Source organism: Anser cygnoides, chromosome 2 (genome assembly GCF_040182565.1).
Source record: "Anser cygnoides isolate HZ-2024a breed goose chromosome 2, Taihu_goose_T2T_genome, whole genome shotgun sequence".
Taxonomy (NCBI): Eukaryota; Metazoa; Chordata; class Aves; order Anseriformes; family Anatidae; genus Anser; species Anser cygnoides.
In genome coordinates, this window is record NC_089874.1 from 145,300,563 (window position 1) to 145,372,651 (window position 72,089).

Consider the following 72,089-nt stretch of genomic DNA (forward strand, 5'->3'; position numbering starts at 1 on the left):
CAGGGTGAGAGGTGAGTTGAGCCTGTTGAAATTTTACATGTGGCGAGGTTTGTGCTTTTTTCCCCGCTTGCTACAAAAGAAACCTGGGTAGTCACAGGTGAGTGTCTCTCCTGGAACTGGAGGTCACTTTCTGCTCTAAGTTATGCTCCATTTCCCCACCACTCGAAGTGAAGAGCACTTAAACAACAGCAGATGTAACAGCGCAACCCACGATTGTAATAAAGATGCTAACACTGGGGCTAGGGAATCGGTCCATTTGCCTTGAACAGACATTTTAAAATAGGAATAATGCAATCTCCGTGACTTTTTTTTTTCATTCACAACAGGAGACATTTAGGAATGATGGGGTAAGAACGAGGCTACCTGCTTCTGTTAGTACAGCGTGGGTGCAGCTGAGCGCGTGGCGGGTGCATCTGCAGACCAAGCGGAGCCTCCTCCTGCGGAGCGCTTCCACTGGGTGCTGTAATTAGTTGTTCCTCAACCTAACTCTCTTCTGAGGGTCCTGACGATTCCTTATGCCCTCACATGGAGCCTCTTCTGGCTATGTATGTGATACCTCATCTGAAACGGAGCATTTTTTAATAGCTTTGCCAAAATAAGACACTCGTACAGTTGTAAGTTTTCTAACATGCTTTAATGAACTTGTAGTTATAAAGGTAATTTATAATAAAGCTATTAAATAAACAATAAGTTAAAACCCAGTACATTTATAGATGGTATTTCACATGGCTCGAATGACTATCACGTCCCAATACATTAAGACTTTGAATATTAATGTTGTTTTAAAGTCTATCCACCCCTATATTTACCATTGTAACACGTTTCAAGACTCCCACCCACTTAACATTTTTGGTTACAGTCCCCTCATACGCACAAGACCAGTGGAATGCTCGAGCAATTGCAGGTTTGGAAGAGCACTACACGAGACAGGCATGAATGATGTGCTGGAAGCTGCCTGGGAAATATGGATTATTATTATTTTTTTTAAATTGAATTGACGTTTCAGACAACACATGGAAAGCGCTAGCATGCTTTCTAGAGTACACGTGTGATACACTTATGGGAAAAGAGCCTCCATCTTACTTAACGCTGCAGTTTCACAAGTGTTTTAAGTTAGTGCTGCCTAAGGAAATACCCCAACTTCCTCTTGCCGTTTGTTCACGTATGCATCACATGCTGCCCTTCAGCCAGTGCATTTGCTCAGTGAAGCGGGCAGGGAAACTGAGCTTAAACTAACTCAGCAAGCAAACCCGAAGCAGTGCTAGCTGTAATTCTGCTTGCTGCCCCTGACCCTGTTCACTGGGCAGACGCGCTGATGCAAGAAAGACGCCAGCAGAGGGGAGGGACCCGGTGACTGGGCACAGGAGGACTATTTCTGTAGGCAGCAATACAGTCCTACGCCAGTTACAAACATTTTGAGAAACTGCAGGGTTCAGCTTTGTCATTTTGAAACAAGGAAGATGTTTTCGAACCAAGTTATAGTGCAAATCAAATAGTCAAGAGCAAAACAATGTAGTCTGCCAGAACATACAGTATTTCTCTTATCCTCCCCCCTGCCCCCTGGTGCCCCGTGACCGAGCAGAAATTAGGTTTTGATGTTGAAGGGTGTACGACGCAGTGAGTGCAGGGCCACCAGGCAGCACCCACGAAGCAGTGATCCGATGTTGTACATGGGGTCTACTCCTCCTCTCTGAGTGCTGAAGGCCCACATGACAGTGGGTATGATGGGGGCTGCTACCGCCAGGAGATCTACAAGGAAGCTGCTGTTCCAGTGCTTCTTCGTTATTCCTGTCTGAGGGCAAGTATTCACATACCAAAACTCTTCATCACATGGCTCTGTAAAATCCAGTTCTTTCATGACCCGGTTCTCAACTTCACAATCCACGTTTCTGTGTGGAGACTCCACAGAAGGCAACAAGATGGCAGAGTTTGGACTGTTCGGAGTTATGTCCACCACCATACCAGAATCCACAGTGTAGGTTCCAGAAGAAAACTCACTCAGTTCCTTCACTGAGGAAGGTGGGCTTGGAAGGGAATCTCGAGATATGAAGATATTTTGAATGAACCACTCCACATTTAGGTCACGTGGCATGTCGGTCTGAATGGACCGTTCCGCTGTCATGTTGATGCTTTCCTCCTCTTTCTCAGAAGAAGACAGTTTTTCATCAGAAACATTTTCCTGTGTCTCTCGATCCACAACAGAACTGGAGGAAGATGGATCACTCGCTTCAGAACTTGCAGTGGTTGAACTCTCCCTAGACGAATCGCTCTCGTTACTTGTGTTACTTGTGTCCTCAGTGTCCTCACTCCTCAATGCTTCGTTATCGCCCGTCTCCTCCGAAGCTTGGTCCTCTGCTATGAGGCTTTCTGGTGTCTTGACGTACAGTGCTAACGGCTTCCCTGGGGAGTCAGACACATACTCATCGCTCAGAGAGCCGCTGTGAGCCATCTCCATGCTGTGCAGCAAAGATTCCAGTTTCTTGTTTTGAACGTTTATGTCTATGAAATATTTCTGAATGCCTTTGTCTTTATCTGCCAAGTTGTTCTTCATGGTTTCAATAACCTGCTTGAGTTGTTTAATTTCCTTTTTTGCTTCCTTTAAGGCCAGCTGTGCCTCCACACGGCAACACTCCTCTTCAATCCAGTCTTCTCTCATGCGTTCCAGCTGAGTTTTCAGCTCTTCTATTTCTGTCTCCCTGTAGCAAAAGAAAAATGTTGTAACACTTCTGCTGACTGGCCAGCTAGAGTCAACAAAAGGCTCCACTGCACCGGGATGGCTAGGCAGAGGAGATGCTCCACGGAGGAGGCAAATTCCTCCACGCGCCACTTGCTGACACTGCTGAGAGAGTCAGCAGAGCTGTAAGGCGGCTGCCAAGACACGCTGGCTGACCGCTAACTGGAGTCACCAACCTCACCACGCAGTCAGCAGTCTTGTGGCACTTTTGAGGCTTGTGCCACGACCCCTGACATTTGGAGGTGCAAGTGGTGGCCTGTAGGTTGGATCCAATCAGTACAGCACTTGCACCTCACCTACTGCCTTGCCCTGGAGGAACGGAGAAATGTCTGCCTGGAGAGCACACGCTACACGTTGCCCACGCCCGCAAGCAGCTCTGTGCCTGCAGCCAGGGTAACGCTGATCTCACGCGGCAGGCGAGCTCCAGACCTGATAGATGCAGAGGCTGGGCTGGCCTCAGCTGCACCCTGGGGTCCCCGGGACTCTGCCTCGGGAGGACACTCAAACGCCCTTCATGCCTGCTTGCGTTGTGTGTGCTGGAGACCCAGCTCTCAAAGCCCATTCTCAGTCAAAGAAATGACATCTGTCGCTGTGTAATGCACATCGTCACGTCTTTGCTCAGCACCAATACAGAGGGCTATTGTGAAAAATTCAATATAAGCAACAAAAACACAAGCGGACTCACTGGTCTGTGTAACAGCTTTTCTTTCATTAGGGAGTAAGGAGTGCATTTTGAAGTCGTATTTCACCAACAGAGGTAGAAAGAAGACTAAAGTAATACAAGTTTGCAGGGATAAAACTTTTATGTATAAAAATTCTTGGTGCTAAATCAGACTGATAAAAAATACCCTTTATTTTTAATAAAATTGCCTAATATTAGGCAAGTTCAAAGGGAAAAGAGCCAGTTTTATGCATAAATAAACTGCATGGTATGTATTTACTGAGCAGATGAAACCTGCAATACCTTGAAAACAACTTAACCAGTCTGATTATATTTTAAATTTCTTAGTTACAACTTTACGAGGTGAAGAAATTAGTAAAACATTCAGGAGTCCCATCCCTATATGTTCTTGAAAAAACCTTTACAACTCTGATTTCTGAAACGAAATATACCTTTCTTTAAGCTTGCTCTCAGATTCCTTCAGCTTTGTTTTTAAATGTCGTACTGTGACTTCCTTCTGCTGTAGAGGAGTCAAATACTGTTCCGGATTTAGTGGCTTAATGCTACGGTTCTCACCACAAGACAGGTATCTCCCTGATCGCCTGAAAAGAAGGAAAGACAAACAAACCGTCACATAACATCACTCCTACAGTTCTTCAGCTTTGGCAAAAATAAAAATACCATATTGACTGACACAAAACTGAGTTTACACTTGACTCATCTGGGGCTTCTCAGTGTCAGCACAAGTGACTCACTCTGGTAAGTCAAAATACCTGAGGGAACTGCTGATATGTGGCTATAGTGAAACATTTCCTATTTATAGCACTTGGTCTCAGTGCAATTACACCAAAAGAGACATTTATCTTTAAAATAACAAGACATCCCCTCACCTAAAACGGGTGGAGTGTTCAAGAGCAGACAGGCTAAGTAAGTTAATGTAAGAACTGAGTTTAGATCCGCATATGAATTATAAAGTTGTGCACACTGAAACCTAGATTCACCCTGTCTAGCTTCAGGAGTGTATCTGACATGCTGGACTGCTGAGCTGTCTGAGAGAGAAAGGGAGATACAGAAACAGCAGCAGCATGGTAGCAATTTAGTCTCTGCACTATGTGTTGCATCCTCTGGCAGGCATCTGTTTTCTTCCCTCTACAGGAAACTGCACTCCTTGGGTAGGTGCCTAAGGCTAGGCAGGGTGAATTTTTGCCTGAGTGTATAGTATTTTCTATAGTACCACACCCAACTCTCTCCAAAGCAAAAGGACCCTTATGCGAAAGAACCAGTAAATCCACATGGGAACTGATGGCATGAAACCACATGAAAGAGCCTGCCTTGAAGTGAAAACCAACTACAAGAGGCCTTTGACTGAGAGTAACCTTTAATTTTACAGTGCTGAAACAAAAAAGCTTTTGCAGTGGTAGGAAAATATGGGTTGGAGCACCCTGCTGACTGTCAAGCCACCAGTATGAGGAGTCACACCTACGCTGAGGAGCAAGATGACTTACTTGGCTGTTCCCACATTCCAGTGCAGAGCACTGAACACTGGGATGATGAAATAAACACTTGCCTCATTATTGGGCTGCTGTCACTTCCTTTGTTACTTCCTGAGTTACTGCTAGGGGGAGAAGCCCCATAAAGTTGTTGGATGCTAAGAGGATTCTGCTGATTTCTGCACAGGGTAGACAAAAGGTCCTTTTCACGGAGAGCAGGTGGGCTGGCTGCAGACTTGTAGGATGACGATCCACTATTCCGACCATAAGGGCCACGACTGGAGAGGAACCAAAATGGTTAAAGCATATTGGGTTATCCTTGCCACACAACCCGTTATGTCTTACTTTACATCCAAAATTGTCCATGAGATACCACTGGAACAGATAAGTGACTGTGAGCAGCTGGAAAAAGAGCCTAGATGTCATCAGCCACTGCATGTTTTTTCATTGACTGTGAGGGTCTTAGTTTGAACTATATGATCTAGGAAACCTCTGGCATTCATTTTCACATTTCTCTGTTTACATTACAGTTCCCAGCGACTCCATCAGATCATCCACGTTCTCTGAACCCCTGACTCCATTAAGTAATTAGAGGGCTACAAACCCGACTAGTTCCAAAAGAACCGCATTTCAGCTTTCCCCTGCCAGGCCTGCAAAGAGATGCCCAGCCTTGGAGGCTGACAGAGGCTTGTTGTAAGACCTCTGTCAGATTCCTCAGCAAGCAGCCTGAGGGATCACCGTGTGAAGTGAAAACAGATTTTGTTTGAGCCACTGTTCTTTTGTGCCTTTGGCAAACTGGGTGCTTCAGCTGTCACTGTCAGCTATTTATTTGCTTAGATATAGTTTGAACCTTGAGAGCAGGCTGAAATGGTATTAAAATAGACGAAGAAAAGCACAGTTTCTTCTTCCTTACAGTTTCTCTTGTACATACCTACCTTTCTTTTCCCTATCTTTATTAACTAACTTGTTCATTGTGTGTGCTTGAATGCAATTCATATCTGCACTGTCCAAGAGCACCAAAGAACTGGGGCACTGGGGACAGCTTTTAGAGGTGCACTCTTCATTTGTTCAGCTGATATGCTTTCCTACACTACTGTGCTGCTACCTTCAGTCTCTACTGGAAGTTGTTCTTCTAAACTCTAATGAAAGGGCAGGTTTCAAAAAATATGGAAAAAGGCAAATCTAGCCAGCAAAAGAGAAGGCTCAAACATAAAAATTAAAATACCACAGAATTATGAAGAGAAATCTCTTCTTAAAATTGTCTGAATTGGTTTCCTCCCTTCTCTGAAAATGGAACAGTTTATCAGGAACAGATGGCTGACTGGCTATGCTGCAAGCCTTCATCACAGTGCTGTGGTTTGGGTGAATTTACAATTATTTTACAATAAAGTGCAGGACTGTGGTTTGTGACAACACTGAAATGTTTCATAGTGAGTTAAAACAATCAGTTAAAAAAGAACGTGTTACAAAGGAGACATCTCTTTCCACTTTGTACAGTACAGCATCGACTTTTGTGTAATAACACAGCAATGCATTTGAAGGAGCATTATTACAGAGGACTTCTATCCAATTAAGTAGGTCAGTATAGTCTAATATTTATGTTTATATTTAAATACACAATAATAAATGAAATTACACGTTCTTGTCATTTTAGGGCTTCATATTACACCTAGTTTTTTTCCACAAGTAGTAACCTTATATTGTTAGATTTAATCCAGAGAGAGCTTAACTGATCCTTATTTTTCTAACAGTCTCATGATACAGATAGGAAATTGTTCGTTAAGCATCATTCTGCTGATCTCTGTACACTGGGCCACACTGAAGAAGTCTGTGTGACTTCAGCATATGGGTATCCTGCTGCTGGTCCCAGTCTGCCTGCCAACTCCTCTCTCGTGACTCCACAAAGGGCAGGAAACAAGTCTTGTCAACTTGAACTCTTTCCACCTACTCAAAAAAATGTACCAGCAGGGATTGCGTGGGCAGAGCACAATGTGCACTGCTTCATCCAAACACCCCAGTATTCACAAGCTGTCTAGATCTGCAGTTCACAGATGATATGGAGAAAACTTACTGAAATCTTTCAATGAAAGGTTCATTGAGGTAGATGACTATGATCATCTTTTTTATTTGCATATAATTTTAGTTATATAAAGGCTGGACGAGGGTGTTTCAGAAAAGAACATTAAAGGCAATATTGTCAACTTCTTCCTACAGAAAATAAGGTCATAACCTGGAAGTACTGATATTGTAAGCATTAATCGCAAGATCTTACACTGCAGTCTTTGCACTAGCGACACTTGAAATATACAGAAAAATTTAGTTTGCTTACTTGCGAGAAAAAGAAAATCTTTTGTTTCCAGCAACAGACATACGGACTTCAGGAACTGAAACACTGCCCGTGCTGCTTGAGGAGCTAAAATCAGCTTCACTCCCTGGAAAGGAAGAGGGAACAGTAAAGATATGATGGAAATTATAACTCAAAGACTGCTTGCAAAATAACAATGAATCACAAGCATCCTTCCTTTGTCTGCATTGTGTGAATCTTAGAAGTTACATGAATTTTCAAACATCCCCAAGGACAAGCACTGGATATGTTCCAGATTTTCAACACTTCTTCAGAACTGGAACTTCAACAAGAGCACAAAAAAAATTTGGACACCATACACCGCACTCTACAGAAGCCATTTTAGAACCAGGCTAGAAACATTTGTTATGACAACCTGTTTGCTTTTTCACAGCTATCAGTATATGAATGAAGCTGCTGACATGGCTCCTTCAAGAGCATGGTGATTAAAAGCATCCAACTGTAACTACATTTCTCTTGTTTCAAACCATATGAAAATAGTATCTGCTGAGAGGAAAGCTGCTTCTAGGTTGGTTTCTGAGCTGATGTACGTGTATATGTATGTATAAATGTATATAGGCTAACAGGCAATATATATATTTATCTGTCTCTATATATGCAGGTTTCCATGTGGCACAGAAGCATAGTAAGGCAGTTCTAACAGCTTTAAAATAATCCCTTAATAATAATGCCTGGCTCTCAAGTGCTTCTTGGGTGTTAAGCCACCTATCTGATTACTGACTTCCTATAGATTACAGCCTGTGTATCCCAGGTGCTGTTAAATATGAAACAACTGATCTCATATTGCTAAGGTCAGTAGTGGATAAATGTATTAACACAGTCTTACCATGTGGAAGAAAACCCTGATGTTAGGATTTGTTTGTTGCTCAAAATGCCATTGTACCAAGCCACTTCCAAGTCTAACGCTGCAGGGTTGCAATGACAGATAATAGCTTTATTTGAGGGAATGGAAATAACTTTTTGAGGTCTTTAAGAACAGCTGCTCAGCAGGAAGGCACACCGTGATCATCCAGCACCTGCCCCCCGAGAACTGGTAGGCACCTCGCAGCCGCTGCTTCCTCACACCACCCAGGACGGAGCAGAGGCCAGTGGGTGCCCTGGTGCCCTCCCAAATCAGCATGGGGATGGCTGTGGGTGGTGGCAAGGCTCGGGAGAAGCCTCCTGCTGGAGCCCTCCTGCAGGCTGATGACAGGGCCCTGCGGGTACTGGCCCTCGGTGCCCCCACCACAGCCACCTGCCCCACTCAGCAGCTGAGGACTGAGCAGAGAACTCATTTTTGCTATAAGCCACGTTTCCACGAGGGGGAGATGCAGCTACAGCTGCTGTGATCCCCACCATGGCAAATAAGCCTTTAAGTTCACAGATCCTTCAACCTTTAACAAAGCTGACAGGCAAATCTTATGCTCCTGTAATGTGCTTGGAAGAAGGCACCGTCAGAGCACCTCTTCACAGACACAGGCTGAAACGGGATGAAGCATTTAGCAACCACTCCGAGTGGCCTTCAGTTCACAGGTTTTCTGATTTAACTCGGTATTTTCCCAATTTTGCACAGTCTGAGCGCCAAGATTCACATGATTCATGACTCCGACCTGCCCACCCGGTCTCGAATAGCAGCTGGCCAGAAGCGCTCCGGCTTTTCAGCAAGGAAAGCGCTGCCCTTCCTGTGACGTTCTTTTGCCGCCTGCTTGGACGCTGCAGGACTCAGCAGGATCCAGCTGGTTTCATTGTTCTTTTTTAGGCTGCAAGGCCACAAGCTATAGATCAAGCCTAGATACCTGTCACACACGTGGAAGCAAGGGAGTGCCACACACTCAGGCACAAAACCAACCTCGGCCCAGTCACAAGCATTTAATGGGGTCCCTTGTGATGACAGGGCAGAAGTCCACCACAGAGGGGAAAAACATTTCAGTATCTTGGCTGTTTTCACACTGTAGAGTTCCAATAAATGGAGTATTCAAGGAACATGTCTTCTGCTCCCCACAGAAGACAGCTCCAAGCCACAGTTATGGGGAGAGGGAGCAGGCAGCCAGGAGTGGGGGCAGCAATGCAGCTGGCCCTGACTCCGCTAGGGGCTGAGCGAGAAGTCTGTGACAGAAATGTAACCGTGCCTCCTAACTAGCAAAACCTGCGGACCACTAAATCATAGAGGACAGGAGTTTTACAAGAGGAGTTTGTTCTGAAACAGCCTCCACCATCTCACTGATGGCTGGTGTGTGCCAGGGCTGCCGGCGGCCCTCGGGGCCAAGCGTCCCTCACAGGAGGGTGACGCAAGGCGTGGGGCCGCAGCGGCAGGCGTGTGAGGGCAGCCGGGGCCTTCATGGGCACGCAGCCAGCTGTAGGCATCACTCCCTGTTTCTCCATTCGGCCCAGCCCACCCCACTCCAGGGTCTGATTTCAAAGCATGGAAATTCATAGCTTAGTTCTCAAAAAAGCTGTGCCAGGGACCCAGTTTTATCGCCCCCAGCCAATCCCAAATCCAGTTCGACATCCCTGATAACCAGACCCGGGGTGACCCAAGTCGCTACGGCTCTAAGCAAATCGAAACCACATGCAGAGGCAGGGAAGGGCGGGGAGGCAGAGCGACAACTCTGCTTTGTTCCATAGAATATTTATATCGTGTCTACAAATGCAGATGTCAGTGACCCTCTCCTTGGGGAAGTGAAATGACCGTGGGACGTAATATCTGAAGCTGCAGCAGTTTTCCTGGTAAACAAAGCACTCTCATCTAAGAGATTACAGTACAAACAACACTGCCTCGGAACCACACAAATCTACTTTTACAAACAAGACCCGAACAGGTAAACACGTCGCACGGATTTCATACCTCCGATGTTCAGGCCCCCAAAGCATTCGTGCCCTTGCAAGACGCCAACAGCTTTCCAAAGCCCAGCACTGGCTGCTACACAGAGAAACGAGCCCTGGCCAGGGCTCATCTATGATTAAGCAGACCACATCATAATCAGATCTTGTTATTGAAAGCATTTCAAGGAAGCAAGGCTTAATAATAGCCTCTCCCTGACCTGTTTGGCTTGCAACGTAGTGCTGGGAAGGGCTGCCAAGCTAGGTACTGCAGATGTGATTTAGCAGAGCCTGGAAATGCAACCACCTCAAATGCTGAGATTTCTGAAAGACTGAAGTGCATTTGAAACCAGGAACTGCTTCTGCAGAGCAAGAATTAACCTTTCTGGCCCCAATTCTGATAACTGCTATATACAAGCTTAACACTGAGCACAGGAGAATACTCATGCTCAAAATGAAGCATATGTATATTTATAGCATCTTCCAGAACGTTTTATAAATTAAAGGGGCCGCTGTCTGTAATGTTTCCAAGTGTGTTAGTTATGTTCAAGCTAGCTCTGCGTGTAACAGAGCTCAACAGTAATGTTACTAGGAGAACTAAAAATATTTTCTCCTACTTGGTAGGTACCTCTACGTAAAATAACCCATATGATATAAATTGCAAGGTATTATTCTGGGTATTACTTCTGTCTTACAAATGCTCTAACAAAGAGCACAGGCAGAAGCAGAACGCAGGCCCTCACCCTTCCTACAGCCATTTTGTCACAGACAGCAACCCAAGGAAGCCTGTTGACTATTTCTGTTGCTGTGACAATGAGGCTGCAAAAGCTCACAAATGCAAGCAGCAGAACAGCCCTCAGAAGCAGCATTAACCATGACAGCAACTGACATCTCTCAAAAAACATCGTTTTTTTTTAAATCCTAAATGGCCATAACACTTGTTTTGCCCTGATCTGAGGCTCCCCTGTTGAAGAGGGCTGTATCACCCACCCTTTCCCACAACAGACCCCACAGGTTGAGCTGCCAGCTTTTGAGGTATCTCTTGAAATTCATTCACATAATCTTCCATGCTGCAGCCGCCTGGCACCACAGCATCAATAGGCTGCTGGCAGGCGAGCTGACACAGGAATATGCTCTGACAGAAATGCTGGCGCAGCCCGTCGCTCCAGCCGGCCATGCAGCGGGCTCCCGAGTGGCAGCACACGCATTCTGCAGGCAAGGCGGAGCACAGCCATGAGCTGGGAAGAGCACCAGCTTCTGCTGTAACATTTTCCAGAATTGCTTCTTGCCTTGAATGGGTATCTGAGATGCAGGAGCAAAATTGTGCAGCATCTGGCACTGCCCCTGTACTGCTCGGTGGGCAATGGCACCGAGCTAACAGCATGATGCCACCAGCATCGTGGTCACTGCTGCCTTTTAGCCTTCTTGCTGCCCTGACAGCACCGTGACTGTCACGTAGCTCTGGCCGGCATAGAGAGGAGGAGAAAGGAGCCTCCAGCCCTGTGACTGCAGGCTGTGCAGCCCCATGTGGTAGGGGCATGTGGTGCATGGGTGCAGGACCACACACAGCTGCAAAGAGGGTGGCTGAAGCCTGCTGGGTGGGTGATGGCACTTATCTGTGTCCTGACCAGTCATCCTGCTGCAGCACTGCAAGTGGCTGGGCAGCCACAACTCATTACTCACGGCCAAATTCTCCAACCCATGCGTGATGCAATTGCAAACTTAATTAAAATTAAGGAGGAGGAAATGATGCCTGTGCATGGCCAGGTAATCCTCCAGTGGGCACTGCTGTATGTTTGTCCTGTTCACACACTACAGCCATTCCACCTACATTTGTGGGTGTAGATTACATTCAGAGCATTTACAGGCAGAACAGATTAGGTACATTGGATCCACCAGGATGGTATGCAAACACCGAAATACCACACCCTGTATGTATATATGCATATAGACTCAGCATGTATGTTTCTTACACAGACAGACACGCAATAACCCCACATGCATACCTGGAGGACAGCGTTCCAGTCTGCTGCTTCTAGCCGTTACAGGTGGTCAAATACCACGCTGTACGGTCTTCTGGCCTCAGTATTAAAATTTTACTTGCACTTTAGCATTTAATCTTTTTCCTTTCAAAAGATTAAAGATGAAACTTTCTCGTGTGCATTCTATTGTTCATTTTTTATATGAAAAGTAAGATTAAAATACGGAAAAATGGAAAAAGTTCAAGTAACATTTGCATCAGGAACACTGATAGCTGATTGGCAGAACTGGCTTCCCAAAACTCAGGAAGCATATGAGCTTATCAAAATTTAGTCTTTTTGTGTGTCAGATTTTAAATTTGATTATTATTTCATAGCTGCCAACATACATAAACCATGGAATTTACCTACCTTGTGACTCCATAAACACAGTCTCTTTATATATATCAGTCTTGATGCTACATTTTGCATATAGTCACCCAGTGAAACAGAGCTGTAAATAAAACAGGGCTGACAGAGACAGCTTGTCCTTAAGATGTAAAGCACTTAAATTCACTGAGCCTCCTTGCCTTTAAAAGCATCCTGTTATATGGCAATGGGACCAAAGTACGCATACGTGTTCACCAGCAGCAAACAGAGAAATAAATGGAATGCTGTCTCTGTAGACAGCTTTATTTAGAGACCCCAGGGGAAGAGATAGGGCCTGACTGTGCAAAAACTCCAGCAGAGCCATTAGGAACAGCTGGAAAAGCAGACGGCCTTGTAATGCATGCTTTTGAAAGGATCTGTGGTTTTAAGAGATTTGCTTTCCTTTATCTTGAAACCTTCAATTCATCTCTCTAGCTCTGATCTCTAACAGCACAAGCAGTGTGTGCCCAGGCAATACCAACGCTGCATCCTTTCTGCTTAACATGGGGTTGCTCCCGCATGGTCCTCATGCACCACAAGCATCCTAGGGGAGAACAGCCCACTATCCCCATGCGCTGACAGAAGCAAGAAAAAGAAGCTGGAAAGAAGTGATGAGGTCTCGCTTCAGCGTTTCAGTCTTTCCTTCAGGTGGCACCCTTAAAACAACCTGTTTCGAGGGCAACGTCTCCCAGCGGACTACACGCCCAATTTTCAGTGCCAGGTCCATAACTGCCAGTGGCTTTTGTTTGCACTCCTTGATCTTTAACTTATTTCTTATTTGACTTATTACATGTGAGAGTTCTATCTGGGACTTGCTATTCTATTTTACACCACACAGTAACGAGGTAAAAGCAGATATATTCCTGTGCGCAAGGAACAGGACGTGGAGCTCTCCTCCATGTGGACTGCTCTAACTTTTGGGTGACACAAGCTGCTCTTGCATGCTCTCCTTCTGCCCATGGCTCATACTCTTGTTCAGCATGAACTCCACAGTAAATGGAGGAAGGTGAGATCAGTGGATCAGGATCTCTTACGAGAGGTGTGGATTTGAACTCCATTAGTCTAAGGAGAGTGCTGCACTCAAATCTTTTGCCTGAGCTCCAGCTCAAGGAAGCTGTTTTTGTGTAACTGCTGCACTAAACATGGTGCTGACACTAGTGGTGGCCATATTTCAAAGAAATGAAGCGTGCTGGTTGTCTGAACTGACATGGCACAGTCTAGCTGCAGCAAGGAGGTTTGGAGTGAATCTGAGGCACACTGAGGACTACAAGAAGATGGCTCAGTCAGGGAGCTAGGCACTTCTCTCTGGTATTTCCTATGGACTGGTGGAGGTGTTTTCCTGCCTGGCATGCTCTCTGCTGTGAATCTTGGATTTTAGTACCTAACAAACTCCTCATTTTATACGCAGTTCAGTCATCAAGCTCAGACTTATGAGTTGCGCTCCCAGAACCAGACAAGAAGAAGCTGGGCACAGCAATGCCTGGCATCATCAATTCTAAGTGGAGAACAGGCATACCCTCCCCTATCCCTCTGCATTGCCCAATGAAGTTACCACTCGCTACTCTTGGGTGGACAGCCACCCAAACCTTTCTCAGCACTCCCACGCCAGCCTGCAGTGCTGCCCACACAGCACTGCTAACCCCAGCTCAGCTGATGGCCTGCTCCAGCCACAGCCAGTATAACCTGGGCAGCTGGCAAAGGGGCAGCCAGAAGGGATGTGGAGCCAAACTGTCAGTGTGAGCCTCCACAAACTATTCAGAACTGCTGGGTGAGGAGACTTCCAGCTCAGTATTAACTAGCAGACTTCTGGGAAGATCTGCAATGCAGATCCTGCTTCCCAGTGTTTGAATCTAAACTTGATTTTATAAATGATCCTTTCCATTCAGTCTGCTGGCTGTGTGATCTGAACTATTTATTCCTCTTGATTTTTGCTCATCTTGCTTGCTTACTCCTCTTACTTTGGAAGAAGATTTGTTATCAAACAATATAATCAAAATTTATCTCATTAAGCAGTTTTCTGATCTCATCCAAGTACTATAGTTTGGGTAGTAATCTGAACTGTATTAATGCAAATTCTAAAGACTGCACATCTCAAAATGAATACAGAATGTGACTTGTGTATGCTGTGAAACCACAATCAATCAAGCTCCTCTCTAAAATCACAGTCACTACAAACTAATTACTGATGCTGGCAGAGAGCCATCATGTATATTCTGCATATCACTATGATCTAAGCTTGTTTTTCTTAACTGTTTTTAATTCATGCTCTTGTAGAGCAGCTACAAGTGGATGTTGGAACAGATAAAAGGCATTTCATGTAAATTATTTTTTCTGCTATATATAACTTAAGGAGATCCTTCACACAGAAATCTGCCTGACCCAATTATTTTTTGTACTGTTATAAGCAGTTTGAGCTGGTCTGACAATAACTTAGAAGTGGCTCCCACAAACTTTTCTGCTCAGCCCCTTGGCAGGGGAACATGTTCACAGGGCAGAAGGGAAGAGTCTGGGGAGCCTACCTTCCTGTTCAGACAGACAAACAGGCTCTTGGGATCAGAGGAGGAAGAATGCCACTTTGCTACACCAACTTCACTAGAAACATTGAAACTGGATGTCTGAAAAATATACTGATAGTGATATAACCTGGTATTCAACTTGCATTTGACAGTTTTATACAATGTATGTGCAAATGCACCAATATACAAGTATCCTTTACAAGTAAATGTGTGCTGTCACCTCAGGAGATTTTTTTGCTCTGTACCTAGCAGTGCTATTTGTTCTGTTTCAAGGGAAATAGACAGGCTGGTCAGATGTATTTTTAGGAGCTGGAAAATGTCATCTTTGGCAGGATGACTTAGCAGTACACAGAAAGGGAGCGAACTCCATCACAGACTGGGAAAACATCCCAGCCCTCCTGTCACGTTGGTGGCAGAAGTTTAACAAAGGGCTTTCAGAGGCCCCTTCTTCACGTCTGCTAAATCTGGTTCCAACACACCAGGAAGAGAGAGGCTGCCTCGTGTACAGCAATTAATTGTACAGGCACGCGTCCACAGTATATATGCAAATGTATGGGCTGACATGCTAAACTTGATTCAGCTGAAAGTTTTTGCACAGTCTCCCTTAATATAAAACATATGGTTTTCATTACAATGTAAACAAAACAATTTAAATCAGTTTGACATGTTTTCAACTGGGAAGAGAAAAACACGGGAACAAGAAACGTATCTGGGAGGTAACCATCTAAACAACCCTGAGGTCCCAAGGATGAAAAGCAAAATTCATCATAATCCAATAAAACATTACCATAACACACACATTGAAATCATTACAAAAACTAATTGAGTTCAAGTGTCATTGACTGACAAGAACACTAAAACCCTACCCTGTATATCAACTAGTTGCCTAAACTACTGTTTTTATAGTAATAAAGCTACACCAGTTCTGAGGGCAATACATTACAAGTTATGACTGCTGTCACTTGCTGTTCAAAGTGTCCCCCCCCCCCCCCCCCCCCCAATAGCACTTATTATTGAGAAGCACTAATTACAGACATGAAGCCTGTGCTTTTCAGCTTATTAATCCCTGAGGGTTTATGGTCACACTGTGTTCTGCCAGTTCTAGCAAACAGACACAGCCTGATGAGCTCCTGGGTTCAGAAAGATAACAACATGGTATTACCTGAAGAATTTCAGAAGTGATATAGATACCCTATTATAAAGTAGGTTCACTTTTTGGTGATAGAATCATGGAATTATTAAGGCTGAAAAAGACCTCCAGGATCATATGGTCCAACCGTCCACCAACCACCAATATTTCCCACTAAACCATGTCCCTAAGCACCACATCCAGTAACGTCACATTGAAGGTGGTAACAACCCAAGCTTCTTGGGAAAGTGATATCCACCTTGCAACAACTGGAGACGAGACTGATGAAACATCAGGTCTCCAGCTCCAAAGGGGGAATTTCAGAAAAAGTGCTCCCTGCCACTCACCCTGGGAATACCTCCCGCCAGTTAATCTCTCTGTTGCAGTCACCAAAACTTCTCAGATGTGTGAAGCCCTTTCTGGGTACACCGAGAAGTGGGTCAGCTTTAAAAGTGCTCAACAGCTCAAAACCTGGCCCATGTCTCACATGGTTCCCTGTGCCTGGCTTAGGGACACTGGGGTGCTTAGGGACATGGGTTAGTGGGTGACATTGGCAGTAGGGTGATGATTGGACCAGATGATCTTGAAGGTCTTTTCCAACCTTAATGATTCTATGATTTCCATCACAGTTGTTGAACTTTCTGTGGGATATCACAGACACATTGCACAGAGGAACAGACCTGAGAAAATTAAGTTCTACAATCTGAAGTTTTGGGCAAAGTTGGGCAACCGCTATCTAGTTGCTCTTCCAGCTGCTTTTCTATTATTTATTTATGTACTTTTGGTTTATTTGTTGGAATAGGGGACTGGAAATGCATTTCTCCTAGGCTCTTCCTCAGCTCACCATAGTAACTTCGAATGAGAACCACAACACAGTGTAGGCATCTAAAACGTAACTTCACCAGGATTTAGATATCTATGAACATAAAAGGAAGTAAAATACCAGTGCTTAAACAGGCCAAGTGTTCAAAATGCCAAAGCTATCTGCAAAAACTTGCTTAGTTGTTTATGGCTGAGCTTCCACTTCTGAGCCCAGTAATCACCAACTTAGCTGATGTCTTTACACCACAGTGAAATCAAGTAAGTGAGATTTGCAGGACTAAATTAAAGACATTCCCTTAGCTTTCCATGCCTATGGATGAATACAGATATACAAACACAAGGAATATATAGACATAAACAAAACTTTTAAGGGAGTAATTTACTTACCAAAACACAAAGTTCAGAGAACACTGAAACTATGATTCGAGGTCAAACACGGCCAAAAAAAGGCAAATCAGAAACTTCAATTTTCTGTTTGAAATGGTGTTTAAATTTTGAAAATGATCAGATTTCTTTCTGCTTTTAAAAGGGGTTAAAAACATTAAAGTATCTCCCCAAATATTCTACATATTTTAGATTTAATATCATCTTTGTTCAGTATGAAACAAAGATTTTGTTTAATGTTTTGATTTGGCAGCAACACTCCAAATCAGCTATTTGCATCGTTCCACTTTGAACACAGTAAGATGACATACAAAAAAGAAATAGTGGAAATAAAGGAGAATAAAAAAGGAAATAATCTATCATTTTTTAAGTAAACATTGCTCATAAAACTGTTTAAATCCCAGGATCCTCATTAAAAAGGCATTAATAACCTGGAGGAATTCCAAAAAAGGTCAACAATAATGATAATAGGATTACAGGGCACTGTTTATGAAGGGAGATTAAGGAAACGCAATTTGTGTATTCAAAGATAAAAAGAAATACTGGCAACACTGTTTATCATGGGGAGGAGGAATACAGCTGGAAAACCATAAAGAATGTCACAGCAACACAGGATTCTGGCTGTGATGTGTGATATTTTACGAATAATGACTTGAAACAAAAACTGATGGTTAGTGGGAGTTGTGCATAGTAAAATTTAGCTGGAGTTGACTCAGAATACTTTTACTATAACTGGGGAATCAGAAAGCTATTTTAAAACGTTGACATAAATAATACAGATCGTAATTTAAAAGCAGAGCACAAAAAAAATCTCCAAAGGGAAGATTCATAATGGCCTCTTTCATATGCACAGTATTTTATTCTGTGGAGGTGAAGCAGGCTGGAAGCCACAGAAAACAGCCAGAAGGAGCAGAAAATTTGCTGCAGTACATTCACAAATTGCAAATCATGTTCCAGCTTGACCTCACGCATAGTTTAAAATAAATACTTAGGAACGTATAGTGTGTATAGCATCAGTTTCTCTTTTTTTGGCTCATACTCCATTCTGGATTACCAGAGGGGATGGAAAACCTGCCTGAATAAAGGTTACAGCTACTGTCATCTTCCACGCCTGCCTCAACTCTGACCTCTAAACCCCAGTGCCTTTCTTGTGTGAGGAACATGAGAAGCACGTGTCCCTCCTTTCCCCTGAGATCTGTATCTCTGTCAAAAGGCATTTGGAGCTAAAAGATGACCTGGCTGGCACAGGTCTCTGCACGACCATCAGCCCAGAGTTTTTATGGGCAGAGAGCAACTTTAGGTACCAGCCTGCAGAGCATCTTAGAGAGAGAATCTCCCTTTGAAGGTGGATGTCCCACTTTTCCTAAATCATGAGTGATACTGGGATAAATGGGCCAGAGAGAAAGGAGTTACGGTGTGCCTGCTGGGAACTCTGCTTCAAATACCCAATAAAACAGTTACTAAATTATCTGAAGTAGAACAGCTTCCCTGGGAGAAGACTCTGAATCCCCTCACCCTACCCTGCAGTCTGCTGCAAGGGCTCTCTTCTCATATGTGCTCAAGTCCATCCTTCCAAAGATGCACACACAGATCTAAGCTTTTCCCTTCACTTGACTACTTAACAGGGATCTCCTCCCTTTTCTCCTGAGAAAGGACTTAACTACCTAACTGCAGAAAAATTGTGCCCAGGACCCTTAATTGTTGGTCTGTGCTGCCAGCCCAGAGTTGGGCAGGTAATTATCTTTGATATGTGCGATTTGGGCCTTTGCCCTTTACTTGCCATATCTTCCTCTGCGTCTTGTCAACTTCTCTTTTGGATACTCCACTTTCACCGCAGCATCTGGGCCCTTGGCACAACCTGAGAGTCTTCTGAACAGTGAGAGATACACATCTTGAGAGTCCACAACACAACCAGTAATTGCCTTCATCTCTACTAAGCAATTTCTAAATTATGTTTTCAGAAGATGGGGATCATAAAACTTATAATACAAAATTAAAAGACTGTTTTTCTAGGACACTTTAATTGGAACTTGTAGATTTGGGTTCAAAAATATGAAACACTTTGAAGTCAAAACACTTTCTGTAGCTACTACTTTCCTTATTCTCATTTCAAATAACTACTTGGCTATTTGAACATGTTTTCAACATTAATTCAAGTAAGTTTGTTTAAATTATAGTTGCAAACTAAAAATAACTGATATGCTAATAATTATCTAACTTGTTAAGAGTCTTCTGCTCAAAAATGTATACTCTAATTATATTCTAATATTAGCTATCAGAAGTTATAGAGCATTTTTTCACTTCAGTGCAATTTATTTAGCCTGTGCTCTAAAAATGCTTCATTCCTGCTGGCTAATGAAATTTGCAGTGCAAAATAACATACAGGATCTCCCTGTATAATGCTAGGCTCCTGAGGCAGTGGTCCTCAGAAACAGGACAAACAGCCTAAGCTTATCAGGGATGAACAGAAGAGCAAAAGGCATCTAATCAGACCTACTGACCTATGTTGAGTAGCCATTAGCTTCCAAGCACGATCTTCAGTCATAAACCTTCTTCTGCAACTATATGACTAAGACTGACTTTGCATTCTGTTAAACAAAAAAAGAAAGAGAAAAGAGACTTCACTTGGCTTCAATAAAGGCTAACAGCAGAGTTGTAAGAGACCTCATCTGGAATAGGGGAAACCTAAATGTCTCTAGACACCTATGTCTGAGACAGCTTAGGTCCCATTTTCAGTCAGTGCAGAGTTAGTCAGTATAACTGGTGATTTTAAAGCACTGTTTATCTTATCCTAAAGTAAGTACTTGTTTCTGGTCAGAAAACCCGCACGCTAAATTCACTCATTTTATTAATTATATCTCCTTCAACACCAAATAGGACTTTTGTCAACTCGGGTAGGCAGGGATGATTACAGCCGCAACTACAGATAAATTGCAGCCCATCACCACTCCATCCAGTTTGGCTCAAGACCATGAATTCACATCTCCCTCACCTCCAAAACCACTTTTATAACCACAGGAAGGAGAGCAAATGACAGTGTGAGCTGTGAAAGCTGCTCCACTTCCTACACACAACTGGACCAGTGGAAGTCTCCGTCCCCATCTACAGCCCAGGGCATCTGAGAGTAACCAAGGGAGGCACGCACATTGACTCCTCACCTTTCCTGACTCACAAATATTCAGGGATTTAAGCAAGAAAGAGTAGCTCCAACAGGATCTGCCGGCTCCGCTGGATCAACCGCTCCAACTGAGGGACCGTTCAGAAATCGCCACGGCGACGATTCTGAAACACACGGGCGGGGGGCGTGATGCGATGGTGACATGGGCCAGGGGGTGTGTGATGTGACGGTGACATGGCGGTGCGACCCCAGGAGCAGCTCCTGCCCACAGCCCATGGCTGTGAGGCACAGAGCCTCCCCGGGCTGAGCTCTGGGACGCTGGACGTGAGGCTAGCGCAGGCTTTTGAAGGCAGAGATGTGTATTTTAATCTCCCTGCGAAGTATACTCGGGTACTGCTGTATCCATGGAGATGAAGTCTTTAATAACTCCCTGTGCTAGCAGGTCAAGTAAGCAAATCTACACAGCTCCATAGCAACAGACGTGAAATTAAAGTGGATCCCATCAGTAAAATATGCAGAAGGGCTCTGTGCATACAGAATTATTAGCTGGAAACACTTTGTTTAAAGAAATCAGCAGTAGCTACTTCGTGTAGGCCCAAACAAGATGCTAAGAGACCAAAGAAAAGCAAAAGTAAATGAAGGAAAGGAATTGGGCCAGAAGCTGCCACAACTGTTTCTGTCAGATTCTGGGTCAGCAAATGTCTCAGGAACTTTATTGTCCCAAATCAAATGATGAAGTTGACATACAAAAAAAGGGAGAAGGCCGAGATCAAAATTCTACAGCAAATAAATGTTTCACACCGGTAGGTCTGAATGTGAGGTTACGCTGTCTGCTCTCAGGTACGGCACAGAAGTGAAGTAATCAAAGCATGTACTAACATCTGAGAAAGGCAACATGTGCTCAAGTGCCTGCTCCATTTTATTGCCAAAGCCACGTTTTTAAAAGCAGATGAAAAGCCTCCCAGAAAAGCAAGTAATCGACCACTGTGTATCTGTTCTTTGCCAAATACTGAGCTGCTTAAAAATCTAATGCTCATGTGAAAGCCATCCTCGTCAGGTTTACGTGACTCAAGGAACCTGAGCTTTTGCTCTTCCTCTTCTCACTTGGAAGCTCCTCTGCACACTTCAGAGAATTTATGTTTTACACATGTAAATAAGCATGGCCACATCAAAAGACTGTTTATTATTAAATCAAATACTTCATGGAGAAAGAAAAAAAACAAGTGTATGAAAAATGCTCCATCATTTGGTATCAACTTACTTCACTCAGCCTGTCTTCAGAACATTTTTTTTGTTCTACAACCAGTTATTTAAATTACACTGAATCAGGTGTAGATCATTTCCTGATTCAGTATTTTTATATGCTTGACACCAGCCATATATTGAACTATTTGAATATTCCCAGGCATGGAAGAATGGTTCTGCTCATCTTCCCTGCACAAGCAAAGTTATGACTGACTGCAGGATGGTAGCACAGTGTACTCTGATTAAATCCAGCATTTGTGACTGAATTAAATGTTCTTTGAATTAAATGTTCTTCTTTCATCCTCTTGTTCTTACTTATTCCCCCCTTTAGAAAAAGTGCAGTACTGAAATGTGGTTATGAAATATCGGTAAATAAATCACAACATAAATAGATATACATTACAGTGAGGCCACCAGTCTCCTCATTGCTCCCACCTTTGTGTGATCCTGCTTTTACAATGAGGTACAGCAACTTATTTTGAGGAATCAGTTAAGGCAAATTCCTACCTCCACATACAGGTTTTTTGTTATTTTATTTTTGAAACAACCAAACAGGGTGGCTTTGCGTTAGAATGCACAGTTGACCAGCAGCATTTTAAAAAGTATTTCTATATGAGAGGTGAAAGTACAACTCAGCTACAAAGAACAATGAATCTCTCTGCATGACATAGGATCTATTCTAGTTAGCCCATTCTCTAACTTTGTTTTTGTATTCTGTACCTTTGCTCCTGAACAATGGGCATAACCATTCTTTTTCCCACTGCTTGCACAAATTTGATACAGAGAATGAGCAAAACCCACACATATACAAAATAAAATGTTGTTGGATAAATGCATCAGTAAAACATGTATTTCTAATATTTCATCAGTCTTCCTAAGATACAACACAGAGAAGTCCTATCATTACATCTTTCTGCAATCAGAAATGTAAAGTGCTTCAGAATGAAGCAGATTTCCAGAACTGCCTCTAAGAAAAAATTCTTGCAGAACTCATACACCAACTAATCTGTTTTCAAGGTAAAGCACGTATAACATGTTGGAGTCAGACATTATTATTCCCACCTTATTACTGAAGTGAGGGAGAGAGCTGACAAAAGATTTGTAAAACCACACACCCAGATTTCAGTAACATTAAGCTTAATCAGACCCTTTATGTTTTGCTTTTAAAACTACCAAAGTGACTCTGCTTTTAGCATACAAATACGCATGGAAATAGAGCAGCAATATGGATAAACTTACCTGTTAATTTTACATTATTGGATTAGCTTGCCTTTCTTGCACAGAATGACCCCAAGAATAAGTTCCTGCACATTTAGTATCCTGGGAATCTAATGTTCACACACCAGACAACATAAAAAGATCAGCAGGAAGAGCATGATGCTTTAACAGCAAGACTTGCATTTCCTGTCTCATCTGTTTGGGTTATTTAACTCTAACTGTAATGTTCCCGAATGCCATTGGTCATATCCCTTGTCTCCTTTTTGTTAACTATGATCAGCTCTAATGCTGATTAAAAAAGCATCTGCAAACCTACTCAGTACTCACAACCAATTTAAGGCCAATATAGCCTGCTCCATCTGTCCCTTCTGAAAATCCTAATAGTCCTAAAACCTTCTGAGATTAATCTGTTGAGACCAGGACATCCTGTCTCAAGTCTCATTTACTTGTGACTCGACAAATTTACTGTGAAGAAGCAGGAAAGATCATAATGACAACATATGCTGAGTACAACGTTACTTACTATTGCTCAAAGTTAAATGACATTGTAATTCAATTTTGATTGTTAAAACTGCTTTTATGTATTCTTTCATTTCTGCGAACTCATTATAAGCAGAATGGTAGTACACAGATGTGAAAGGGTAGGAAAAGCACAAACTGTGCCTTGCAATGACTTAGCTAAAGATCTGGGTGATGCACTATTTAAAAGAAAAAGAGTCTGCACAACACAGAATCACTGGGGTTGGAAGAGATCTCTTGAGATCCAACTCTTGAGGTTCAACCCCCTGCTCACACGAGTTTAGCTGGAACAGGCTGCACAGGACTGTGTCCAGCTGAGTTTTGAATACCTCCATAGATGGACACTCCACAACATCTCTGGGCAAACTGTCTGACCAGTGTCACAGTAAAAACAGTGTTTCCTTGTGCTCAGATGAAGTTCTACTTTTTTTAATGTGTGCTCTTTGCCTATTGTCCGACAAAGGTAGGTGCTCTAAGTGGTAGAAACCTCTGAGATTTTCCCATTAATTTGGATAGAATGAAGTTTTAATGCCTGAATTCTAAATGACGACCTTTCTTCAAATACAATCCATTGCAGTTCAACTGCAGCACAATCCAAAATACTGCTGTTTTAGCCAAAGCCAGTAATAAACGGCCAAATATTTTATCAGCAGTGAAAGAGAAAAGCTTTTTGTATAGTCTGCTGCTACTTGGAGTGGTTATTACTGAACCGAGCTGTGAATGATGAACAGCCAGCCTTTACGAGATTCGGAAGCTGACCCTGACTGCTGCTCACCCAGGACCCCTTTCGTGCAGCTGTGCACAAATCTGTGCAGGCTCCTAAAGGTACAAAAGGCACAGGTGTGCGGAAGTCTTAATGTTTTATCTTAAATCCTAATAATTTCACGTGAACCTTCAGCGCTTCTATGGGATCTCAGAGACAGCTCCAACAACCACCTTAGCTCATTCAGTAGGCTGGATCAGGGTTGCCCATGGCACCAGAAGCACGTGAAGATCAGAACTTTCACCAGAAACACTGCACACAGTCAGCTGATCTGATGCCATTCTCAAACTATGATGCTCATGGACACTGAAATGCAGGTTAGTACAGCTTTGTGTTACTTTAAACATAGAAGGCTTGAAAAAGCTATTGACACAACTCTTGCTCATGATTCCTTTCTTTATCCACATGTCCTTGGAAGTTTATCATGACTTTCCAGCTTGCAGGTCCAGATTTTGAATCCTTGTACTAAGTATTCATATGGAGGTCAAGAGATGAGATGAGAAAGACTGTCAAAGAAAACAAAATAGTTCCCACTATTCTTAACAAGATCTGGACATGAGGTACAGGAATTCAGGATGGATCTTCACAGGGTAAGTAGAACAAGAATGTGAACATGTAGAAATGCTTATGCTGCTGTTTATTCTATTACAGAAGCTGTAGGTTCAGCGCAGCATCATGATACAAAACTAGGACTAGTGTTAATTAATCTTACCGTGTCGTTTTGCTGGTTCATTTTCTGCAATGCATTTTCTTAGTATTTAGTATTGCAAAAATGAATCACATCCAAAACAGGGAAAAACTTCTAAAATCTTCAAATTAAAAGGCTTGTAACTTCCTCCTGGAGTGGATGTTGTGTGTCCACTTATGTGTTCCTTAATTTACCTGTGCTCTCTGTCCTTTCCTCGGAAAGCAGTCACAGATTTTAAGCCAAATTCACCTATAACACTGCTATGATTCAGTTTTAATGCACATGAAAAACATTAGCAACTATCCCCAATGAACAACATTTTTATGATTATAAATCTTTCAGAGGTTTAGCAAGATGCAGCGATAATGCATTCCAGGATTAAATACGGTTCACTATGTGAACAACATAAATTATGAATGATATCCAAACCTAGTTTGTTAATACTTCAAGAGCTGAGTATGACTTAGATCCACATAACAATGTCTGAGGCTGTTAGAGAAAAGAAAGCTATGTTGTATTTCATATTCTGAAGTGTAGAAGAGAGAGATGAAGTGATACTGCTAGCGTAAAAGAAAAGCACTGGAGCTTGGGAATAGCCAAAAAAAAGTCCCAAGAGTTCATTCTCAGTGCTATCCCACTCCGACATTTCCTGAATTATCCAAATATTTGTGTGAGTGTTACTTCTGAGATTCAGCATGTTCCAAGAAGACAGTCCTAGAAACAGATAAATTAGGCAAAATGGCAAGGCATTTTGAAGATGCACACTGACTGATGTACTTGCTTACGGAAATGTAGCAGAGGACATGGTCCATAAGATATTAGTAGACCGGATTTTTGTATCTTACATCTGGCTCCTGCTATGTACCCATTATCACAAGGCATTTCAGATAAATACTACATACAGATTATCTTCATAAATCAGTAAGGACTCAAGGTAGAGGGAAAGATATTATGCATGACTTTTTGCACTGTACTTTGAGCGATCTAGCTGTATATAGAACCAGGTTATGTATGACATGGGTATATTGCTGTTATTCTCCTTCCACAGCTTACTTTCCTTGTACTGCTCCTGTTACTCCCTGTGCGTTTTGCTACAAGACAATGCCTTCTCTTTGTACATGGGCTCTGTCTTCCTGAGTTGCCAGGAATTCATGCACAGAAAGGTCACCAGGAATGGACTGGATCCACTTGAAACCAAGAGATAGTGGTGGAACCAGCTTCCTGCTCAGAGGGTTTTGATGGATCCCAGGAATGACAGGCCTGAACTCCAGAGATCAGTTTCCAACGTTAGAGATTAATCAATGAAAAGATACTGATGCCTACTGAATAGTCTACCTACAAGAACAGCCAAATAAAGAGGAAGCTACAAAGATGACAAGTTATGAGCTTCAAATGAATGGGTGAGGGTGTCAGTATATCTGTCTGTGCCCAAAAGAGCATTAAAGGCAGTTCCACAAGCAGTAAAATAATAAAGCAAGTTGCTTTTGACTCCTCTTCACTATTTTTTTTTTACCTTAGGCATATTAAAATTCTACACGGATTGCTTTTGTTTCATCCTTTCAGCCTTTTAGCCATTTGTACAACCTTACTGATTCTCCTACTCTTTTTCAAAAAATTAGCTAAGCCTGTTCAGGAAGTAAAAAAAAAAAACACAACTTAGTGATGATGGAGGTAAGAGAGGAGGCACAGGCAAGCATGACTACATGTGCAGAAAAGAATAACTAAAGCTGGTGAAGCGACTAGAAAACAAGACTTCTGAGGAGTGGCTGAGGGAACTTGGGATGTTCAGTCCGAAGAGGAGGTTGAGAGCAGACCTACTTGCTCTCTGTAACTACCTCAAAAGAGGTTGCAACTAAGATGGTGTCAGTCTCTTTCCTTAGGTAACAAGTGATAGGAAGCAAGGAAATGGTCCCCAGAGAAGGTTTAGATTGGACATTAGGAATAATTTTTTGCTGTTGAGGGTGGTCAAGAACTGGAACGGGCTGCCCAGCAAAGTGGTGGAGTCCCCATTGCTAGAGGTGTTTAAGAGACACATGGCACATGCTTTAGTGATGGGACTCAGTAGGTCAGGTTGATGGTTGGACTTGGTGATCTTGAAGATCTTTTCCAACCTAGATGAATCTATGATAAGCCTAATATTTCAAACAAAAGTAGTCTAAAGAAGATATTTTTAAAAATATCTACGCTAAGTCAGTTCAGAGATTTGAAATAGTACCATCAAGGAAAACAAAGATGACTTCTGACTATTAATGGAAAGGCTATTAACTCACTATTATTGTTTAAGTGTAAGAATTGAAAACAATGAAGTAATTTATTGAAACAAGTGCATAACTCTTTTCCATGTGCATAGGACTCCTCAGTATAATAAACTTTTAAAATTCTTTATCCACATTTTCTCAAGCTACATCTGTATTCACATATAAAATGGATGTGACAGCCATGGCTGCAGGTTTGACTGACATATATAATATTCACCACATTCTACCTGCATTAAATTCCTTTATTTTAGTGGAAAAGAAACCTTGAAAAAATATAATCTACCATCATGCAAGACTGAGAACACACAAGTAATATGGGTGCTATGAAATGATTTGAAGAACTTTGCAAGGATATTGATAAATCAGATTTAATCACCCCTTTCAGTGATCAAGCCAGCGAAGAGTTTTTGCAACAGATTCTCTACTGCTTCTAATTGCTGAAATATGGTGCTAGAAAATGTGAATGACTCCTCTTGAAAGTGTCTAAACTGCTTCCAGAGGTAAAATGACTCTGGAAACAATACAGCCATGAGGTACCTGAGCTCATAAACCATGTCAGTTCTGCAGCTGGTTCTTCACAGGGTCAAAACACCCTCTCTGTCTCCATGATTAATTAAATAACAGTACAAATATCCTGGCCATTTGTAATCAAGAGCTGCTTCTACATGAATCACAAAAATATTTTATATCCACTCATTAAAGTTACTGCCGTCTGTGACACACCAGGATATTTAGTCTTGGATGTGTGACAAGCAGGTGCTGATTTAATTGGTGGTCTAAGGTAGCCCATTAGCTTGAGGCAATGGGAGACATGCTCTTGACTCAGACAATGCACTACGGAGCTACATCTGCATAACTCCCACATATATACTGCCCATTATCCTGCCTCGATTTGACAAGTTGTACCCTGAGAGTTATCACAGCCTGATGGCATGAACTTCAGGCAGGGTCTAGCCATCAATCTACCAACATTAGAAGACTAAAATTCTTTGTTTCAACAGAAAGAGTAATTTATCTTTGGCCGGTGAAATATGAGTGCAATTACCATGGAATAGGATAAAATCCATTTCAGTTGTTATTTGACATCATCATCCACCCTCATAAAAGAAAGTGAAGACATCAATTAATTTTACTTCCATGAAGAAGCTAATACCCATAGTGTTTTCAAATCTTGCAGGTGGTTCCATAAGAAAGAACCCAATTATCTTTTCTATTTATTATCAGCAATAGTTGTATCACAGGCAGCACAATACAAAGCATCTGGACACCTGTAGATGTACTATTCAATTAGAGAGTGTAATTAAAGAAGTGAAAGGAACTATGCTATACTTACCAGGCTTTACAAGGCTTGTCTTTGTCTCCTTCTTACATCGAGTCAGCTGTGTGTTTCCTTCACTCATTGTCCCTGAATTGAATTTCTTCCTGGAGAAGTCTCCATCACTACCAGTGCAAAAACTGATTGGACTGTGTCCAGCATCAGAAGGAGTCTTAACTGGAGATACTGACTGGCTACTAGGACAGCCAGTGTCATCTAAAGAGAAAAGGAGAAACATCAGAATTTCTAACTAGTAAGTACATGAAGCTGGCAAAATGAAAAAAAAATATATATAAAAAAATGGGCTACAACTATTTACAGTCTTACTTGTTACATCTAACCTTGGCTCTGAAATCTGCTGAGAAGCTATTAGTTTCTCCCATTTGTTTAAAAATTTTGGATACCTTATGGTGGTCTGAAATGGTGAGTGCTTGTTTCACCAAGCCTGATAAAAATCAGGGGCTACACAATAAAAACCAATATCTAAGATAAATTCTTTTGACTCATCGAGGATAGGGAATACTGTGACATGAACATTAAGAAATGTCCGTAAGACATGAGAATGGCTTGTATCACTGTGTGCACACTGCATGACAAGCAAGCATGGGCCATACATGTTCCTTCAAGGTATGTTCCTATCTGAACAAGAGGAAGATCTACTGATAGAACTATAGGTCTACATGAACTATCTAGAACTATCTGTCTGTATGTACAAAGTCAAGATTTTCATTTAACTGGAATTAATAAATGTTTTTTTATTATTATTATTTCTTTTAAAGTGAGCATGATCACAGCGCTCCTTCATTCTTAACGAGTGGATGTGTGTTGTTACCTCTTTCTGAAAAGGGTGCATTACACACAGACTGCTTTTGTTTAAAGCAGAATTCTTCTGAGGGAACACCCATGCTGGGAACACCAGCAATCACTGTTTGGAACAGAGCAGCTTTTCTGATCTCCAGAAATACAAACACTGCAGCTCTTAACAATGAAATGCAAAGTAAAATGTCAGAGTCGAGATGAAATCCACACATCAACCCCCACCCCTGGCCTTCACCTAAATCCCTCTTGAATAATCACATCTCTTGTAAAAGTCACGGTGGTTTTAGAGAAAGACAACAAAAACAAACACGCTACCCTGACACTGGGAAGCCATGAATATTCACCCTCCTTGAGCAATGTAATCGTTTGTTCTTTCCCAGGACAAAATGAAAGCTGCCATCTTACTAATGCAATTGCACTCAGTTCCCAGTGCATTACCTTTGTCTAACATGAAACTCAAAGAAGTACCTGTAATTTGCATGACCATATTGCACCTACCACTTCCATCCTGTTCCTAATTTAGGTCAAGCCTGATCTTGCAACGAGCTTTGCATGGGCAGACTATTTTAGTCAGCCTGTGACTGTACGTTTATGAGGTTAGAAAAAAAAAAGTCTAACGCCCCCCCAGACCCCTCCCCAGCAAAGAGAAGCTTTTCCTACGATTAACTATCGCTCCCTCAGTACAGTAAAACGTCTGCATCCTTCCATGTGAAGGAGTTTCCATGGTGTCTGACCTCTCTGCCTTCACCCACTGAAATGTTCTGCCCCCCTTCTCTCCATGTTGTGCCCCCAGCACTAGGCAGGTTACCCAGAAGAGCTGCCTGTCCAGTGCCTGTAACACGCAGCAGCACGGAAGAGCAGCCAGCACTCGGAGGTATTGCTGCCCACACCCATACAAGCTGCCACAAAAGATGCCAGCCACAGGAGGAGCCAAGCCTATTCTGAGAATGAGCTCCCCAGGCACAAAGGTGAGTAACGGTGCGAACACCTCATCCTGCTTAATTGTATTTCATTCCTCCAGCACAGTTAAGCCCTCAAGCAGCTCCTTTTGGCATCTTGCTACCGACTTCTGCGGTTCAGAATTAGGTCCTAGAGAAATAATGGCAAAGAGAAGACTGTTCGTAAGGCTTCCTGCCCATCCATTTCAGCCCACGTTCACACTGACTGAAGCAGTGCTGTCCAACGCACGGCTTTTGTTTACTTTTCATCCTTTCCATTCACATCAACATCACGATATAACTCAACACAGAGAAGACAGAAAGCAGTTTCCTCCCAGGTCTGTGCCCATTTCCTTTTTCAAGGGTTCAGAGTCTTTTCTACAGGCTGTAGGGCTGTTATCTGCAGGGGAGTGAATCAGCGTGGCAGTGAGCTTTTGAGTTGTATTTAAGCAGTTCCTTTAGCTACACCCAATGTTTCTTCTCTTTAGCAGCACACAAATATTTATAATCAAACATATTTAGGATAAAGTGCATGTTCGCGGAGTTTATTTTTCTTACAGCCTTTGCACTTAGATGCTTCTCTTTGTAGTATTATTTTCATAACACTGTGTTCAAAAAACAAAAGACTGAAGAAGACTGAGAAAGAAACTAGTTACAGCCACCAATAAAATCACTGCAATTACTAAACAGAATCTGCAGACCTTATGGATGTGTTTTATATGGGAGACTTTGTGTACATATGACAACCAGAGATATAAAGATCCCACCTGAAGAACCTCAGAACTGATAAAACCTCAAAATGATGAAAAACCTAAGCTGCAGCATTACGAATTGCTGCATTAGAAGACAAATATGCAAAACCATCTCTGAGTTAAGAAAATAGGGTAGCTAAAGAAAGCATACAAAACTAAATATTTTAATTACAAGCTTCCCTCCCGTTGCTGCTGCTACCACATTGATTGCATTGATCAGATAATGCCAGATGTGCATCTCCTTATTTTATGCTTAAGGACTACAGTTTTTGTTGCATCAGGGCATTTATTAAAGGAACAAATGGCATGAAGAACAACAGGTCTTCTCTACTTGTACCGCTGGCAACCTTTAGCCACACTGATAATCAGGTGAGCATTCCCACTCCAACTGAAGGAAATGAATGATTTTATTGTACTCTGTTTTCTCTGATAGTTTGGCATTTTTAATGTAATGTATACCCTCTACTCCTTCTACAGAAATAAAAAACCAGAATTAGCCAGAAATATGAACAGAATTTAATATTTCCAATTTTTCTTCCATGCTGCTGACAAACATTTTTCCGTGACTGCTTTTTGCAGTGCCTTTTAAAGAATCAAAGCATTTACTGTCACAGGAAGGAACAGTTGCCTGTGAAACATGGGAGCTCACCACCGAAGGCCGGGTTGCAGAGGCTGTGCTGCACAGGGAGGGACACACCTCCCCACCAGCCTGCACCTCGCCGTTCTGCTACAAGGAAAAGTCCTTGGGGTGCCACCCACCTGCTCAGTGCAGGGCAAACTGCCTGCACTTACCTTTGTTTCTTCCTGCTACTGAAGCCTTAAGGAGCTAGTTGTTTATATTCAGCCACCCTCCATCCCACACAGCCCGCCCTGCCCACTGCCACAGCACGCACCTCTTCTTCCACAAAAGGCTGCAGTGGAGGTCCCAGGGGACCAAGACTTCCCCCCATACCTCCAGGCTCCTCCAAAACCATGCTGACAGCTCAGAGAGGAGGAGGTGAAAACCCCAACCTGGCCAGCAACAGGCCGAGATAAGGAACCTGTTTCCAAAGCTGGGTATAAGGAAACAGAAGCGGATGAGCCCACGGTGGAGTTCACCCTCTGCTGAAGGCATGGTGGGAACGCAGTTTTCAGCAACATCAGCAAAGGATCCAGTCTGATAATTTGCATTGCCCCATAAAGGATTTCAGGTCCAGCTCTCAGGACCATACATACACTTAATTTACCTTCTTGGGCACGAGTACCGGGGGGACAGCAGAGAGAAAGCTGGTGAAATCTGCTATGAAAGTCAATACCAATAATCCTGCTTGTGTTATTTACTTGACAAACAGAGGGAAAACACATAAATAACGCATGACTTGCACTGCTTTCCTAGCTATACTCATGGTGTCTTGTTTTCACCGCGGCCTCCCAAGAGCGTTCTGGAAGTAGCTTTTCCCTTTGAACATCAGCTGGATTTCATCACTGAAGCGCTGTGTCTAACCCCTCTCCCAGATCAGATGCACTCGCCAAGTTTCGAAGCCAAACATGGGATAGTGTCTCCTCAAACAAACAACGGGGGAAGTTACTCAGCATACTCTGACATTTGCATGCACTGACTAACTTTCAAATATTAAAGTCAGAGTATAAACAAGAGTGTTAAAGGCAATAATACTCTAACAACTGACAAAAAAATTGTTCTCACGGACTTAAATGCCACGCGTGATATTTTTCTCTGATCTTCTGGGCACAGAGGATATACAACTTTCACTGCAATGCACTTCAGAGCCTTTAGAAAAATACCACCTTTTCCTAAAGTCTTCAAGCAATACTCGTGTATGTGGCAACAATACACAACCTCCTCATTTAATCCATCCAGCTAATTAATTCACTCTTTCTGTGGAACCACTCACTTACTTCTACCTTCATTCCTAGCTGCCAGATCTAGTTGTGTGCTTTTACGAGTCCACACTGTCTGCCCCCTACCTGACCTCTTTGCTCCTGTCGTGTGTTCATCTTCTCTTAAGGTTCCCTCGATCGACGTTCAAACTCTACCCACCCTGCATTTCCACCAAGGAGTGTGCGTTTCAGAATTAAACACAGGACTCTAACGAACTTTTAGCAGTGCACTGAGGCACAACCTGTACCCTGACTTTCACCTGACAGTTCCCTTTCTGCCCGCCCACGGCTCTGCAGGTCTGTGGAGCCGTGGCTCTGCAAACACGGTGCGCTGTGAGCTGGTCAGTGACAATGAGCCACCAAGGCTATTTCAGAATTATTCAGGAGAATCTCCCATTCTGATGGTTTGCCCCACATTTTTTAAACCCTTAAGGGTTGTTTTGGTCTTCTTTTCATGGCTGGTCTTGTAACACGGATATTTTATGCACTGATGAAAGTTGCTGGTAGACAGCAAAGAATATATCACTGAGGTTTAGTCATCTGCTACCAACAGTTTGTCACCTGCAGACCAGGACAGATTTTTACAAAACCACAGACTGTTGACAAAAGTGTTGAATGACTTCCCCAGAAGTAGAACCCTAAAAATACTAGTTGTGGTCTTTCTGATTAATCCTAAATTCATTTTACATTTTTATTTTTAAGATCTATTGGGATTGTATTTAATAAAATTAATTTGAATATCATGCGCTTCTAAGGCAGATGTCTTACCAGAAATCAAGCATACTAAAGCAGAGTAGAAGAGCAACCAAAGCTATAGCCCTGTCCAAAAAAGAGAAGAGGTTTATCTGACAAGGCCTACTTACATGAAATCCTGCTAAGCAAATTATTTCCACATTTAATCTCTCTGCCTCTGCAGACCGAACTTGAATGAACTGTGCTGCACTTTGCCTGTGTGTGAAGGCAGGCTAACAGCTCCACCACCCCCTCAGGCAACCTGGCGAGGTTGTGCCAACTCCTGTCCTCGAAAGTTTTCAAGGCTCTGAGACACAAAGCCTTGGCTGGTGTGATGTAATGCTGGCAACAGCCCTGCCTCGGAGAAGAGGTTGGACTAAATGATCCTGGACAAACTACATGCTCAGGATCATACTTCTCCTTGACATTTTGTATATATTCCACAGCTGGGAACCATTTTTTTTCCCCAGTCCATCTTTCAAGCTGTTTTAATGTTCTAGTTGCAAAACCTAACCCAGTAGTGAGGTAGGTAAAATCAAGACCAAACACCTCCAACTCCTCTTCGTTGCTGCTTATGTTCCTATCATCATCATACAGACAACCACGACGTCTGCCCTTTACCAGTCATTTTGTGCTTGCGTCCACCACACCCAGAGGCACACAAACGCTGACAGGCTCACATTCTGCAGAAGATGGGAGACCAAGGTGAAAAGGGATGGATCAAGAACTCCTAAAGCTTGGGCATCTTTTACCAGGTAGTCTTTTCCATAAACGTGTCCCTAAACATATCAGCTCTTGACATCTGACTGATAATAAATGTTATACTCAAGCAGCAAATTTTAATTGACTTTGGCAGCAAACGATGCCTTTGCTAATCTTCATTGTATTTGAACATTTCACTAATAAGCAGGACTGATCTGAGTTCTGGGAAACCACCTGAAAAGAGGACTCTGTCGTTACATTTATAGCACAACTAATGGCATTGGTATTAGAGAACAGAAGCATCAATGCCTACTAGTAAAGATATCAATAAAAAGAGCACTGTTACTAGGAGAACACTGTGGTCAGCAATAGCACAGCGCCTGGAGTTTTGTTATCACATCACAGAAAACATTTGGACAAGGTGTTTAACATGATAAAGGACTGGAAATTTTGAAGAAAAATTTTAACTAAAGATGAGGAAAGCAAAGAATCTGAAAAAGAGAGAAAGAAGAGTCTTGGCAGTTTGGTAGTTTTTTAAAGCACTTTCCTAGACCTAAATAACCTTTTGTGAGGCCAACAGTTGGAAACAGAACCACTGCTGGGAACCCTGACAGCACCAAATGTAAGTAACGTTGCCCATTTCACATGAACATCATGTGGAACATGTACAGACGGGTTTGTGTGTGTGTTTATTTCTACTATGCAGCAAGGGAAGAAACAACAAACATTCTATCCAGTTTTGAAGGGATCGATTTTGGAAAGAAAGATATTAAACAGACCACAAAGAAATCTGTAACTGTTCCTCAAATGGTATAAAACATTAAACTCCTTCTTTCTCATATCGCTCTGTCTCCTCCATGGCTGGCAGCGTATGAATGTGACCCTCGCACAACATCACCTCACACAGTTGCACTGTTTACCTTCTGGTGGTGCCTGGAAGCCACATATATTCTATCTATTGTTGTTGTATGTATATTTTACATATTTTTTTATTTTTTTTTAACTGATACCAAACTCAGACTGGCATTTAGCATCACTCCAGGACCCTCTGACTGTAGTTGGTGATATACACACCTCAGAACACTGCTGCAAGATTTCGGGGATATATATTAACCCTATAAATGCACGGTTAGAATGCATCAAGTCGAATTTGTTTTAAAGTATCAAGACTTTCCTTTAATACAGAAGAAATAAAAGACTTGTGATTCGATAAAAGTTTCATTTCTGCTTCAAGTTGTGATGTTCTTCAGTATGCATGGCACCACTCAACTCAGTACAAAATTGTGTGAAAACTATGTTAAAGGAAAAATATTAGATTATGTACTGGTGGTGAAGAAAACATACTATATAGCTTAGAAGTAAGTCAATATAGTTATCACAGTACACAGCACATTGTGACAAATGGTACCAGAAAGGGTGCAGCACAAAGTGTTCTCAGGACACAATCCAAAACGTCCCAGGGACAATGGGGACGCTTCTGCTGACTTCAGGAGGCTCTCGGTCTGGATTTAATGGTTCACAGTGCTGACAGATACATAAAAAGGTGACAACAAACATTCAAAAGGTCAAATATTTTGGCTTCCAGATGTTGTTGTGTGGCACAGACACAAAAGGATAGTTCCTCAGTAAGAGGGAATAAACAGGGAAGTTGAAAGGGATGAAAGGAAAGGCCAAAAATGGAGGAACAGGCAGGCTTTGCTTTTAGTACCTAGACACTTTTCTCACTTCCATGTTTGGAACCCATTTCTGCTGCACAGAAACAGAAATGGTGGCTCACAATACGAAGCAATAATAAATTATTGCACGTACGTTGGCTCAGCAGGAAAATCTCCAGGGAAACAGCAGTGAGAAAAAGAGGCATGTCACCAGCACTGCCCTTATGCAGAGGCCATGCGTGCGTTTTTAAAAGTGGATTTTGTTTTGATGTTTTTGGAAAATTATTATCACAGTGATTGCTACACTGCCTTACAGAGTGCTGCAATCAAAATCCCTGGAGAACAGCTCTACTTCAGAAGTTTGAAAAAATGGCAAAAGCACTGTGCAAAAGCGTAGCACAAAGGACTGCAGGAAAGAGGAGCCAGCTTTCAGTATCAGACATTTGAGCACTTCTAAGTGTTCTCTTCAATCCAGGAACACCAAGAACAAAAAAAAAAGAATAAAAATAAACAAGCCAATAAGGAATTATTTAAACAGAATATTTCTTCATGTAACAAGAAACAAAAAGAATGGGACAGCTTACTGTTTCCATAGTAATACATAAATATATATATATATCCATCCAAATATACATAAATAACAGGGGTAATTATTTATATATACACACATACATGTATATATATATATATATATCAATAGTAGGGTAATTATTTTAGTAATTTATCCTAATGCTATATATGCCTTAATCTATTGACTTGTTAAAATACTGCAAATTTACTTTCCTCTATCTTTCTATTCGGAAATCTATATTTAGGTACACAGTATTGCAGCCTCAAGGGCTAGATGGCTTATGGTACACCCTACTCCAACGCTCTAGCAAAGGAATGATTTAGTAGAGTCACAGGGGGTACACATGTCTTCGTCCAGCAACACAGGTTCAATGCACCTGTACAAACGCCCTGCTCCCCTGCCGTGTGGCTAGCAACATGGGTAGTGCATCCACGCTGATTTTAATAAGCCTGTCGGGAGCCCACATGCTTTTTTTGACATATGCACTGTGAACTCAGTCTTAGCATCCCTCAACAGTTGGGCCCACTGGCAAATAATCTCCAAGTTCAAGTGGGCCATGCACAGGAGCCGCTGAGCAGCGTACGCTAAGACAGAAACTCCTGCTGCTGCAGCGCTTACACCGCAGAGCTTACAATGCCAGCATGTCACCTGAACACTATAGCCTATTACGCTACAAAATTGAGCAAGAAGTTTTTTTAAAAAAAGATCTTTATACCAGATTAATATATATATATGTATATGGAATAAACATTGAACCCAGATCCTGAAATTTGAAGGGAAAAAAAAAAAGAATCTTAAACTCCAAATTCCTATTTTGGAAAGCTCTGGTGGAACGAATCATAATCACTCATACACAGTAACCCTATTTTTTCAATGGCCTGCAGCACTACATAGTCTAGTTACTGAGATGATCTGCAGGTAAGCCTAAGAAAGGAGGAAGAGTTTGCTACCGGAAGACAACAGCTCCTCTGGCTCATAAAGTCTTTTCTGAACTGATTATTAAATATGCAAGTGCTTCTTGCAAAGCTGCATCTGAGTTAACGAAGTACTGCTGCATTATCTGCAGAAACTCAGCCAGCTGGCTTCTGGGAACAGGCTGAAGGTTAAGGCTGAGCATCGTTAAAAAGGTCGCCTCTAAGAACTCTTCTGAATAAGAAATTCAAAATCTAAGCTATTTGGAGGCAGAAACTAGAAAAAAAGAAAAGCCCAAACTGACTTTCTTTTAGAACTGAAAGCTATGCAGACTATTACTCACATTAGCACTTCCAGGCTGCCTTCAATCCAACCAACAGGCGATTTGCTTGGTATCAAAAGGATGTGTACATAAAAATCAAGAATAACACCCCACCCTCAGCACCCTATTTCTTGTAAGGCAAATAGCGCAACTGCAAGTACCAAAGAGAGCCTCATTCCTTCTCAGAGCAGCTGCCAGGCCAGGGACCTGTGAGCAAACTGCATGTTTGTGATGTCTAAAAACGCTCTCCTCCGACGGACAAGGTAAGGGTGCACGGCAGCTTCAAAGCCAGAAGTTATGAGGAAAACATGCATGACATGGGGAAATACTCAGTAGCAGTCGAGCCAGATGAAGCTGCTGGGAGAACATTTTCTCATCACTTAACATGCGCGTTCTGTGGCTGACGTCCAAGCCAGAGGAGGGCAGAGGTTGAAGGAAGAGAAATGCTCCAGTATCAGATGACAAACAGGACCCCAGATGCGCTAAGATTTTAAAGATGGATTGCTCTCAGTGAATAGTGATGCAAAGACTCAGCTTTCAGCTTTCAAAGCTTTCTCAGTTTTCAAAGAGTCAGCAAAGACACAACATTCAGGGAGCATCCAGCTCCATTTGGTATAAACAAGGAATACTGAAAATATATTTCATCACGAATATCACAGGTGAAGTGGATTAACAGTCTCACCCTGGTTCATACAGTCTTACAAAGCAAACTGACACAAAGTCAATTGTAAAAACTTGACCAACACAAACAACCGAGTCTCTGATCTGGTCTTGTAAGACAAAGAGGGAGATGATCATGCAAATTTAAAACTTATCTCAGCCAGAACTAACAAATTCTTCATAAGACATTACGCAGAAAAAAATGAAGTTATCTTTTGCCTATTGCTGAGCGGTACTTTTTGCTGTTTCCACCATACCCACAAAATCATGACAATTCCCCAAAGTTCTCAACCCCTTTATTTTCCTGTCCTTTGCCTACCTGAAACATCATTATCAATAACTACAAGACACTGCTGCTCCCATTTAGAGAGAAACAACTCCAAGCCTTCTTTTATGGACTGGGACCAATGTAAGCACACCAGGGAAATGGACAATGCCAGAAGCTCTAGGGAATCAAGCAGGAAATACATATTCACACAGACTGAGGATGAAAAATCAGTTCTACCAGGGGAAAAAAGAAGTCTACTGATCATAACCACTTAGTGTCAATAATAAGGGAAGAAAGGTAGATAGCAACTTTTCAAGAGAAGGGTAAAGAGGAAAGGAATTATACACTACCTGCTGCTTATCATGAAACTTCTGGCATTTAATGCCCACTACAGAATTATAAAAAAGGCATTTATCCAAATGCTCATGAGCTTCACATACACATGCTAACATTCAACATATTATTCATCTGCTCACCTTTTCTGTTTCAGAAACATTACTTGACAATTTCATTGCAGCACTTGCTGCATGTCACTTTCCAGTAAGATGAAAACGCCGGCTGGAGGCTGCAGCCTCTCCACTCACCTCTCCACACTGCTCTCCTCCATCCCCTCCCCAGGAACAGGAACCAGCAGCCATCTGCTGCTGCTGCTGGGGAATTTCAATCTAAATTAGCCATATGATTATAAGGAAGGATCATAAGTGAAAGGCAGCAAAGAGACATCAGAGAATGAGGAAATCAAGTAAGTGACTTATTATACCTGCATCATGGTAAAAAAAAAAAAAAGCCACCAAACCCATTAACAACAAAAACATATCCTGTGATGGAGGACAGAGATCTGATCATGACCGATCCTCAGCTCAGTAAGTTTTAAAGACTCGCAGCAAACTGAGTGGCGTGTAACTGTTTGGGTGCTGCAGGTAGCTTGAGAGCACAAAGTTCTCAGCATAGGAAAAAAAAATACCAAACTAAACCAATAAAGCATCCAAGGAAGAAGGAAAGATGAATTACAAAGAGAAAAATATCACCAGTTTTGCTTAAAAAGGCTAAGAGAACAGCATCACACTTGAATACCTCCATGAACAGTGCCTTAGAACTGCCAATCCGTGAAATCTGGTACACCCAAAGTAAACACAGAGCTGCTGTGGGGACTCAAGAAATAGCCTACATAGCCTCGTGGGAAAGTAAGGATATTGCTTTGGCAGCACTACCATGAGTAAATTTGAACATGATGCAAAACTAAAGGGTATCAGAAAAAAAAAAGAACGTTAGAATGTCAGCAACCAAAATGAAAGACTTGTTAATGCACAGGAAAAAAATCAGCCACTTGGAAGAGATCGTAAAAATAATGTATTTCTAGAAAGCTTCAAATAATTTTACACATTATTTTCCTACGAGGGAACAGGCAAACTCAAACAGGTGAGGTGGAGGGATTCACAAGGCGTGGGAAAAATTCTTCAGCGTTCTCCTGACCCAAGTAGCTGTTTGTTTAACAATCTGCATTGTTCAGTAAACAATAACCAAACAGACCACTCCACTGAGCCTGAATTGCAAAATCTATCCAAGCTGAGAATGAAATATCGCAATCAGACACAGATATTGTGTTTCGCATCTAGGAAAAATCACTGTACATAGTGCTAGAGGTACTGCTTTTTGTTAGAAGAAGCAAATGTGAAGACAATGATAAATGGGAGCATTTCTGATCATCCTCAGGAAAACGTCTGGTAACTTAAAACACTTTATTCATAAAGAAAGGGAAAGTTCAGAAACTTGCTCTGAAATTAAGCATTACAAAATGTCTGTTTTAATTTGGGAGTTTTAGCTAGATGGAGAATGTTATACTTTCCAAACTACCAACGATTAAAACCTAATTTTCAGTCACCAAAAAATCTTTGGACCTACCACATGCATCCACTACCCAAGGACTTCATGATCTGACCCTCAAAGCCATCATCCACGTGCGTAACGTCACACAGGGCGAAGCGTTTCACTGAGCTGAAAGATTACTCACAGCTAGTAAGCATCTGAGTCACTCACTGCTAGATGAGGGACTTCAGTTGTGCTCAACTCCACACATGACAAATGTTTAACATCAAACAGTCCCTGACATACAGGGATGTTGAAGAGCAAATGACACTCATTTGGGAGAGCAAATGACACTTTTGTGGTGTACAGCCGGGGAGCCCTAGCTTCCTTCTGATACATCACCCGGCCACAGCCCCCTGCTCAGAGGTGGCACCGTGCCCAGCTCACGGCTGGCTGCACGCTGGCCAGGAGCAGCCCGAATTATCCCAATCCTCAAAGTTAACTTCCAGATGGAAACCTCGCCGACACACCGTGGCCCCGCAGGGAGCTCGGTGTCCCAAAACACGCCGAGTTACGGCATCTGACCCACGCCTGATACCTTTACCAGCACTGGCCCCGTCTCCACAGGCGGAGGCTCTCTGGTTTATGGGATTTTCAGGATTCCTCACGCAGCCGCTGCAGGTTTTAAGGCAAATCTTCCTCTTTAGGCAACCGCTCTGCGGCAGCAGACCCGCCAGCTTTGAGCAGCGGGCAGCAGAGCCCTCAGACACCGGGCGGGCAACATCTGGTGCCACTTCGGGCCGCGTACTCGAGGCACAGCCACCGGCTTTCTGCGGGGAATGGGGGGGCTGCGGCTCTCCCCCTCAGAGCCGCGGGACCCCGGTACCTGAGCAGAAGCTGTTGCTGCTGACGGTCCTGGCGGAGCCTCCGGAGGAGCTGGGCGGGTTGAACTCCCGGCTCTCCTCCTCCGAGAAGGGCGACTCGGAGGCGGGGGACACCTTCTGCTGGTGGTGGTGCTGCTGCTGCTGGTACTGCGGCCGGAGGACGAGGCGGGGGATGCGGCTGCGGGACGCCTCCTTCTCGGGCAGCGCCTTCTGCTCCTTTCTCGGCAAGGAAAAGCCCCCCCCCCGGCCTGTCAGGGCCCTCCGCCGCCCGCGGAGGCGGGCAGCCAGCGGCCTCCGCCCCCGGGGGTGGGGGGAGCCCGGCGGGGGCAGCCCGGCGGGGGCAGCCCGGCTCCCCCCCGCAAGGACTGCGGCGCCCCCTGCCCCTCAGCCCTGTTCCCCCCCCCCCCCCCCCACCTTCTCCTTTACCCCCTTCCCCTCCCCGTCCCCCGTCCCCGTCCAGCCCGGCTCTCACCTTGCCGCTCTCCCGCAGGGGCCCCATGGCGCCTTCAGTCACCGCGCAGCCGGGGACGGGCACCTGGCATGGGCGAGAGGGACGCGCTCAGCCGCCGCCGCCGCCGCTCCTCCCGCGGCCGCCTCTGCGCTGCGGGTGGCGGAGCCCGGCCCGGCCCCGCCGCTCCCCGCCCCGACACGTGGTGCCGCCGCCGCCACCGCCGCACAGGGGGGCTGAGGACGGCGGGTCCGGGCCCGGGGGAGCCCCCGAGGCCGCCGCCGAGCCCCCCGAGGCCCGCGGCAGGTGTGGGGCAGGGGCCGGGGACTGCCCCCCGTGGCGGTTGCGCTGGGTGGCCGCGGGCCTTGGTCAGGCGCCGAGGGAGGTCGGTGCTGTGTGAGCGTGTTGCCTCCGTTCCCGGCAGCGGGGCAGCGGCTGAGCCTGCCGCCCCTCGATGTGCATGTGTGAACCCCGCACATCTGCTCCCCAAAAAGTGCTGGGAGTGGATGCAAGGGGTGTGTGTCAGCAGGACTGCCATCTGTGCTGGGTCCACACAGCCCAAAAGGAATCACATAATCGTTACGGTTGGCAAAGACCTTCAAGTTCATCTGGTCCAACCATCCCCCTACCACCAATGTCACCCACCAAACCATGTCCCTAAGCACCACGTCCAACCTTTCCTTGAACACCCCCAGGAACGGTGACTCCACCACCTCCCTGGGCAACCCGTCCCAATGCCTGACTGCTCTTTCTGAGAAGAAATGTCTCCTAATTCCCAACCTGAACCTCCCCTGGCGCAACTTGAGGCCATTCCCTATAGTCCTATCACTAGTTATCTGTGAGAAGAGGCCGACCCCCAGCTCCCCACACCTTACTTTCAGGTAGCTGTAGAGAGCAATAAGGTCTCCCTGAGCCTCCTCTTCTCCAGACTAAACACCCACAGTTCCCTCAGCCGATCTTCATAGGACTTTTGCTCCAGGCCCTTCACCAGCTTCGTAGCCCTTCTCTGGACACATTCCAGGGCCTCGATGTCCTTCTTGTAGTGAGGGGCCCAAAACTGAACACAGTACTCGACATGCGGCCTCACCAGAGCTGAGTACAGGGGAACGATCACCTTCCTGGTCCTGCTGGCTATGCTATGCCTGATAAAAGCCACGATGCTGGTTGCCTTCTTGGCCACCTGGGCACACTGCTGGCTCACGTTCAGACACTGCCAGCTCATGTTCAGGACCTCATGGCCACAAAAAAGGAGGGTGAGGTTCTCAATGTGGAGTTCGCTTGAGGTTCCACATACACATCTCCCTAAAGCACTTAGCAAACCTGCCAAAAATACTTTCATCAGGAGTGTTTTGGGGCAAAGACTTCCTTCGCATGTCTGCTTTGTATGAAGGGCCCCAATTCCTGTAGGGAACTTCTGGTTGCTATTAGAGCGTAAATATTAAATGCTGTCTCAAAAATAATGAAGAGCAAATGTGTCCATTTTGTGCAGTGCAGAGCACATACCATCAGTAATAGGAAAGGTGATGCATATTCATCTAGTCCTCAAAAGGGAAAGAGGACACTGGTGAGCACTGTCACACTGATTGTTACATAGACAACGAATTATAATTACTAATTTATTAACCTGGTGCTAGGATTAGATCCATTACTTATGTAAAGCTCCAAGTTATGATCTGCCAAAAAAATGAAACCACCCTCCCCTGGCACTGTCAAGACAACTGTAGTTAGTTATATTTGCAAAAATGCTTAAAATTTCTGTGTTAAAAATGCTGCATGCATATAAAATACCTTCTAAACACAGGAATACACCTTCCTGAGGGTCAAAAGAGAGTATGTATTCTGGACCTTCCCCTAATACTCCAAGACCATTTCCATAGAAAATTGGAAATCACGTATTTTAATCCCCCAAATTTGCTGTTTCATTCAGTAGAAAACAGGGCACCTGAGCACGCAGCCTCTTGCGAGCCACACGTGGCACGTGTGCGGTGGAAATTTCTCCTGTATGTTTAGAAAGCTGTTGTATTGGTGGGAAGAGCAGAAGATGCCGTGCAGCAGCACTGCCATTGCCATAGTAACTCCGCTAGAGAGTTGATGATGATTCAATTGTCGGAGCCTGCTCTACTTTCTTCCATTTGGAGCTCAAATTTTTGCCTTGCTGAGAAAAACACAAAAAGTAAAGTCTTTAAGCTGCCTCAGGAGTCATAATGGGATGTGACTCCCTTTGGTCTCCTGTCCTTTTTGCATATTTATACCTTTATCATAAATCATAAAACAATCATTAACTTTCCAGAAAAATTTTTTCCTTTCTCCTAATGGTCCGTGTATATCTAATAAACATTGAGGAATTAAGTCACTTTTCAGCTTATTGCTGTGCACTAGGTAACCAGCAGTACTGGGAGGAGCACGTACCTGAAAAGATCGCACAGTAACACTCTTAGTCTCTTCTCGTCTTTTGCAAACTTTCAGTACTGCTGTATTACCTATTAAACCAATTTCTGTAATTTATATGTAACTCTGAAACAAACTGTATTTGCTGTGGAATGGAAAAACATTACAAAAAACATGAGGGCCTCACAAACCCTACCGAACACAGTATCTTCATAGGCTTTTTCTTGCTTTACTCCGTCCTAACAAGTACCAGCCCCACAGGAAGCTGCAGTGGGCTGCAAATTTAGCAGAAGTGCCTGGGCATGAGGAGTTGCCAGGGAAAGCTGGGCACTGGGCCAGGCCTTTTGGTTAGACCTTATGCTTTCCTGCTGGGGAGCAAGGTACATGAAGCAGTTTTTGTTCCAGGCTTTGCTACTAATATCTCCACTCAGATGGGGTGCTCTGCAGGAAGAAGACCAAGGGCGGTTTGCTGTCCCTCTGAAGCTGCTTTGCTCTCCGAGCCATCTCAGTGGAAGGGGGAATGTGCTCCTAATTCATCACAATTTTATTAGCCAGCAATTCCTCGTGTCCCTTAGCACACAGACAAGGAACTTGGTACGTTGCTGCTTCCACATCTCAGCTATGAAGAAAAAAGCTTCACCTGGTGTTTTTACAAAGCTTTGTGTGAAATTTGTTTTTGTAAGATTATTCTATCTGATGGCACGTTGACTCTAGACATCTGCAGTTTCCAGTTTGACTTTTTGTAATGTATTTTTTTTGCTCTCGAGGTTTCAGAATAGCAGCAGCAGAGAAGTCAGTCCAGTAAAGGGCTCCTCTGCTCAGAATTGGGCACTTCAGAAGATCAAGACAAAAAAATACTGTAGCTGGGAGAGGACCGCATAGAGCTCAGCAGTGCATACAAGGTCCCTTTACACCCTTCAGCACAAGAAGTTTATTCATGCTGCCAGCAGAGATCAGGTCTCAACTGAGACCATCCCTGTGGCAGAGCTGTGTACACTGCTGCTCTGATGCCATGCATTTTCCTCCTTTTCCATACAGGAGTTCAGCTTCAGCAAGAAGGTTTCCACTCCTAATTTATTTTACCTTTGGCCAGTCCCTTGTGTAGTAGAAGAAAGCAGGACTCCTAGGGAAACAGAGGTTGTAGTCTCCCCAAGTCGCAAAAGGAGTGGAACCTGTATTTTCCGTTTTCTTTTTTTGGTGTAATAATTATCAGGCTAAACAATGGTTCCTGCCTTACGTGTTTGCTCACTAAGCACTCATCCCCATGCATCACTGCTGTGTTTTATGCTCTGATTATTTGGCTGCATTGCGTCTACTTGCAAAATTTGACCTTGTGGGGAAGTGGCATGCTTCTGCCCTCGGTTTATCACCTGGAGGAAGCTGGGACATACCATACTGGCTCATTGCTCTGACCAGGACAGTTTCAAGTTTTTATACAACTGACAGCACTTGTGGACATTCAGGATGAAAACACCAGACACTTTGCGATCTTGGGTTCACTGGAGTTAGGTGGCTTTCTTGCAAAATTATTTTGTATCACTGAATTGGAGAGTTTTCATGCCTGAATTTGTTTAAGTTCAGTTTCAGGTGGTTAAATTTTTCCTTTAGGTTTAGGGCTTTCAGAGGTTAACAAAATGCAGGCAATACTTATACTGCTTCAGGTCCATAAGCCAGATTTTCTTCTTGAATTGCATCCCCCTGTGAGGTCAAAGGAAATAGGGCAGAGGGCAGAGCTGGGCTCTACAATCCCAATACTGAACAATTTCATTAATGCAGGCAGATAGCTGATAGTCTGTGACCTATAGAGCATCTTAATTTTGCCAGCTGAGGCCTGTGATATTTTGATTATTTTTTTTTCTCACCCAAAAGAAGCGGATGATGCTGAAATTAGGTTTCCTGATTTTGAAAGATTGCGAAAGCACAGAAGGCTAGAGAAAATGAAGGAAACACAGCAGATTGTAAATAGTAAAAATAATTAATTGACTTGGTGATCTTATTTAAACATTTACTTTCTAACCAAGTGATTAATATGTGGGCGAGAAAGCACAATTAAAAACATTGCTAACTGTACAAGATTGTTCATTTCCTATCATGTGTTTCAGTATATTAGTAAGGGGTAGGACAGAAAGAAATGATGAAGGAATTAGAACTGAAGTGTTAGAAGATCACAAATGAATCTACATTTAAAACATCAGAATCACAATGCTTTTGCATGGATTATAGATGGTAAATCAGTATAAAGTACAATCAGATAAGTATAAAAATAGAGGAAAATAAAAGATTAAGCAAATAAATATTCATTGAGTATGTTTGTTTTAATATTTACCAATGCTATTTTTACATTTTTTTAATTTTGTTTGGTGGTGGTAAACAGATGCTTTTTCTGCTTTAGAAACATGTGAAATCTCTATTCTGTCTGGTCTTAGTTCCAACAAGTTCAAATTCCCCAGGCTGAATAACATGCTCAAATTTGCTTATCAGATGTGTTGATCCTGATTTTCCATTCACACGGATCTCACTCAAACGTTTCCCAAATGCTAAGAAGAACATCAGCTGGAGCTAACCATTTTCATATCAGTAGTCTACACCTAGAGGTCTTCTGGGAATTACCTGAAAAAATTTTTCATCATCTTTAAGAAATACTGGAAATAAGACACAGATGAGAAGGCTATGAATAGCATTATGCTGTACAGAAAAGACAAAAAGGGAACCACAGTTCCATGTCAGTGTTGGGCAAAGTAAGAGAATAATTAATTTGGGACTCTAGCAACACAGATCAGAGGTTAAAAATATGACTAATAACTATAAGGATGTCTTTGCGGGAAGTATATCTTGTCAGAAAACATTGTTATATAGAGTGAATAGTAATGAATAAAAAAAAAAAGAGAGAGAAATTCAAAGAAAAACACCTATGACAAAATTAAAAAGCTCCTCCAACAGGATAGGAAACTGTTTTGGAAAACAATTACAAGAAAAATGTTTTGGAGTCATAATACTTAAATGCCTCATGTGAATTCCTCAACCACGACTGTGGGTAAAAGAACGAATGCCCAAGGAGAGGAATATTTAACTGAGATGGGGGAGCAATCTTGTCTGTGTACGCGGCGTCAGTGAGATGTCTGCTGGAACAGTGTGTTCAGTTCCAGTGGGGAAGAGTTCAAGGGAGATGTTATTTTCTGCAAGACGTTTATTTAATCTGACTTTTGATAAGAACTGGATGATCTGTTTGCACCGAGTAGATCAGTGTCAGTACTACTCAGCGTAACGCAAGCCAGAAAGCAACCTGAAGCACTGCACACCCTCGGATGCTTGCGTAGCAGCCCATGTGCCTAGGAATTACTTGGAGTTGACTTGTCTGACTTCAGGCATCTGGAGTTACTGTGTGAAATTGAGATAGACAGGGGCAAAGTCATGGCAAGCAGGCACACCCATGTCTGAGCTTGGAGACGGAGGTGTGAGAAAGGACCTGTGCCTGCCTGGGGTTTAGCTTCCTTCCCTAGGGGCTCCCAGAGCTCTGCCAAAACTTGGGACTTAGTTCTGCATCCAAACAGTTTAGGAAGTATGGGCTGAAATTCAGTTTGGATCTGCTCTTGAAATACAGTACAAACATCATAAAAAATCTTACTAGAAACCACTAGGTTTCAGGAATTTATCTAGGTTATAGAATGGCTGTGTACAGCAGGACATGTATTTTGATAACCTCTGAAGATATGGCTTGATCCGGTGTCAAAGTTTGGGAGCAGCCTTGTTGTGATGCCTGAAATTCAATCAGTTGAGCTGAATATCTGTAGTTTACGACACCTTATGGCTTTTTCCTGTAATTTACACTCTATACTGATTTGCAGTGGGACTTGTGATGAGGCTGTGGTGAGGTCCTGAAAACGTTGGTGGCATGAGGCTATTTTGGTTAGATGAGCCCTGGTTTAATCAATAGCCCTGACTGTTTTAGGGTTTGGTGTGACAGTGCTGAAATACGAACTCGCACGGAAGATGGATTGTTCTGAGATGGCTACATACACAGTGACTCCTACCTACTTTCAAAAGATTTTTTTTTGCTTTGGGGCAAGTGTTCTTCACTGCACTGTCTTGGCTCAGTGGATATCAGCCAACCAGCTTTTAAACTGGAGGATACAAGCACGGTGGATCAGACACAGACATTTTAAATACTAAATCAGAATCAGTGAGAAAGTAAGTAGAAGTGGTATTCAGTGGTTAATTATTTCTGCATGCTGCATCTCCTGGGCTTATCAAGAAAATTAATGAAGTATCTTGCTCCATTGTCCTCAATACCTTATGTATGTTTACACAGTATATTGCATTTCCAGTGTACAGCGGATGGAAAAAGCATTTGGTTGGGAATTTGGACTGAAGCACAACTTGGAGAGGAACAGTTGATGTTTTTAGTTCTATTTGGAGACGAGTGTCTCTTGATGAGTATAGCATTTGTGAAAGGATGATTTTGACCCCAAAAGGCGTGTCTGAGAAGCGTCTGCTCATTCACCTTGCACATCTATTTGTGTCTCTCCATTTTGATGAGTAGATTTATTTCAGAGCTACTTTTATTCTGTTCTTATCCTGTGGGTAGAGAGGAGTCTGATTTCAAATGCTCTTCGCTGTGGGAAAGACAAAGCATGCAGTGATACCTGTGTATCAAAAAGTTTCCCAGGAACTGAAGCACACTCTTGCAGAGGAAGATCTTTAGGTGAGCATGAAATTGGTTGATGACATTCAATACGGTTAAGAGGATAAGCTCTCAGTGACCTGGAATCTAATATGGTTCGTATGAGCTCTCTGCTTTGAATCAAACTAATGCCTTGCCAATTGCCACATGCTTCTGGCAAAATATAATGTTTGAGCTAGGACAAATTTCATCAATTTATCAGAGCGCTTGCACAGGATCAAAAGGCAAAATGAGAGACCATCATGGCAGGGAAAGGGATGAGGTCTAGGAGTTCCCCACAGGCTCTTTTGAGTGCTGCACGTGCTGTAGCCAAGGTATCAGCATATATAGGAGGTAACGATCAGCGCAAAGTCCCTGCGGGGCAGCCAGGAAGGAAATGGGGAAAAGCCTATCTAGGGTGCAGATGTGATCCAAGACACTGCTGGCCAAAATAATATGATTTCCCATGCTCACTGTATGGAGCACAAATCCATCTGAACTGCCACTGACATAAGGAAAAACAACATAAATGGTATGCAGCTATCAATGTCAGTATTTGTTCAACTTAAGTAAAGAGCTGAAACTGTGTTAGCAGAGCATATAATTTGAGCTCAGGATAACTGAATTGGATTTTTAAAACATTTCACATGTAACAGTAATGAAAGATTGTTAAAACTGAGGCCTTTTATCTTGATAATGTCCTTTTAAATGGCAAAAACACGAACAATACTTTCCCCCCTTCAAATTTTAAGAAGTAAGAGTCTTACAAAGTCTTTTATCCTAACTATCATGTTAAGTACTGGATTAGTCCTTCTGGCATTGCTTTAATAATAAAATTAAGGATATAAATGAGTCTGTTCAGTACTGAGGTCCTGTGCTGAACAAGTAGAAATTTATGTATGTGTATTTATGTTCATGAAAACATCAATAGCACCAAAGAGGAACCAGAAACATGATGAGCTCTTTATTCTTTATATCTTGGTCTTATCCTTCTAAGCCTGACCTTTCTTCCAACAAGTTCACAGTACCATAGTTATTCTGCCCTTCTTCCTCCATTTTTATTGGTGTTCTTGGCTAGACACTTACCCAACACTGGGCTGCTCAGAGGCGCTCTCAGAGCAGGGTTAGAGCCTGTGAGCAAAGACAAGGCCTTTTGGTCTAATTTTTTCCAGTATCTACTGTGGTCTTGAGCAGGGCCTTGACATGCTACTTCGGTATTAACAACAGATGATAGTATTAATAGGAGTAAATGATAAATTTCAATGCCTTCAACGTAATAAAGATTGCTGTGAGGCCATCTGTGAGACTGTAAATTCTTCAAGCTATTAAACAGATTGTTGTAGTCATTGGCAGTTTTTAAATCATCGGAGTAAAGGTTTTGGAGAAGAGTGTTTGTGGTTTATTTGGGTGTGTGGTTCCTGCCAGATGCATTTCTGGTTGATAACATCCCCAATATGAATGAGTTTGGTTGTTACGATCCTCACACTTCCTGTCAATAGAATAATTGTGCTATCTGGGACACTTCTAAGGCAAATGCCACGTTTTTATGTACTTATCCTCTTTCTATGGTGCTATAGTACTAATGGTACTACATTTTGCATAACTGTCAGTAAACAGCAGTGACACTGCTTTGATACAAGGGCTTAGAAACTTTCTGAGAACCCTGAATAAATATGCAAAGGAAAGAAGTACAGCTCTCCACTTCCAGGAAAAGCTGTGTGTTTGTAGGGCTGCCGGAGACTCTTACTGTGGTTTGGAAATACCAAGAAGAGAAAATGAGATTTTTAATCTTCATTCAGCATTTAATTCAATCATTTTATGTTATTATTTTGTGATCATACTTGCATTTTCTCTAAAAGCAGACAAGATAAGCAAGAAAATATTTCCTACCATTCCTGAATGGTCAACTATGTCAAATATATTGTTGATTTATAGCCTGGTTATTTAGTTGAAAGAAATTGATCCAGTTTGAGCCATGAATTTACATTGTGCATGATTGTGAAAGACTGCACCAGGCTCGCTCACCTCTTTGCTCACACTCAGCTGTTTCACAGATGTTGCCCTGCTCTGGACGAGGCCCCAGGCTACAGCCCAGTGCGATGGCAAAACTCCTGCTGAGATCTGCCTTGGCTCATGCTGTGTTGTTCCAAGCTTGCTGGAGGCACACGGCCAGCAAGCTCCAGTGGACTGGGGATTGCCTCAGAGTCCCCTTGGATTTCCCCCTAAATGCCCTGTATTAAAACAGGCAGCAGGAAACAGATCCTGGTCCCATTTTGCTTTGACTTGCAAAAACAGAATAAGCTGCCTTGTAAGGTTTGTTAAACAAACTGGCAAGGAAGGGGTCTGTGTAGGGGATGGGGACAAACAGGAAGCCTGTCTGAGCTGATTTAATGTCCTGTTCCCTGTGGAAGCTCCCAGGGGGACAGGATCAGCTCTCTCCCGGGGTGCAGTGCCCCTGGGCACAGCTGGCACTGCTGGCTTCCAGCATCGCCAGCTGCAGCGCAAAGCAGGTGCAAGGCTAGCCTCACATCAGGGAAGACTAATGGGTAAGGCCAAGTAAGTCCGAAATATGATTCAGTCCTGTGGTCGCCATATATCCATAATGACCAGAACAGCTGAAAGGTTAGGTTCTGCCTTTCAGTGCTTGCCAGGCTAAAACTTGAAAATCTTCTACAGGGGAATTTTAGATCCTAAGAGTAACTCCTATAAATGCAATCTTTTTGCACCTATTGGTGATATGAATATCAGAAGCTTCAAATCCTCATTAGTAATAACATCTGTTATTAAAAGTTACCTGTTTTCTACATTTGTTTTCCTGATTTTCTTGTAGGTCGCTATGTTCATCTAGACCTCAGACAATCATTGAGCCTTCTAACTGGTTTGGGGGAGAATCAATGCAGAGTCAACCATTTAGTTTCAAAACTGTTAATTTTTCCTTTGTAAAAGTGTATTAAATGTATTAAAGTGTAGCAACTGATAGATTCTTTTCTCTTATTCCTTATGCCTGTCAATCTTTGTCATTTTCTTGGCTATATTTAATATCTTTATTTTATAAATCAGCATGAAAGACTATCCTTGCTGCTTACTGTGGCCTTGAATTAAGAGTGTATAGCAGTAAAAACCACCCGCTCAACCCACTGGATGCATTAGCCTTGTCTCTTCAAGGAATGCACGTTTAACCCATGTCAACACATGAGCCCATTAATCCGTGAGGCTGATGCAAGAAGGACTGCCATCAAGTTCATCAGCAGGCACGCACTGGCAGTTCTGCAGGATCTGGCCTCAGTCCAGAATTAAAATTACATCACTACTGGAAGATGACTTAAAAAAATCTGCATAAACAATACCCAAATAATACCCAGTGGTTTTTTTTTTTTTTTTTTTTTATGGTATCAGTAGAGTTAAACATACTTCTAAACTAGACTCTAGAGAGAACTTGTGACAAAATGAAATACAGCCTGTTGAAACCTACTGTAAGCAAATACCACAAGCTATGCCAACCCATTATATTAGTTTCTCTGTAAAAGTAGGCCCAAATAAGAAGAAAGGACTTGCATATTCCTATCCCCATTGTTTTTAAATGGTACATCCATGAAGAGGGTTGGTGATCATATGGCTAAAAAAAATAAATAATTAAACAATGCACTGCAAATATCTAATACACAGTATATCTATCTAAATATCTAATCAATACAGTTTCAGGGACTTGTTTTTTATGAGGAAAAAAAATGGAAATGAATATCAAATATGCTTCCTAATCCTACTTAGTAATATTTAGAGACCCTGCTTTTATTTCAGAATTCCATTTTCATTATGGTTTAAATTCTCTTTGGCTCCTCTGATCCAGTGTAAGATACAGACTCATTTTCTACTTTTCATTTAGAAAAGCTGTGGTGTAATGCATCTTCTATTTGCAGCAAAGCAGCAAAAATGGAATTAATGTTTACTTCATGCCAAGTACATTATAACATTTATAAATGTAAATGGATTTCTATGGATGCCTCTGAAGTGCTGAGGTTATATATACTTGAAACATCAGCTGTGGTGTACATGTGTCAAAAACAGTAGCTTCTGATATTCTTTTGCCAAAAGGTACTAAGCTTTGTATGCTTGTCTAAGAAAAATGAGGCTGACAACTGATCTGGGATCACAGACTCCTGGCTCAGGGCCCTTGGTGCAATTTCTCATCAGATATTCCAGTGCTTTTTCAAACATTCATTTTCTGTAACCTGACCTCAACCTCCTGCGAGAAACTCCCTTCTCCACTGCAGCAGATGAAACTGGCCATGACTGGAGGATACAGAGTCTGATAATGTGGGGGGATTTTATCTTTACAGTTTGTCAGAGCACTCTACCAACAGTTTTGCCTTCTGAGCTGAGTTAGACTTTTTCTTTAAAGAACCGTTTGTTTTTGCCAACTGGCAATCTTCACAAATATTCAACTTGTTTTGCCAACTGGCAATCTTCACAAATATTCAATGTTAGCAATACTGCAACAGCAGTACAAGTATCTCAAGGGTTTTATATCTATATTTTTCCGAAGTGTGTGTATTGGTTTATATGTAGCCCCCACTATTGTGTACTGGAATGTATCTTTCCATTGTACCTCACTAAACTTGTTCTTCACAGTCTATCATCAGTCAACATTACACACAAGGCACTAAGCCAACCCAGTCTAATCCCACCAAAAGTTAACTGGATTTGGGTAACTTTTTGCATCACCTAGCAAATCATTCAGTTCATTTTCAGGGCTCCCTTCTTTATCTTTTCCCAGTTTCTGTAGAATTTTTTAGTGTTGTGGCATATAGTAAATCAGGAACATGTATATGAAGAATACAAGAGGAAGTTCCAGCTTTGAAAGTGGGTCAAGTATTATCATTATTAGTAATAACTGCTATGCACAATTCAAGCTTGTAGTCATGCCTTATCAACAATATTTTGTTATTTTATCACTGATCCTATTTTCAAGCTGTAAGAGAAAACTGATTTTAGTTATATATATTTGTATATATTGGTTCATTTGCTTTCTAGAGGTAGCCTTAACCACAGTTCCGTGACCTCAGTTAACCTTGTAAACCACACTAGTTTTTATGGGTACTTTGGCATAAACCATAAAATGATCTAATCATTTTAATGACTTCACTGAACTATACATTTTTAACAGTGTTTTTATCTTCCAGCTCCCTGTGACTTTGGAGGCAGTGTACTGAAACTGTTAATGACGTACAGTTCTTGAAGAGGGCAGAGATTTCTTTCTTTTTCTTTTTTTTTTTTTTTCCGGGTTATAGCTGTTGCAATCTTCCATAACTTTTTCCAGCTCATCAGAATACTAGATAGTAAACTGAGAGGTGCTGTTAACTCTCTGGATGGATGAGAGACCTTGCAGAGGGATCTAGATACGTTAGAGCATTGGTCAATTGGCAACAGCATGAAGTCCAACAAAGAAAAATGACAGGTCCTGCACTTGGGATGGCGTAATGCTGGACACAGGTACAGGCTGGGAGATGAGCAGCTGGAGAACAGCACTGCAGAAAGGGATCTGGGGGTGCTGGCTGACAGCTGGCTCAACATGAACCAGCAGTGTGCCCTGCAGCCAAGAGGGCAAACTGCATTTTTGGGTGCCTTAAACACAGCACAGCCAGCTGGTCAGAAGGTGTGACCTCCCCTGTCCCAGCTCCATGCCGGTCCTGTCACTGTCCACAGAGAGCAGAGCTTAGCGCCTGCCCCTCCGCTCCCCTCGTGAGGGAGCTGCAGGCCGCCATGAGGCCTCCCCTCAGCCTGCTCTGCGCTGGGCTGAACAAACCAAGAGAACTCAGACCCTCCTCATACATTGCCCTCTAGACCCTTCGCCATCTTCGTAGGCCTTCTTTGGACACTCTCCAATAGTTTTATGTCCTTTTCGTACTGTGGTGCCCAGACCTGCACACAGCACTCGAGGTGCGGCCTCATCAGTGCAGAGCAGAGCAGAGCAGGACAATCCCTTCCCTCAATCAGCTAGCAATGCCGTGCCTGATGCGCCCCAGGGTATGGGTGGCCCTCCTGGCTGCCAGGGCATGCTGTTGACTCATACTCAACTTGCTGTCGACCAAACCCCCAGATTCTTTTCCATGGGGCTGCTCTCCAGCCTCTCATTCCCCAGCCTGTACAGCCAGGGCTGCCCCTTCCCAGGTACAGAATGTGGCACTTGCTCCTGTTAAACTTCAAGTGGTTGGTGGTTGCTCAGCTATCTAATTTGTCAAGATCTCTCTGCAAGAGCTCTCTGCCCTCAACCGAGTCAACAGCTACTCTCAATTTAGTATCATTTGCAAATTTACTCAAAACACCTTCTAGTCACAGAATCACAGAATCACAGAATGACGGAGGTTGGAAAAGACCTCTGAAGATCATCTTATCGACCCCCCCTGCTGAGCAGGATCACCTAGAGCTCATTGAGCAGGATGTAGTCCTACGTCCAACTCATTCGTGGAAACATTGAAGAAAACTAACCCTAAAACGGAGCCCTGGGGAACTAGTGACTGGCCACCAGCCTTATGTAACCCCCATTTACTATAACCCTTTGAGTACAATGCATCAGCCAGTTGTCCACCGATTGTATTATGTTTTTATCTAGCTGTATGATGGACATTTTGTCCAGAAGAAAGGTCCCTTTCAACTGAACTATTCTATTCTATTCTATTCTATTCTATTCTATTCTATTCTATTCTATTCTATTCTATTCTATTCTATTCTATTCTAGGGGCACAACAAATTATAAGAAGTCATTGAAAAGTGTATTTCATACTGCAACATTTTTTAGATTTTGGAATGTTAAAATATCAGCCATCAGTAAGAACCAAAACTACAGGAACTGTTGCATGAAAAAGGCCATTTCTAATTGTTTAGCTTGACTGATAGTATTAGTTAACTTCTCATTTCTTATGCTGGTTATATATGTGATTGTCCAAATTCATGCCATGACAGGCTTCTCATTTGGTTTTGGGAGGTATTTGCATTTTTTCTAATGTGAACAGTACCCTGTAGTTAGTAGAATTCCATCTTCTGTCTACTTCAAACTCTAAGAAACATTAATTCAGATATCCGGCATTCATTTTAACCTAAGATAAGAACATTTAGGAATTTGAGAAACTAGTGGTACCTTATAGGGAGGAAACATCCACTCGTAAGGTCCACTTTCAGTGACAGGCAATGAATAGCATCAGCAGAGGTGTTGGTATTTCTTATTTCTACAATTAGAATCTCATGTTCTGTAGACATAGAAAAAGTTATTACATCTCTCACTCTATTCTTACTGCAGTGCTTCACAGATGCTGTTCACACTCCCTGAATTTTTCACGGTTCTCAGATGATGTGATGCCTTTTCTAACTTTTCTTTATGATCACTTATTTCTGCTTTCATTAAAGCCCTCATAAGCTTTCCCCAGCTCCTTGTCAGAAGCTGCTCAGTTCCTAACAGGGCTAGAAAAAATATGGACAATATGAAGTCATAGTTGGATTTTTTCCCATTCACAAAATGCTTTTAGACTAAAGAGTCTGACCTCATTTGATATCTAAAATTATAGTGTTATTAAAGAAACCTGAATTCATTTTGTTCTCTGCAACACAGAAAATAAATGAAGGAAGTTTGCACGGGAGTTGATTAAATGTTTCTAATAATGGGACTTTTTATTATTCTCCTGAAAGCTCTGGTTCTTGGTGAAAATCATTGTCTTTGTAATAATTACAAAGACATGAAATTGTGGTACAGATGGCATCTTATCCTGTTGCTTACAGTAGGACATTGGAGGAAAGCAAGATAACCCCTGAACCTGTGGGTAGCTGCGTGCACATGATTTCCAAAGGGCTGTGCAAAGGTGCAGGCAGAAGGTCATCTGCAGGTGCTCAGACTTTCTGTTGCTGTAGTTAACAAGTCAGGTTCCTTCCTAACATTGTTGTGTGTGTGTTTTGATTCTCTCCTTTGTTGAGTATATCAAATAATAATGCTGGATCATGAACACAGATCACGTTTGGCTTCTACACATAAAGTGTTCTCTGCAAATAGTAATTATTCTAGCAGTAAGAGTAAATAATTCAAGCTATGGGGAGAGGATGAGGAATTCCCATTTTTGGAGTGAAGATACCCTGATTGTTAAGGTAAGAAGAAATACCTCTTAGGGGGAAAATTATTCATGCCTTCCTTGTATGGGCTCCTTCACACCTTCTTTTGGAAGCCTTTGGCTAGCTACTCTGATGACACAGAGCTAGCTGTACCACTGGCTTGATGGAATGGCAACATTTCCACTTCTTTTCTTAAAAATCCTTTAGGGACTGGCAAAATTTTACTCTGTATACATACATTATGATTATCAAAGCCTTTTCTGTTGAAGAACTGGATTAGAGGGAATTGATATCAATTTATCTCCTTTGCTTCTAGATTTCTAAATGATAGCAATGCTTTTCTAATCAAAAATAATTAGACGGATTTTTTTCCAGTGGTGTCTCTCAGCAGTACTGAATTGGAGCCAGAAGGGAGATCAGGGAGCTCATTCCGCTGATTCAGCTATGCCTGTGTTGTTTCTGGTGGATACAAGTCTAACATGCTCTTTGCAGTCTCCAGCGATGGTTTCCATAACCTCCCCAGCTAAATAATTCCTCCACTCTTAATTATATTGTCCAAGTGTGAACTTTCTGTGCTAGCGTTAAACTCATTTCTTCTTCTTGTGTCCACCACAGACATGAAGAACAGACGTCTGTTTCCTCTTTGTGGCGACTTTTTATGTGCCTGAGTATTGCCCTCTACTTATCTCCTTTGTTTATCATCATTTTTAGGCTTAATACTTGTATTTTATGCAAACTTTTACTTTAAGGCCATTTTGCATCATACCTATAACAACCTTCTAGATTGCCTTTGACTGAACCAGCCCTGCATGGCATTGAAACCTGGACACACTCCTCCACTTTAGCCTCTACAAGCGGAAGAATTACTCCGCATTTTAGTGTCTCCAGAAACCATATTGCATTTTTTTCTGTTCATATGACAGTGGAGTCAGTTTGTATTTTACAGTGATACCAATACTTCATTGCAGAACTGCTTCCTAACAATTTCTTCTTCATCCTGTGCAGCACATTGTTTCTTCAGTAATTTTCACCTATCCTTTTTAGAAAAGCATCCTATTATACTAAGATGATGTAATTTGTTAGGATTCTTTTGAATTCTAAGCATTCTACAATGTATTGACAGCCCCGTTCAGCTTGGAATTGTCTTCCTATTAATAATATACTCCTTATTTCGTTATCCAGGCTATTCATGAATCTTCTTGCCAGACCCAGGGCAGATCCCTGAGGACCCTACCAAAATATATGCTGCCATTTTTTTTTATAGTGAACTACTGATAGTATTTCTCCTGATACGATTTTGTAACCGGTTTTGCAGCTGAAAATGATATTTTCACCTCTATTGTGTCCCTAGTTTGCTTTGAGGATGAACTGTCAGTACAGTGTCAGAAGAAGGACTAAAATCAAAATATATGACTTCAGCTGTTTCTCTCTTACCCATCAGACCTGTCAGCCTGTCACAAAAGACTTTATATCATCTTGACATAATTTATTCTTAGCTAATTCATTTTGGCTGTTAGTCATCTGTTGTTTCTTTGGATGCTTACAGATAGTAAAAAAAAAAAAAAAAAAAGAAGACGATCTAGGCGAGGACTTGAGGGGGAACTGAGATCAGGCCAGCACGATGGCTGGCTCCCAGGTGAACATCAGTGGATACTATCGGGACAAAATCTACCTCTTCAGGCTCGTCAGCCCAGTTGCTCTTCAGACTGCAGCAGGGATTGTTACTGCCCAGGAGTTTGACGACAGGGATGTGGTCCTCCTGTGCTCTTCCAGGTGCACCTTCAATGTTCTTCACCTCCTGCATCCCTTCTCAAAGCTGAGATCTTGCACAGTTGTCACCAGTGGCAACCACTTGATTGGCAAGTGATCTTTTTAGTGAAATGGAACATAGCATCATTTGTTGCATGGAGTGGTACAATGACAGTTTGTATTTTTCTCCTGTTATTAAAGTACTCCTAATGTACATTGTTAATTGCATTACACATATATATTTTTTCACTTTTATGAAGCTAATAAGTTTGTCTTGCAATTACAACCTGTTATCTGATAGTCCTTTCAAAAAACTTTGCCATTGAATTTGGCAGAGATGTTCATTTTCACTAAAACATGTGACAGCTTAAAATGTATGTTGATGTCACTCCATTTTAAAACAACCTCTGATACACTTATTTCAGAAAATGGACAATTGAAGATAACAAATACCATAAACTAATCTATATGTGTATGCATACATTTACATATATGTATAATCATTGTATTTTTCTAGGAATAAATGATTTTATTTATTTTTTTCAATAATAAACTCATCAAAATCACTCTGATTAAGCTATTTAGTTATATACTTGATTTTACCCATTAAAAGAGAAAATTAGTTCTGGTATTCAGTAGTAAATATAACAATATGTGAACAGACAAAAAAATTAATCATAACTGTGGTCTGCCTGTACAGTATTATAAATTATATCCACTCATATTACTCCACCTAAATGGACCATTCTATGGAATTAATTTATTTGTATGGAAATCCTTTTTCTGCATCAGAAAATATCCTGTCTTTAGAAGGAATATCTTCTGGCGGGTACTCATTCTACATGAGAAGTGCACTAAATAGTGCTAAAATTGAATACATTTTTTTTTTTTGAATATAAGGGAAAAAGGTACAAGCTAAAACACCATACTGACAGAAGGCCCCCAAAATTAAATGTGTAAAAATGATGCCATGCTGTCAAACTTACTTTGGAAATTTTGTGACTAAAATTTCTTTCCCTTTTATTTTGCAAATTTGTATTTATTATCATGCAAACACTTGAGCTAATGAAAGCCTACAAACGGCCATACAAGATGAGGCTGAAGGCCTGTGTGATACAGCATCCATCTGCCACTGGCCAACAGTGGGTGCACGAGAAAGACTATAAGGGCAGGGTTAATTATGCAGTGAGATGTTTGCAAAATATTTTCTCAGCCTCTGGAAATTTGTTGGTCAAAAGCTTTCTGTAGCAAGTTTGATGTATTTTAAATTTTACTTTATAACACATATTTATATTATAAAAAATTCCAACAGGACTTTTGCTCCATGACTTTGCCCAGTTGTGTTCTGCAGCCGTCTCTCAACATACACCACCTGCAGAAGGGAGTCCCAGAATCTAGTTAGATGTGGGGACACGTCGCTACTTTCCCTTGATTTTTTTCCATGCTGGTATGGCCAAATCACCTCTGCAGCAGCGCTCAGGAACCCGCATCTTGCCCTGAACTCTGTCAGCAGCAGCACTGCCCTCTCTTGTCACTGCTTTTTCACTCTGTGTTCTTCAATTGCACAGATCCATCTAGGATGGAAGAACTCAAGAAACCATCCTTAGCCGCTTCCTTCCCTACCCTGCTGCAGAATTACTCTTAGTCTTTGGTTTGCATTTCCAGGTAGGGACCTACCCAGGGAGTCTTTCTGTAGACTTCGTTCTCCAGCACCCTCTCCTGGCTGGCTCCAGGGCGGCAGCGCAGCCTTAGAAAGGGCCAGGTGTGTTGGAGGTGGAGACGAGACCGACTACACTTTGAATGGAAAGTCAAAGTGGGAATGAGGAGGAGCGAATTGAAATAATTCTTCTTTTTCCCAGCGACCCTGAGACTATTTATAGGATCGGAGAGGGGTTAAATTTGCCATAAATTGTTATTCACGGGCCCGTTGATAAGGCCGTGCCCAGGAAAGGAAATCATACAATTGCATTTTCACGTGCTCAGAAGCAGACACAGCAAGCCACCTGCGGGATGCTGTGGGGCCACAGGTCTGGTGCTGGGTGCAGACCACACGTGGTGCCAAAATCAGTCTCATGCCTAACAAGAAAAATTTCTACAAAAATTTCTAAAAACACCTCCTAATAAAGCAAACACTGACAGTTGCAGCTATACTCCTAAAACACAGTAATTTTATTCCTCTTTCATTTCATTTGGTGCCTATGGGTGTTAGGATGTCGTGAAATGAAAGGCAAGGCTCAAAGTCAGGCTGTTTTAAGAAAATGCTGACAAATTATACATTGTAATAACGTATCAGAGAAATATAATTTAAATGTTTTTCATGACTTCAAGGTATTTTGTGAGGATGTTTATACTGAAGGATGTATACAAAATATAAGATTAAATGAATATGAAGAAGTGAGTAATTTCACTCTTAGAGATTAGGAATAATGCCAAATTGTAACAAAGAAATTTTCAAGCCCTTTAACAATCATTTTCTCATAATGGTAAGAATAAGTCAGATGTAAGGCATTAGTTTTGATATCAAAAGAATTATCTTTGATTATAGGGTATATTACTTCCTCAAAATCTTGGTCTTAAGAATAACACTTGAAAAAGGGAAGTATTTTGTTTACTGCAATGAGACTTCAGTGACACTTAGTGATTTCAGCCATCAACTGAGCAAATCAGCTGTTATTGCAAGGTGTGGTATAACCAGATGTATGCACATGCATAGCTACAAAAGTCTTAAATGAAGCATAAAAGAGTGGATGTATCACAATAGCTTATGTCTCTTGAGCTTGTATTGACAACGTACTGTAACAGCAGTAAATTAAATCTTGTTAAATTATTACTGCAATGCTACTGAAGCAAATAATCTTACCGCTTTCTGTTCCATGGATTTCAGCTGTTTCACGTGTAGGTACTCAGTTTAGTAACACCCTTGATTACAGCACTTGAGTTTTAGATGTATTATTCCTTTTCCACAGACTAAATGCACAGACCCGCTACATGATGCATAGGGACCTATTCGACAGAGGTGCTGGAGAGCTGCTTGACTTACCAATACCAAACACTGAAGGTCTTATGTAGTGCCCTATGAGTGACCTCCAAGCCCTCTTCTGATCAGGGTGTAGGTGTCTTCCTGTGGTCTATGTGGATGTGCCTCATGGTGCCCAAATCTGGATGCTTTCTTAAAACGAACCGTCTCCCATAGTTTTACCCATTGGGCATGTCAACACTATTCTCTCCCATACTCTCTAATTCGGTTTGAGATGGATCGTCCTTTTCCTTTGAAGGGATATGAACTTTCTGGAGAGTAAAACGAAGTGTGTGCAAGTGTCTTGGTCTGACATTAGGCCATTTGCCCATGCATCTGGGAGGAAATATTTCCGTCCTTCCTCCAAGACTGCCTAAATGTCATGTAAGCAGGGATCACAGTCACCTCTATCCTGCTGACTCCATCTGATGATGCTTATATTTGCCACATGGCCCAGTGACTTTAACTAGGCCATGAGCATGGGAATGGCTGCACCGGGAAGAACCATGCTCCAGTACCTTGGAGATACTTGTGGGAATGTGTCCTTGAAGCTTGGAAAAGGAAACATGTCCAGAGACACTCTGGCCCTGCTCAACTTCAGGAAGAGGGTAATGGCAACCAGAGTGATGAGATGCTGCACGTCAGCATCCACGTGGAGAGGTCCCTCAGTGATCTTTGCAGTGGGTAGGGGGATCCTGTGGTTGTACCTCTACTTTCTGTGTAGCTCCTAGCTACTGAAGTCTCCAAATTCTCTAACACAGAAAATTAAATCAGTTGTTGACTTTTGTAAATAGAAGACTTTCAGTCCTTTACAATGCTCCTAATGTACAGAACTTACTTTGGAAAAAGGCCTTTATCTGCTATGGGAGAAGAAGGGCAGATCAGATGACCTATAGATGAAGTTTCTGAGAAAGAGTTTTTGAAATGAGCCATGCATAAATTGTAATTACAGTTTTGTCATTCTGTTTGGTAGCACTGGAGTCATTTTGTCTTGATACAGATATAGTAAATTTGGTCAAAATTGCTGAAAGTAAATGCTGAAACTGAAGTAAAAATATCCGGTTCCCTGTATTCTTCAATGATTTGTGTAACTTATCAGATCTTAATAGAAATAGAAAGTCATAGCAGCACACATATTATTACATAAAGGCACACAAATTATTACTCATACATTTATATCTAAATGTGAATATACAAATACAGAGATAATTCAAGCTGATGTAAGAAAATGAACATTTTTCAGAATCATTAAATCCATCCTCCACTCAGAGTAATTATAGTCACACACCACTGTCTCCAGACACATTAGTTTGACATTAAATTACATCCCTTGTGCTGTATGAGCAATGGGAAGTAAGAGATTTTTCATAATGTACTTATATTTCTACTGCTAGAGAAGCTGTTCCTATATGAAAAGAAATAAAAGTCTCATTGTCAATCACTTTTTCAATTTGCCTTCTGTTTGCCAGCTATTTTTAAGTTCTTTTAGAGAAATAACATTTTTGTAATTGTGCAGGAAAAGTGAAAGCTCCTAAAAGATTCACTTATTCAGACATTAGGGAGACAAATGAAATTGCGCAATGTATTACAAACAGGGCAGTTTCGAAGGACCAATCTGGCAACAACAACCCCAATATAAGAAGCGGGGCAGAGGCTCTTGAACCAAAGAGCTCAACAACAACAAGAACCTTGCTCTGCCAAGAGCTGCCCAACATACCTGCCTCTGCACACTTCATCAGGGATCCTGACCTATCTGAGACAATGATTCTTAGTGGGTAAAAGGCATTTTGAAATTTCCTATGAATACTGCTAGAGATTTTTTTCTGATAAAATTAATGTAATAATTAAATCTACATGGAGAACAAACTATGGCTAATGGTAATTAACATGATAATCTAGAGCTCTGCAAAATTCCTTCAATAGTTATTATTCCTTTGCAAAAGCTGCAGTATTGAGGTACAAGGTAATTATTTTCATTGTGTCCGTAAATGGAAATTGTATTAATCTTATTGGGTTAATATAAAACATTAAATATCGGGTTCTTTCTTTCTTTCTTTCTTTCTTTCTTTCTTTCTTTCTTTCTTTCTTTCTTTCTTTCTTTCTTTCTTTCTTTTTTCTTTCTTCTCTTTCTTTCTTTCTCTCTTTCTTTCTCTCTCTCTCTTTCTTTCTCCCTTTCTCTCTTCCTTCCTTCCTTCCTTCCTTCCTTCCTTCCTTCCTTCCTTCCTTCCTTCCTTCCTTCCTTCCTTCCTTCCTTCCTTTCATTTTTAATAATGAGATGTATTACACTTTGTTTCCAAATCCCACATATGCATTCAAAGCAATTGCATTAATACCATTTAGAAATACTGCAGAAATGTAGGTCAGAAAAAAATGCAGTGCTATTCTCAATTTTACAGAATCTAATGGTATTATAGCTGATTTCAGGCTATCAATTTTGAAATAAATTCACTGAAGTAGCACTCTTTTGGTGACCCAGTCACCATAGTACCACTGTAGCTCTCATGACCTGAATTAACTATTACTACTTAGGCTCAAAGTCAATCTCATGAACAATATTTTCTGTCTTTATTCTTACTGAGATTTAATGATCAGTGACCTTCCAAATCTTAGTATTCTACAGAACTGTAGAAAATCTTCAGTATCTAGCGTGAGGTACTGGCTGGGCTTTGACTGTTGTGCTTATGAAAGGGCAGCAGCAATATGAAAAATGACACACTGATATAAAAATATGATGTCTGTTGCTCTTTGCCTTTGTTTCACAAATCCATCTGGGAATTGCAGGTTTAAACCTTCTTGCACACCTGCATTCCTTTAATGTTTATGGAGATGGCCTTAGGTAATTGATTGCTTGTTTGTGAGAAATGGCCAAAAATTGATTTCCTCAGACCCTCAGCTACCTGCTTTCCCAGATTTTCTGAAGTTTTCAGTAAGAAAGCATCCATAGATCTGAGGTTCCATGGAGTGCAGCTAATCAATGTCTGGGACTGCTTTGTAACCTATGGTCTAGATCATTGGCTCTGGGGGTAGATTGTCCTCTCTCTGTCTCCTTATATGTAGCCAATGGCTTAGAAGATTGAGCACCTTAGCTAGGACCTCCTTTATCTCAGTTGAGGTGTTGTCCTATGGCCAACAATTCAGGGATCTGGATCAGGATAACAATTCAGGGCTCTGATAATTCTCAGTTGGAGACCACCCAAGCACATGTGTCATAGCCATACAATCAATATCTAAATATTATTTAGAACTGGAAAAAGAAACAAACAAACAACAAAAAAAAACCCTACCTAAGCAAACAGGAACTAATTTCCAAAATGATTTTCCAAACTATTTTTTTTCCTTGAAGAAGATTAAAAATTAAGTTTCAAAATTTTTTCATGAACACAGAAGTGAAGAATTTGTCCCATGGTCTAGAGGCATAATTTTTAACAGGGCCACTTAAGGTCTGCTGATGGGTAGTTAGTGCAGTCTGAGTCAAATTTCCTTTTTTATGCTAATTTTTAATTGATGTAATTTTACATCATTCGTTGAGAATAATCAAAATCTTCACAGATGCAAATGAAAGGAAAATAATCTTGGCCATTTTCTGAATCCATGGCATACACAAATGACACAACATGGTATTTATTAATTGCTCAGCTTTATATGTATTTAGCAGGTCTTAAACCAAACTAATTATCATTAATTCTTCCATAAAACTAATATATTTGGTATCATAATTCCATGAGAAATAGCTAGCTCTGAAGCAAATAACATTTCTAGTCTCGAAGTCCATTATCATCAGGTGAATTACCTCTTCAAACACCTTTAGTCCAGGAGGATATATATAGTATATTGCCAGTCGTCTTCTTTGGCATCATGCATAGCAATCTGATTAAGTTCTTAGCAAATTTCTCTGCTGTTTCCCTTACACTGCTTATGTGACAAAAATACAATCCATTTCTTTCTGCTAATAGAAAGTTTAATTAAGTCCTTGAAAATATGTCTCTCTTGGTATGAGAGACTTTTCAGTTGTTTTGCAACACTCATATTTTGTTATTATTACATGTTTATATCTTTCCTTGTGGGCAGATCTGAAACCAGTGAGTATCTGAAAATCTCTATTAACCTCCAACTTGAATGTCATATTTACCTGTAAAAGTGTAAAATACTGAGTCCAATTCAATTATCAATGTTCTGTTCTAGGCATATTTTCTAAGGCTGCACCAGATCCAAAGGAAAATTATAATTTCATAGCCTGACATCTTGTTTTTTTCCCATAGTCAGAATAGGCTGAAAAACAGGGAATTGCACCTTCTTTCTGTCAAATCTGTGTGTATTGCTGACAGCTGTACAAAATGGCTGTCATGTTCCTTCTTCACAGGTGATGGAGGAAATTATCCATACACTAAAATTGCTCTTTAAATGATCCTAATAAAAGAAAGGAATCAAGGACAAAGTTTCTATAATGCAGCAATTTATGTTGCAGTAATTGGGCAATAGTGAATAACTACATGCTTATTCTTAAGATAGATCCAAAGTCACTTGGGTTAATATAGACATTTTTTTCAGTACAGGCTAGGATGTCTTGAATGACATCATCCTTGTGCCAGACTTGGAAAGTTCAGCTTCTGTAATTCAGCTGATAAACCTGATCATTTGTTTGAGTCCACAGGTGGCATTTGCCTTTTTTTTTTTCTTTTGTATAGAGTATTTTGTTTGTATTTTCTTTGAATTAATCCAGATACTTTAGAAATTCTGTATTAAATTTGACCTTTTCTTTCTGAAGAGTGAGGGTAATTTATGCTTATACACAGATACCTTAATTACATAATGTCAGTAGAGATTTAAAATCCAATCATGATCTTGCATAAGATTGTTTAAAATGGAAGTTCCGAGCTTTATAAAATTTGCTAAAACATGTGCAGTGCTTCAGTGTATCCCAGCTTATGAAGTTGATCATGAGGCCTCCCACAGAGAAGATGGTCCTAAGATGAATCAACTCATCAGCAAGCTACTGTACACCAGCAGCTTGCAGCATCTGGCTTTGGAAACACTTTTCTCAAATGAATGGGCAATTGCCTTTCTTTCACACAGAGTAACCTACCTAAATTACTTCACATTTTTGGGGGGATAGGAGGGCACACGGACAATTATTGTGGAACAGATGACATGTAACTTATTCTGTGCACTCAGAGTGTGAAATGAATGGGAATGCTGAGCAGCATCACAGACTTTCCTGAGGAGCACTGAGACAGAGGAAACTACTGGGAATTATTAGGGGAACTTAAAGCAAGTAAGCATAGCAGATCAGATGGACCTTCCTTTTACTTCTTAGTCTCTAATTATTTATAAAACTAGATTTTCTTAACTGACTTTGAGACTCACATGAGTTTCATCAAATAAGAATGTAGAAAACTCATTTTGTATAGTCTCAGTGTAGGCAAGAGAATACACAGAGAACTGTTATGAGGACTTTTGAATAGCAAAAATATTACAAGTTGTTTTGCAACAAAAATGAAAACAATGAACAATAGAGAGATTATTTGAGACATTTCACAGATCCTAGATTCGTTAAGTTATCTATTCTATATGGCAAGGAAAGAAAAAGGACAAAAACCTAAACACTGGTTCATACAGAAACTCCATATGAACTCTTTATACAAGACAGATAATTCCAGTTAGCATCAAATGTGATTCTCCTTATCTACATAAGACTAAAAGCTGTCATTCAAGGTCATGTACTTCTTTTATTTATGCTGACTCCAGCAGGACTAACTGTGCAATGAAGCAGAATTTGAGTGTGGCTTGATGAAGCACATGGCTGTCTGCATCCTTGGCTTGGGGGACTTAAAATATAAATGAGAATTTCAGCTTTCATTTTCCTATGAAGATAGCACAGAAAAGGAAACCCAGCTATTGCTCAGTGCAAACTTATGACAGCAAAAACGAGGGCACCTGTCTGTAATGGTGTTGCCTACACTTTATTCAAGTTCATAGGCTCTTCCCACAAAAATTCACTGCTCTTCCTTTCCTCCCTGTAGCATATTCATAGCGGTAACATCAAGGCAGAAAGTGACATCAATGAAGTTCAATATGCACCCACAACAGATCTACGTGCTGCTCTTCTAAGATGCACACTAAGCACCAGGAAGATATTGGAATCAAAGGCAAAATGATTTGCCACCGGTTGTGAGCCCACGTCTCCAGAGCAAAACATGCTGCCTTGCCAGTTTGGCAGTGTTCTGGGTTAAGCACACTTAATTTACTCATTTACACATTTTGACCTCTTATAGAACTATGATTTCAACCCTATCAAGTTTAATTTCATGTTTTTATAAAAGGAAAGGGTAGAAATATTTTACATCAAATCAAATAATTATTTATATACTTCAAAACACAGCAAACACTTTTTTTTTTTTATGTCAGACCTTTCAAATACAGTTATATCTTACGGGAAATTTAAAAGGTTAAATAATATAAGGCTAAATAGTAATTCTGAAAGTTATATAAAGGAACTGCAATCAGGTTAATAACTACTGTTTTTGTTTCAGATGCTTGTCTATTTATGCTGGATTGCAAAGCAAATTTGGTCTGGTTATTACTCACATCAAATGCTGTTGACACTGATAAAGGCTATTAAAATCAGTTAGTGTGAAATCCTCTCTAAAAAGCCAAAAGGCACCCAAAACAGTAATTTAAAGATTATTGTAACAGTCAAAGATTAAGATTTCTGTGTTACTGTCTGAGATGAAACATGCTGATTTCTTGATTGCTCTATTATTTTGAAGCTATGAACATGAAGGATTTTCAAAATGATTTCCCGCCCACAAACATTATTTTCTTAACCTTTTCAGTAACAATTCCTGGAACAAATCCCGTTGATTTGATTTAAGAAATCACACAGAGCTTGGGGCAGCATTGTCAGTACAATAGAAATGATAAATCTCCTTCAGACTTTAAACAAGAAAAGACTTGCCTTTTGAGAAGAAGAGATGAGATAACACAGCAATAGCTGTGTTCTTCTTAGAGAACTCTGTCTTGGACACTCCGGTAACAGGTATCTTCTTTCTTGATCTGGACGCAAACAATGGAGCAGTTTAAATGCACTTAGCATGCAACTGTTGTGCCCCTTGCAAACAGAAAGCAGAAAGACATGTACTAAGTCCTTAGTTGCAGAACTGCACCTTTGTTCTAGGCAGAATGCTAATGAAAAAAATGCTACTTAACACTGCTCCGTTACTTTGTTGAGCAATGATTTGATCTGACAAAGAGCTTCCAGCCAAATACCATGTTATTTTATAAGACCCACTGAGCTGTACCCTTCCAGAGTGAATGTGGACATCCACCCCGCCCCCCCCCCCAAAAAAAAAAAAAAGACACCACAACCAACCAAGCTAAAAAAAAAAAAAACAAACCAAACCAACAACAACAAAAAAAAAACACTACTGCTAAAACAACAGTTAAGAGCATGGATACATTAAGCTGAAGAATATCAAAGCCCTGAGCATGGAACTGTTTCTTGCCCTTCCCAGAAATTCTCATACAAAGCATATGCAAGCAATGAAAATAAAATTTTAAATTTGCCTAATTCCACCCCTTTCTTAACCTGCTCATATCAATGACAGTGAACATGTCCATAAGATAGTCTGAGTCAGTTGTGTCAGTACTGCTCCTGAGCACTATATGTCTCCTGCAAGGAAGATGCATTTTACAAAATGAAAAGGTTGTACACACAGGAGTAAGGAGATAAACTGTAGTCAAGGAAAATACGGAGTAAAACTGAGAACACTTCCTATGAATTCCATTATAATATTTCAGAAATTTAATTCGACATGGCACAAAAGAGCAGAATCTCTTTCGGACAATGCCACCTGTCCCATGGCAAGTGTCACAGCTGGGACTGTGAAAAATCCATCTCTTTAATGAATCTACTCACATGCTTTGAGTACTGTAAGTCAGAAGAAAGTTGGTTACATGGATTTTGATTATTTTCCCCCTCTATTGTAAATATCCACAAAGTCCTACTTAGGAAGAAAAAAAAAGATAAGGAATAAAAAGCTCCAACTAATGAAGTCATAGCATAGCAATGGAATTAATTGTTATCGTACACACTAGGAATGCTCCTAAACACCCCAGAGATCTCCCAGGCCTACAAGATAGGTTGCCCTTCACTGGTATCACTCTTTGAGGTTTCCATCTCATTTTCTCTGTCTCAGGGAGAGCTTTTCTGCACTATTTGTGACTGTGACTGCTTTATTACCTTTGTTTATATGCTCCTCATTCACTTACTTCTTCTCTGGCTACTTGCCAGCAGGAAGACTGCTTCCTGTGTGCCATTCATCTTAATTAGCCTCCTTCTCAAAACTCTTGGTGTCCCTGTATGAAGGACACACTATCCCTCTATGGAAGTGGCTGTTATTTTAAGTGTTTCTTTGACTCAGAGTTTCTGGGTTGCCAAAGCCATCCTCCGCTGCCGCGGGGCTGGAGGGGCGGCTGCAGCACCACGGACAGCGCCGGGCCGTGCGGGGCCGTGCGGGGCAGAATGGGGTGGAACAGGGCCATGCGGGGCCATGCGGGGCCATATGGAGCTGTGTGGGGTGGAACGGGGCCATGCGGGGCCATGCGGGGCCATACGGGGCCATGCGGGGCCATACGGGGCCATATGGAGCTGTGTGGGGTGGAACGGGGCCATGCGGGGCCATGCGGGGCCATGTGGCCGCCCCTGCTGCTGCAGCTGAAGCCATTCCCCGAAGCACACGGGACATGTGCCGTTAGTCCTAATGGGAGGCAACCCAGGCTCCAGTCTTATGGGAATTGTGCTCATGGAAGGAGTGTGATTAATGGTAATGGGAAGTGGGCTCGGCCTTATGCATACTGAGTAGAAGAGCTGAGAGTGCTTTGCACGTCTCCGAATGTAGCATCAAGAGGGCTTTAAAGCAGCAGAAGAGTAGCACAAGAGGCCAAGGTATCTGGCCTTTCAGCATTACATTGCATCTATTTGATGTGCAGCATAGCCTGCGTATTTCACCTATATGAGTCAGGGTGTGTAATCCCCATAAAACATATCCTCAAAGTTGGACAGTATGAACTGCAAAAATGAAAAGGTACATGCAAAGCATCTTTTACATCTCATGTCAATCAAAGCATTGAATATATATACCAAACAACAACAGCTGTCCTGGTCAGTAACACAATTCAGTAAAGTTAATAAAATACATGCAAGCAGATAAGCTTCCTGAAACTGGATGATTACAGTGATGCTCTGGTCCTTTGTGGATGTGCAGAAAGACTGATGTTTTCCAAAAAGCTTTGCTTTCATTGCACATTTACCTCTGGCTGTGGAACACATCCATGAGAACATATGATTCCTGTGCTTGCTATATTTTGGCCCCGATGAAAGACCTGAACTCACATGTTTATTGCTGTCATATAGCACTTGCAGGGCACTTGAAGCCTTTTCATCTGTAATGAAGTACTATCCAGGCAAAAGTTCAAACAAGAAGGCAGTTCTTCAAAACCCAAGAAGGCAAGATGGCTCAGTGGGAAATTATATATATACATAATTATATACATATACATATATTATATATATATTTTTTTTTCATTGTAAAAACAATGAATGTATGGTAGTCCTGGTTATGAAGAAACGATCTTGACTTGGTGGGGTTAAAGCAGTTGCAACCAGGGTAATGTGACAGATCTGCTAAGGACTCTGTGCTCATCTGCATTTGAGATTATTGGAAGCATGTTAAATGGGCTTTTATACATCGGGATATAGCTGCTTCTCCAATCCTGAAAGAAGAAATGCCTTTGAAAAAAATGAGACGTATTTCTGAACTAGTGTGGCCTGTCAAGTGCTGTTTGTAAAGAGAAATCAGCGTATGACCTACTTCTGTGTTCAGTGCGTTAGCTAAAATACTTCTGGCACAACAACAAGAAAGAGATGGCTCCTTGCCATATGTGTCTCATACCTGGAACTATCAGCTGCTTACCTCACCTCCATTTCTCCCCTACTATAGCCCTAGAATACAAAATATTTGATAATTGTACATTGTGCTTGTACATCTGTTACAATGGTTTTCACATTCCAATATTAAATTGAGTGTTTATCGTGAACTTCTCAAAGATGGGTGGATAAGATATCCTGTACATAGTCTCTTAGATAGTAAAGAGATAATCCACAGTAGTACTTCTAAAGCTATGTTTATTTAAAGGGCCAGACTTGGTCCTTTGAGCTTCACACGGTCCCAGGATGGACTGACACAGATATTAAACACAGCAGTGACACGGTACTTCAACAATCCACGATCTATGCACATCTGAAAAAAATGCGGTTGTATTTGTGAAGGACATAGAAGGCGTGAGGAGCAGAGACATCCCAAGCACCCTGTCAGCTCCTGTTGCAGCGATGGAGATGGCAGAAGAGGCTGCCAAGCAGCCATGCC

The 72,089-nt window shown here is 41.8% G+C and overlaps 1 protein-coding gene across 2 annotated transcripts; it reads right to left on the bottom strand.

The window, feature by feature from the left end:
- Nucleotides 1-612: 612 nt before the first annotated feature.
- SYBU (syntabulin) lies at nt 613-41,938 on the bottom strand. Of its 2 annotated transcripts, XM_066990666.1 has the most exons (7): nt 41,783-41,938; nt 41,313-41,526; nt 28,430-28,627; nt 7,215-7,317; nt 4,963-5,163; nt 3,848-3,997; nt 613-2,696 (listed from the first exon to the last, which is right to left on the bottom strand). In XM_066990666.1, exons 1-7 carry the CDS (start codon nt 41,807-41,809, stop codon nt 1,586-1,588), a joined length of 2,004 nt encoding a protein of 667 aa, XP_066846767.1. In that variant the 5' UTR covers nt 41,810-41,938; the 3' UTR covers nt 613-1,585. The 2 variants fall into 2 exon arrangements, with proteins under 2 accessions (XP_066846767.1, XP_013035445.3); XM_013179991.3 differs by lacking the exons at nt 28,430-28,627; nt 41,313-41,526; nt 41,783-41,938 and adding exons at nt 19,068-19,156; nt 19,789-19,828.
- Between the last annotated feature and the right edge of the window lie 30,151 nt (nt 41,939-72,089).

Coding starts and splice junctions, on each gene's coding strand:
- SYBU (XM_066990666.1), bottom strand. CDS start 41,809: ATGGGGCCCCTGCGGGAGAGCGGCAAG. Junction 41,527..41,782: donor CCCTGCGGGAGAGCGGCAAG/GTGAGAGCCGGG, acceptor TTGCCGAGAAAG/GAGCAGAAGGCGCTGCCCGA. Junction 7,318..28,429: donor GACAAGCCTTGTAAAGCCTG/GTAAGTATAGCA, acceptor CTTCCTTTCCAG/GGAGTGAAGCTGATTTTAGC.